Below are 71,137 nucleotides of genomic sequence, written 5' to 3' on the forward strand. Positions count from 1 at the left end.
TGAGTAGTTGTCTATTATCTTAAGCTTGGCCTCATTTTGAAGAAAAGGATTTTCTTATTTATTCCAGAATTCATAGGCCCACAGAAAAGGTGCTCAATAAATATACATTCATTCTTTCTTTCACTTATCCGCTGTCAGTTGCACACAAATGAAGACTGTTCTTATGCCATGTGCAAGGATTAAAGGCACAGAATAAGTTAAATAAGGTACTTTTTATTTTTAATTTTTTAAATTATTTTTATTTATTTGATAGAGACATACAGAAAGCAAGAGGGAATGGGGTGATAGAGAGGGAGAAAGACAGAGAGACACCTGCAGCACTGCTTCACCTCTCACAAAGATTTCCCCCTGCAGGTGGGAGCTTGAACCTGGGTCCTTGTGCATTGTAATATGTTGTACTCAACTAGGTGCACCACCACCCAGCCCAAGGTACTTTTTTTAAAAAGCATGTCAGATGATAGGGACAGAATTTAAACAAGAAAATTAACAATGAATGAAGTAACTTCAACCTTAATGCTACAGATTCAATCACTTTGGCTAACATAGTGACAGGTAGGAGCACATTTATCAGAAGGTCATATAGTGGCTGAACGTTTTGTAGATATGAAGACATACCCCAGGAAGATTAATGAAAATGAATGCCAAAAAATTGAATGTTCAAGAAGCAAAAGGAAGGACATTAGAGATAAAGAGTATGGTTGGGAAGAAGTCAAATGGGAAGAGATCACATAGGGTGCTGTAGACCAGTGTGCATTTTTAAAAATTTTTGTTTAAACATGGAAATATTAACAAGACCATAGGATAAGAGGGGTATAATTCTACACAATTCCCACCACCAGAACTCAGTATCCAATCCTCTTCCTTGGTATCTTTTCTATTCTTTATCCCTCTGGGAGTATAGACCCAGGGTCATTATGGGGTGCAGAAGGTGAGAGGTCTGGCTTCTGTACTTGCTTCCCCACTGGACATGGGTATTGGCAGGTTGATCCATACTCCCAGCCTGTCTCTCTCTTTCCCTAGTGGGGCAGGGATCTGGGGAGGTGGGGAATTGTTTTGTTTGTTTGTTTGTTTGTTTGTTTGAGTCTTCTCATTTTCAGAGGCACTGAGTTTCATGATGCCAGCACTTCCTATGTTTTAAAAACAGTATTATTATAAAACATTTCAATATATGAAAAAATTACAACATAGCCTTCAGGTGTGTGCTGTCAAGATTAAATGGCTTTGCATGTTGCCATGTTTATCAAGAGCTATATATATATATATATATATATATATATATATATATATCTTTTTAAGTTTTCTTTATTGGGGGGATTAATGGTTTACAGTCAACAGTAAAATATAGTAGTTTGTACATATGTAACATTTCTCAGTTTTCCATATAACAATTCAACCCTGTAGGTCCTTCTCTGCCATAATGTTCCAAGACCTGAACCCTCCCTCCAACTCCAGAGTCTTTTACTTTGGTGCAATATACCAAACCCAGTCCAAGTTCTGTTTTGTGCTTTATTATTTTTCAGCTTCTCCCTTTTTATTATTAGTAATTTAATACTGATAGACAAGATTGTGGAATAAGAGGGGCACAATTCACACAACTCCCACACCAGTGGGAGTTGTGTGAATATCCCATCCCCTCCACTGGAAGTTTCCCCATTCTTTATCCCCATGATCAGTGACTGATTGATAAGGAATGGTGGGGGGATGTACAAAGACTGATCTGCTTTCCTTCAGGGAGATTAGCTCTGTGATGTTTATGTTTCAGAGCTTCTCACCAGATTAGATTAAATCTAATCTCCAACTGAGAATACATCAGTCTGGCTTTTTCTCCCACTCTACTTTCCTCCCTCTGTCACCTGAGAGTTCTCCCTCAGTAAGCACCTCTGTCTTAAGTACTCCTTAGGGAAGCAGACCTAAGACAAGCACCCCTTAGTGGTGAAGCTGCTGGGTCTCGGATTTGCTCATCTTAACACTTTACTAAGTATTTCCAAATTGCTCTCCAAAGCAGGTGTACCAATTTACCTTCCTACGAGCAGTTTATAAACACTGCTCCCCACCCCCATACACTTTCATAAATACTGGTGTTACAGGCTAATTTTGTCAATTTTATTGGTTTAGAATGCTAGCTAATTGTTTTAATTCATATTTCCATGCTTACTTAGTGATGTTCAAAATCCTTTTTAAAATATCTTCTTCATTGAACATTCAATTTTCTTCCTCTATGACTTGCCTGTTGATATCTTCTTCCTATTTTCTATTGCTTTGATACTTTCAGTAAATTGATTTAATATTTTTCTCGATTGGTATTATAGGTTACAAGTATGTTTTCCGTCATGACCTTAACAAATGTATTCCTTCTTGTCATTAATTTTAAAGAAATAAGAGTAGGGCGTGTTAAGCACAGGTGATGCAAAGCGCAAGGACGGGCATAAGGATGCCAGTTCGAGCCTCCAGCTCCCCACCTGCAGAGGAGTCACTTCACAAGCGGTGAAGCAGGTCTGCAGGTGTCTATCTTGCTCTCCCCCTCCTCTCTCCATTTCTCTCTGTCTTATCCAACAACACTGACATCAATAACTACAAAAATAAAAACAAGGGCAACAAAAGGGAATAAATAAATATTTTTTAAAAAAGAAATGAGTCATCACTGCTTTTCTTTACCATTTGTATCCTTTCTATATTTATTTCTACTTTAAGGTCCTAAAGTTATTTTTATCTGTATTCATAGTAAAGCTTTGTAATCTAATTTTTTGCATCTAGTACATTAATCAATCTAGAGCTCATTTTGTGAGTGGCATAAAGAAGGATCTATTTTTCTCTTTTTTAAGGGGATGCTTAATTGTCCTAACACCACCAATTAACTAGACCATCTTTATCCTTACTATGCCTCAGATTCTCATATACACTGTATTTGGATCTGTTCCTATGAATTGCTATCTGTTTTTCTACCCCAGGAACCAAGAAAAGTTGTTTTAGTTGTTAGAGTGTTAGAGTATTCATTGATATCTTAAAGGGTGAGGTTCTTCTCCTCCTCTTCCTTAAAAAAATATTTTGCTCACAATAAGGTACTTAATCAAATATTCTCTACTAAACCTAGACACCCTCCTTACCTACTCCCTATTTCATTTACCTTAATTACTCTAAGTCCAAACACGTCAGATAAATTAAGTACTACAAAAGCTGGATAAGGGCAAGAGACTGGCTCACTTTAATGATGGCCCTTTTGGCCACTACCAGGCCACCCCATTATCTGGGGCCCTAGTCAGGGAATCTTTAGATTCCCATATAGACATGATGGGCCTAGAACGTTAAAAGATCCCTCTCTCCATCTTAACTGGTCATCTCCATCAGGAACAACATCATAAACCCTCTTGTGGACCTCTACAGGACACTGTCCTCAATGTAGAACAAAAGTGATAGAAATTGCCCCACTCTCCAGAGGAGGATGGGTCAACATACTCTGCCACTGAAGGAAGTCAGGTCCTGAAATGAGTGCAGCCTAGAATGTTCCTACCTATGAAACATGGAATGGAATGCAAGCTCAGACTGATAGGGATGCAGAGGTTACACAGGCTCCTGTGCTAAATATGAATAGACATGGGCCCAAGATTAGATTGATGAATTTTACAGTTAATAGTATCTATATACCTTTTCCAAATTTGAGGGTTTCTCTCGGCCCTTATCCAGCTTTCTAGTCCTATCCTCAATTCTGACACCATCTTCCCAGGCAATACTCCTAGGCCACCTGCATGTTAGCTGTTGTGATGAGTAAAAAATTAGAATATACCTAAGATAAACTTCCTAGCTCTTTCCAACATGAAGACCCCAACTTTCATCTGCTATACTTTCATCTTTTTAAATAAATTTAATTTTTTGTTATCTTTTATTTTGTTTACTGGATAGAGACAGCCAGAAATCATGAGGGAAGTGGGTGATAGAGAGGAAGTGACAGAGACACCTGCAACACTGCATCACTACTTGCAAAGCATTCCCCCTGCAGGTAGGAACTAGGGGCTCAAACCTGGAATCTTGTGCACTGTAACATGTGCTCAACCAGGAGTGCCACCACCTGGCCCCTACTTTTATCGTTAAGTTTCTGATTATTAAACAAATTGTTCTGCTTTATATCTTAATGCTTTTCAGCCACTAAGTTGCAGAGGCTTCCATTATACCAACCTGACCTCCCTAGGCAGATGGAACCCCACTTCCCAAGAGCTCTACCCCACTAGGGAAAGATAGAAGCAGGCTGGGGGTATGGAATGACCTGTCAATGCCCATGTCTAGCGGAGAAGCAATTACAGAAGTCAGACCTCCTACCTTCTGCAACCTATAAAGATCTTTGGTCCACACTCCCAGAAGGATAAAGAACAGGGAAACTTCCAATGGAGGGGATATGGAACTCTGGTGGTAGGAATTGTATGTAATTGTACCTCTCTTATACCACAATCTTGTCAGACATGACTAAATCACTAATAAAAATTATTTTAAAAACATTAAAAGCAATAAAAATGCTTATTCTTTATCATTCCATATACATTTTTGGATAACCTTGTAAAATTGCAGGGAAAACTCTGTTGAATTATTTATTAAAATTAATATTTTTAGACTAAATTGGAGGAGGAGGACTCACCAGTGGGCCTTTTTTTTTTTTGGATCCAGAGTTATTGCTGGGGCTTGGAGCCTGCACCATGAGTCCACTGCTCCTGGAGGCTATTTTTGTTGCCTTTGTTTTTGTTGATGGATAGGACAGAGAGAAATTGAGAGAGGAAGGAAGACAGAGAGGGGGACAGAAAGACAGACACCTGTAGAATTGCTTCACTGCCTGTAAAGTGAACCCCCCCACAGGTGGGGAGTGGGGGACTCAAACTGGGCTTGCGCTTTGCACTATGTGCGCTTAACCTATTACACTACCACCTAGCCCCTAGTGGGGCTTCTTATCCATGAACACAACTTGTTTCTTTCCAGACTCTCCATTATTTTCCTTCTTTGCATTGTATACTCAAGTAGGAGACTATCTAGTAAAATATACCTCCAAATCCTTTATTTTTCAATGCCCAGCTGAATGCTTCCTCCTCCAGGAAGTCCTTGGTGAAAAATTCTGCCCCTCCATGATCTCTCTCCTTTTGACTACCTCCATACCTCCATCCCCTTCTTGGTACCACATTTCTAGGTCACTCAAGTCACTAGAATTGAGAGGGAACCACTTCCTACACTTGGCACCTCCACCTAATCTCAGTTTATGAACAAGAGGGGGCTGCTTTACCTCTCTTTATATCTGAGGCACCCAGCTCATAAGGAACTGAACAGACTCTGATGATTGGTCCTTAAGAATTAGAAGTGTAATAACTTCTTCCTCATAGAAAACAACTATTGAACAGTTCAGGCAGTTTGGAAATGGGAGTAGGGTGGGGTAGAGCTAGAACAGAGTCTGGAGTTTTAGAAGAAACATACCTGGGCCACCTAGCTTTACATCTTCCACGTGGCAGATTAGTTTCTCTGAGGGTGTTTGGCCATCTGGAAGATGGAAATAGTGTTAGCAGCCTCACAGGACTGCTGTGGTTATTAGTGAGGATTATTAACAGGCAATGTAGCCAGGAATTTTCATTCTGGCCCCACATTCTGTCTGAGGGAAGTGCAGAAATGGAGCCTCTTTCATCAGGCTGAGAAGCTCCTGGAGGTCATTTTCAGGTTCAAGAAAACTCAGACATCTTCCTCAGCTGTCTGAGCCACTGACTTCAATGGATGCAGCTGGACTCTGCCCACACTGATACCAACTCCTGGACTCCTGCTGCTGTCCCCTCTCCCAATCAGAAGTGTGTCCTCAGCACCCAGTTACTTGAAAAGGTACTTGAACTTTGCTTCCCTGCCGAACTTTGAGCACCCAAGAAACTCTTTGGCCCCTGAGGCAACTGATCCCCAGAAATTCTTCTTCATGTGTTTCTCCTCTAAGGGTGTCTTCCTTGCAAAAGACATCTCCAGACCAGGCAGTGTCCAGCTGGAGGCTGTGCACTAGCTTTAAGAACCACCTGTACTTCTTGGAAATGAGGATTTGGGGTCTGTGGGAAGACTCCTAGTAAAACATGGACTTTGGGGATGTCAAACCTGGGATCTGATCTTAAGCACATTTATCTCTTTAAGACTCAGCCTCCCCACATTAAAAAATTGGGTGTATGTCCCCTAAGTTCATAGCTGTATATTTGCTGAGTGGTCAGAAAATTCATGATGCAGCTATTCACAGAAAAACAGAAAGAATGGGTTGGGCAGTGGTGCACCTGGTTAAGTGTACAATTACTATATGCAAGCACCCAGGTTTGAGCCCTACACCCCACCTGCAGGGGAAAGGGAAGCTTCAGGAGTAGTGAAGCAAGTACTGAAGGTGTCCGTTTCTCTCCTTTTAAAAATATTTTTTAATTATTTATTCACTGGGTAGAGACAGCCAGATATCAAGAGGGAAAGGGGTGATAGGGAGAGAGATATAAAGACACCTGCAACACTGCTTCACCACTCCCAAAGGTTTCCCCCTGTAGGTGGAGGCTGGGGATCAAACCTGAGTCTTTGTACATTGTAACATGTGCACCCAACCAGGTGCGCCACCACCTGATCCTGTTTCTCTCCTTCTCTGTCTCTACTACTCCTCCTCTCAATTTCTCCTTGTCCTTTCAAATACACGGGGAAGAATGGCTGTTAGATACTATAGATTTGTTGTGTAGGCACTGAGTCTCAGAAATAACCCTTGTGGTAACAAAGAGTAAGAAAAGAAAAAACAGTAAAATACATCATGACTATTCCGACAACCCAATACAGTAGTTGAAGAGTAGAAGAAGCCTAAATGTCTATGGATTGGCTAACAAAGTTAAGGAATATATATTCCATGGAACACTAATTTCAAAAAAAGATATTGTGCTTTTTGTGACAAAATGGGTGAAACTGGAGGTGATTATGCTTAGAAAAATAAGAGGTAAAAGAAAACTATCTGATGGTTTCCCTCATAAGTGGAATATAGAGAATTAAAATATATGAACTTGAGAGAGAGAGAGAGATATACAATAGCAAAATCCCAGAAGTAAATAAACTGTCTCTATGACTTTGTGAAAACTAGGCTAATTATCCTTGTAAGGGTGGGGCACAGAACTTTGGTGGTAGGTGTGCTATGGAGCTATACCCTGTAGTAATCTTATAAATCACTCTTAATCACACATTTTAAAAATGGGTTGGAAAATAGCTTAGGTGCATGAATCTGACCTCCTGGGCCTAGTCAGAAGAGATCAGAGAAAGAACTGTGTGGAAAGTACATAGCAGGTACTCAGCATAAGATTGTTCCTTTCCCCCAGGAAATATTAATGAGAGAGAGAGAGAGAAAGAGAGAGGGGGGAGAGGGAGAGGGGGAAGGGGGAGGGAGGAGATGGGGAGGGAGAAGGAGAGGGAGAGTGGGAGGGAGAAGGAGAGGGGGAGGGAGAAGGAGAGGGGGAGGGGGAGGGAGGAGAGGGGGAGGAAGAGATGGAGAGAGAGAGGAAAAAAATCACAAGCAAAGATGAGGCAGAATTTATTCTCATTGTGGGTAAGTTGAAGACGCAGGATGAAGACCACAGAGAGACAGATCCCTGGGACCCCCTAAGATACCTCATGGTGGGGGTAGAGGCCACATTTTTTCAAGTGCCCAGCCCACCACGTCCCTCTGACCATGAGGATCCAGAGCCCAGAACTAGATGAGAGGCGGATGGAAGGGGAGGAAGACAGGATCCTCCCTGGATTGTGTCCTGACCATGTTTCCGACTTCCATAGGAAGGAAGAACAGTTCGGCTATATAGTAATATAGTATATAGAAGTGCAGAGAGCTGGCTGTGGCACCTGGCAGGGCTGAGACTCCCCAAATTATTGCAGGAGGGAAAGGGGGCTCAATGCTGGTGTCTCGCAGAACAGCTGTGCTGGCTACAGGAAGGAATGGGCAGGGAGTGGACACTGGACTTGCCCTTCTCAGGATTTGTGGAAGGGGTACCCACATCCTGCTTATTGGGCTTCCTTGGACCCTGTTTGCCAAACTTCCCCTGGGATGGGGCTTTCTCACCCTGGGTGCTTTTTATGTGCTTTGAAGACCATTTTTGCATTGTCAGGAGTGAGGAAAAAAAATATTCTGACATGATAGAAAAAGCTATTTACATACCCTAGTGGGCCATAAGTAGGACATCAGTCTCTGGGGAGAAATTAACTCCCTGAGCCTCTTCTAACCCACAGCTGTTCAAGTGGGGAGGTGTGTGGGGGTAAGAGCCCTGGGATGGGAGGCAGGAGACCTCAGTTGGCAGACTTGGGAATTTGACCTGGGACAAGGCACTCCTGCTGTCTAGACCTTGGTCTTCCCAAGGTACAGTAGGAGTTGATTTGGGCTGAAGAGCTAAGATCATCTAGTCCCTGATCCTAGGCATGGGGTGGGGGCAGGCCAGGGCTGGGCAGTGAGAGGTTGGCAAGGGGACTTCCTATTGAGGGGCCCTGGGCTGTGGAGGGGCATCAGAAACTGTAGGGAAGTTGGTGGCCCCTGGCCAGGCAGCCAAGTCCAACTGAGGGCATCTTGTGCACACTGCAATGATGCCCATTAGGAAGGTAGCCAGGGGGCTGACCGGAAACCCTGTTTTCCTGTTGAAGGGGTGGTGGGAGCCAGGCGTCACTGCAGGTGACCCTCCCACCAGTGAGAGGGAGGGGCTAGGACCTGAGATAGAGCTGGGATGGGCTCACCCGGGCCGAGTGTGGGTGGTCTGGTGCTGGTGTGGTTCACAAGTGGCCCCTGGCTCTGGCCTCCAGGGGTAGGAGCAGGTGGGAGCACCAATGGGTGCTGGGACTTGGGCGCACACTCCACGGGTAGAGTCACTGGCTGTGGTACCCACCCTCATTCATGATGTGTGGTCTAGCACATGCACCCCTGGCCCCGATGGGCACGCACATTCATGCTGAGGGCCTTTGGGTGAAGCCACATGAGTAGTACCCATGACCTCATGGGAACATATCCTATAGCACATGAGCTGGTGCGTGCATACAAGTACATAGACATGTGCACACACATGCATACACAGAGGCAGATGGACGGCTCATCCATTGGGCTCAGTGGCACTGAGAAAGATGTCCATCTGCTCTGGGGCAAGTGACCCCACTGTGCCAGTCACCTAAAACCTTGTCTCAGTCCCTCTGACCCTTGATAACCTAAGGCCCTGCAGTGAAGCCTCTGGCCTCCCTGGGGCCTGCAAGGAAAGGCAGAGACCTAGGGCTGCAGCAAGCAGAGCCAGTCTGACACATCTTCACATGACTGCAGTGCTCATCTGGGTCAGAGGTGCCTGCGGGGTCCCTGTGTGCTGGTCAGCTGGGCCCTCATGGTTTGGATGCTGCCCAGGATCTTCTTCTGGTGCCCCATGAGGGTGATGCCTAGGGCTCGAACATCCCTGTGAAGGAAGGTGGTGTGGGGACAGGGTCGAGCCCATCACCTGCGCCAGCTGGCCTGGGTGTCCCACCCCCTCCTGCCCCTACCCCATGGGGATCCCTTCCACGTACTGAGCATTCATTCGCAGCACCATGCCCAGAGAAGAGTATCCTCCTGCAGCAAAGTGGTCCCGGTATCGACCCATGCGGATGGAGTCCAGCCAGTCCCCCACGGTGAGGCCTCCACCACCACCCCCACGGAGGTCAAAGCAGCTCCTTGCAAAGGCTGGAGGTGGGCACCTAAGACACAGGAATCTTTAGCCAGTGGCCAGCCGGGGCCTCTGCCTTCCTTGGAAAGCCTTACAGTAGCCACCTTCCACCTCTGTACATGATCAACAATGGGCAAGGAAGAAGAAACTAAATGCCAGGTCCTGAAGGAGAAGGCTGAGGAAGACCCATCCTCTCAGGTCAGGGACCCATGCAGATTAGGGGCCCAGGAAGTTCTGGGGGCAGGAGTTCAGGCAGCTCAGGGGTCAGGGGTCCAGTTAAGCTGGGGGTCAGTGTCCCTAGCAGACCAGAGGTCAGAGACTCAAGCTGATCCAGGGGTGAGAATACAGGCTCTATTGTGGGCCTTGTCTGGGGCAATGCAGGGCCCTGGCACCATGTACCTGCTGACAGTGGCTGTGGCCCTGAGACTCTCAGGACTTCGAATGAGAGCATCAAGGACGCTGACTATCTGGGAAAAGCGAGGCCGCTGAGCCCGGTCTTTGTGCCAGCAGTCGAGCATGAGCTGGTGCAGGGCACGAGGACAACCCATGGGTGCAGGCAGGCGGTAGCCCTCCTCCACAGAGCTGATGACCTGTGGGAGGAACACAGCTGGACTGGAGACCGCCCCTCCCCCCAAAATGTCCCACATCCCCTCCCAGTCAGGGACCCACACTCACATCACGGTTGGTCATGTTCCAGTAGGGCCTCTCTCCATAGGCCAGCACCTCCCACATGACCACGCCAAAGCTCCACACATCGCTGGCAGAGGAGAAGGTTCGGAAGGCGATGGCCTCGGGGGCTGTCCAGCGGATGGGGATCTTCCCTCCCTGCCACAGACACAAGAGGGTTGAGGGCTTCTCCTAGCAGGAGACAGGGAGCTGAACATTGTTCCATCCACTGGCTTCAAGAAAAGTGGAGCAGTTTTGTACTGTCTCTCCTTCTCTCTCTCTGCCTCTTTCTCTCTTTCTCTATCTTGGACCATCTCTTTCTACCTGATATTGAAAGAGAAAAAAAAAAGAGTCTGCCAGGAGTGGTAGAATTATGTAGGGCAAAAATCCCTGGTGGTGGTAACAGTAATAATAATAATGATACCACCAACAACAAAAATCTCCCAGTGACTGAGTAGTGGGGGACCCAGTCCTAGCATGCCCCAAGTCAGCCAGTGATAGAAGGCAGGCAAGGTTGTGCTCATTTCCCAGGAAGGAAAAACTGAGACACAGAGAAGAGGCTGAACTTGCAAGCACCTCTGCAATTGCCCACTTTACTAAAGACATGTGCCCCCTACGTGTCCTGTCCCTCCCCAGCCTGTTGGAAAGGGCTAGGCTACATACTGTGGTGGTGTAGGCAGCATCAGGATCATCCTCCAGCACCCGAGAGAGTCCGAAGTCTGACACCTTGCAAACCATGTTGCCATCCACCAGGACATTGCGGGCAGCCAAGTCACGGTGGATGTAGCCCAGATCTGAGAGGTAGCGCATGCCGGCACCCACTCCCCGAAGCATGCCCACCAGCTGCATGATGGTGAACTGTCCATCATGGGTCTGCAGAGCAACGGACAAGCGAGGCTTCAGGAAGGTGCTCCTCAGTGCACATGGTGCTTCACTGTGTATGAAGCTCACTGGTTGTCCTCCGGGTCTCCTGTACACTCAGAGCAACTCTGGGTGGTGGATAGGGCAGAGCTGAATGTTTATCCCTTTTGCAGGAGAAGTGGAGGACTACAGATATTAAGCTCTGTGCCAAAGAACAGCCAGCAAATAACCACATAGCTGGGGCTGGTATTCTCATGATTTTCAGAAGCCCAGGGCAGGGCAGCAGGATGGACTCCCAGGACCCCACAGGATGGGGCTGGAAGGCAGTATAATGGGCTGACCTTTCAGACCCTTCCCACATGTTCCTCCCTCTTTCAAGGTCCACTGGGTCCAAGGTCTGTGGGTGTGTGGAGTTCTTATGGCATGTCCCAGTACCCCCAACAGACCTGTCCATGAGGAAGGGCTAGGGAGGGCACGTACCCTCAGGAAGGCATCCAGGGAGCCATTCTCCATGTACTCAGTCACAATCATTGCCAGGTGGCCTGTGGAGTTGGCAAGAGACCCTCTCAGTGGGAGAATCAAGGCTATTGAGTAGAGAACTCAGAAACATTCCCACCCCCATGATCAGGCAGGAGCTGGGGTAGAACCTAGGGGCCAGGAGGCCAGGGAGCTAGAGGTCTGGGGGCCAAAGGGACCAGGGGCTAGGGGGGTAAAGGGCCTGTGGTTTAGGGGCAAGGGGCCAGGAGGCCAGGGGACAAGCAGCAGGGTAAAGACAGGGTGGGGCAGGAGGAGGGTGATCTAGGGAGCAGATCCAGAGTCCTTTCAAGCTGAGTTGCCCTTGCCTGATACTTACCACGGGTGACAACTCCCTCAAGGCGGATGACATTGGGGTGGTCAAACTGGCCCATGATGGATGCCTCGCTCAGAAAGTCCTGCCGCTGCCTTTCTGTGTAGCCAGCTTTGAGGGCCTTGATGGCCACGGGCACATCCCGTTGCCCAGGAACCCTCAGTCGCCCATAGCAGACTTCCCCAGACTCCCCTGGGGGCCAAGCAGGGCAGGAGACAGAAGCTGGTGGGAGCCTCTGCTCCTCACCAGGGACTCTCGCACACCTCAAGCCTTACACACTTGTATGCATCACAGACTTCGCATGCCAGGCTAAGGGTTCCCCTTTCCCTCTGCTCAAGGTGTCCCTCCACCCATACACCCCATAGCACTGTCCCCACTGCATGTCCTCTGAGGCTCACCAGAGCCGATGATCTTCTCAATATGAATCCTGGAGGCTTCGATCTCTCGGGTCACACTGCAGCCTGCCCTGCCTGGCTCCTCATAGTTGTGAGGTTCGGCATAGAACTGGGGCTCTGGGATCTTCCCTGGGGGGTGATGTAGGGGCAGGAAGACGGGTGGAGGTGCTGAAGAGACAGAGGAGAAGGGACTTAGAGGGGCACAGGTGGGTATTCTTTTCTAGCACCCCAGGACTAATGGGGTGTAGAGAGAAGAATCTCTGGGAATCTCAGGGTGGCAGCCAGCAGCAAGCACCTAACACAGCACTGGGGCCCCTACACAATATGTCTGAGGCTTCCAGGGGGACTTTGGGGGTCTCCAAGGGAGTCCCAAAGAATGTCATTTTCTGAGTTCACTTCTGGAGCCCTCAAGATCTTGCTAAATTTTATATGGGATAGCAATGTAGCCAAATAAGACTTCTTTGTAAGTGCCAACTTAGAGATTGATTGAACTTGGTTCTCTGCAAGATGCTAAGAAAGATTCTAAGGCTGCCTTTCAGGCTCAGAGGAAATCAGTACAGTAGTAGGATACCAGTGTCTATTATGACCTGAAAATAGGATGTGGAGGCAGGACATTCCCATATTTACACTACATTCTAGGCTTTCTGCAGGGTTCTGAAAAACTTCTGGGTAGAGAAGTCCCCTTCCAAAGCATGTAAATCCCTTGAAATTGTACCTGAAGCTGTATGTGAATACATGTATTTATGCATTCCTCATTACATTGCATGAGGGAGGATCTCTACCTGGGGGAGGGTCTCTAGCATCCTTGGTGGGGTCTTTGAACTCAAGAAAGGTGACAACACTGTACCCTCAAGGCCCCTGGTAAACACACTGCTGTCTGTCACTGGGACTCTATTCTTTTCTCCTTCCCACATGTCCACCCAAACCAGTACAGCCTCTATGTGGTCTGTTGTTTCCCCCAGGCCCATGGACTCAGTACTTACCCTGTCCATTCTGGTAGTGCATCTTCTCCTCATCCGAGTCCTGGAATGCCTTGCTGTAGCCACAGTGCCTGTGGAGGATGGCATGGCTCTGGCTGAGGCCCAGGTCACCCCTAGTCCAGCCCTGAGCTCAATCAGCACTCCTCTTGTATATTTATCTCCCTTCTTCAGGTCAGCTTCAGGTACCCAGTCCTCTGCCCAGGCTTTCCATCCACCTGAAGTGGTATGCTTGACATTTACAAAGCATTTTACAATTTACAGTCACATTTACATAGCCTACACAGCCAAGTCTATGGTGCTATCAGTCCCAATTAATAGGAAACCTCTAGTGGAGGGGCTGAGAGTGAAGCCAGTTCTGCTGTGTGACCTTGGGAGGCCCTGCCTTTCCTGGACCTAAGTTTTTCTATCTACTGCATGGTTCTTCCAATTCTCAAGATCTGGGATCCAGAGCCCACAGAGAAGACAGAGACCTTCCCACCCTTCCTCTGGGATGCAGTGGGAGAGGGGAGAGTGACTGAGAACATGGCCTTCAGTTTTGCCAGACCTGGGTGCACTGTCCTGCTGATGTGTGTGTGTGTGTGGGGGGGGGCAGTGAGCTTGAGTCCTCTAGTCTTTAGAGTCTGCTTAGAGAGGAAGGCTGGCAAAAATGGGAAATGATGGATCAGGTGGATGCATGGGAAACAGAGGCTGGTTAGAGCAGGAAGGCATGGAAGACATGACCCAAAAATCAAAGAACTGGTGTATCTGTACATGTGAGTTCAATCCAGGGCATGGAGAACCTCTGACGTAGAGGGGAAGGGTTGGGGGGCAGATGGAAGATACAGTGCTCCAGATGGGAGCCAGGAACACTTACCTCTTCTTGCAGATGAGCAGGACCAGAAGCACAACCAGGCCTGTAATGAGTGTCAGGCAGATCCAGACAATGGTCCGGGTGTCATAGTGGGGCCCTGGAGGGGGCAATCTCTCAGTCCTGGCCTCAGGTCCAGGGAGCTGTTGGTCATCCCAGGACTGGACAGGCTGTCTCCTTAGTCAGGAGTCATCCTGGAGTCAGGGCACAAGCTACTTCCTCAGCCCCCACCCTCCTCTCTGAGAAGCTTCTCCTTCAACACCTTCCCTCCATCTCCACTGTTAGGCTTCCCAGCTGGGTAGCACCACTTTCGGTGGCTATTTGACCTAGTGAGAGTCACTTAACTGTTTCAAACTTCAGTTTTCTCAAACAAATATCTGCCCTGCCTGTTATTTATTTTTTTAAGATTTTTAAAATATTTATTTATTCCCTTTTGTTGCCCTTGTTGTTGTAGTTATTATTATTATTGATGTCATTGTTGTTGAATAGGACAGATAAAAATGGAGAGAAGAGGGGAAGACAGAGAGAGGGAAAGAAAGATAGACACCTGCAGACCTGCTTCACCGCTTGTGAATCGACCCCCGCTGCAGGTGGGGAGCTGGGGGCTGGAACCATGATCCTTATGCCGGTCCTTGCACTTTGCGCCATGTGCACTTAATCCACTGTGCTACCGCCTGACTCCCACTTCTGGTTATTTCTTTTCTTTTCTCTTTTTTTTTTCTTTTTTACCAGAGCACTATTCATCTCTGGCTTATGGTGGTGCGGGGGATTGAACCTGGGACTCTGGAGCCTCAGGCATGAGAATCTGCTTGCGTAGCATTATGCTATCTACCCTCCACCCCTGTTATTATTTTCTTATATATTTCTCTGCCACCAGGGTTATCATTGGAAGGTTCCGTGCTTGCACTGTTCCTAGTGGCCTTTTTCCACCCTTTCTTTACTAATAAAGACAGAAAAAAATAGTAAAGAAGAGGAGGGAGACAGAGACACACATGCAGCATTGCCCCACTAGTCATGAAACTTTCCCCTGCAGGTGGAGACTGGAGGCTTGAACTCAGATCTCAAACATGGTAATCTGTGCTCTCTACCAGATACATCACTACTCAGCCCCTTGCTTGTGCCCTAGGAGTTGACACAATAGATAAGGTGTTGGACTTTTAAGCATGAGGTCCCAAGTTTGACCCCCTTCTTCACATATGACAAAGTAATGCTCTGGTCCACGCTCTCTTGTTCATAAACAAATATTTTTTAAACACCACTTATTTATCAAAAGGTATTGTGACTCCTACAAGTCACACTGACACTCAGGAAAAGCCACTGAGTGGTGGGCTGCTTTGGGTCCTGCCACTTCGGGGGAGTAATTTTCCTCCTCTGAGCCCAGGCCTTTAAACCAGTGGAGACACTGATCCAGCACCTGCTGGCTCCCTCCTCAGACCTTTGGACCCTCCAGGCCTGGCCCAACCCAGCGTCCTCGCCCGGCTCACCCCCTTCACTCACGGGATTTCCCGGTCTCCACCTCCATTGCCTGGCTGAAGCGGCCGCAGCCCGCAGAGGTGCGAGCTCGGACCTGGAACACGTAGCGGGTGCCTGGCTTGAGGCCTGAAACCGTGGCTCTGGTGGTGACAGCCTTGAGAGTGGAGTAACTCTGCATCTCCTTGTCCTGCCCAAGGAGGGGTGGTCAATTCAGGCCTTGCCCACAGCCCGCCCCCTTCCTGCCTGCCCATGGCTGTACCTTCTCGTAGTACTTGATCTCGTACTCCAGGATGATGCCATTGGGCTGCTCAGGCTCCTGCCACAGCAGGGAGACGCTGGTCTGACCTGCATGCTCCTGGCGGATGACCACCACCTGGGATGGTGCTGAGGGAGGTTAGCCTTGGTCAGATGAGGGCTGCGTGAGGCCGCTGGTTTCTGCCCCGCCCCTTCCCAGGTGCCATCCTCCAACCTTTCTTTAGCCCTCCTTGCTAACTGCCCTGACCGAGCCCTAGAAAAGCCAGCAAACGGGGCTCCCTAGGAAACAACTGGCTGCTTTCCTGGGCAGTCACTTGGGTGGCACTGCCTGGCTCTGGTCTGAGGTGCTAGAGTTGGCTCAGATAGTCCCAGCTTTATCTGCTTCCTCCTCTTCCTCTCTGGTCCATCCACCAGGAGAACAGGACCCCAGGACATCCAAGCAGCTGCTTGTCTACTTTGGTGGACACCTGGTGTGGAACAACTGCTCAGGGATGCTTGAGGAATGAAGGAGGGAGAAAAAAGGGAGAAGGGAAAGAGGAAGAAACCTGGCCTTTGATGCCAATACCTGACCTGATTGGGGATCACTGAGCATGTATGTTCTCACCAGCACTCAAGGTCACTCATTCATCCCTCTCAGGTGCATGTACCCACTCTCCTACCTCCAGCACAATAATGCTCCCCATGCCAGTCTGCTGGGGCAGATCAGACACAGCCACAACCAAACAGAGCAACTGCCCAAAGAGCTGCAGCCCTGTAGCCTGTGGACCTCCTCATCCCCAAGTGCTAGCTCCCTGACCTGAAATGCCAGTTTTGGCTTTATATGGGGCATCCTATCTCCCTTGCACAGCTGGGAACTCCTTCCCCCACCAAAGGCAGAGAGCACATACAGTAGGTGCCCAATAAATGGTGCTGGAAGACTGTGCCATAAAAAACCAAGAGAAGAACCCAGAGTTAAGTTGGAGGAAGTGGTGTGAGGGTAAGCTCACCAAGACAGACCCCAAAGAACTTATGGTCTGTTGAGGGAGATAGTCAGTCAGAAGGCATAGTAGTGCGTGATTCTAGGATGGCTAAGCACAGTGGATGACATCAAGGAGGTTGTGATGGGAGGGCACTCCAAGAGGTGACAGGAAGAGCAAAAAATAGGGTTGTTTCATGTAGATGGTCAGGGTGTCTCCCCAACACTGAGACAGAAGTGCTAGTTCAGCTGAGGACTGAAGGCCCTAGTGTGTTCACAGAAAGGAGCACACTGTCCTCAGAGAAAAACAAAACAAAGCCACGGCTTGGGGTGGGTGGCTTAGAGCATTCAAGGACAGGCACTAAGGGTGGTGAGACTGAGGAGAGTAGACCAGGTCAGAGAAAATAGGGTGAACCTGGAGAGTGGCTAATGGGGGTCACACAGGTCCATTTGGGCCCCAAGAGGGCCTAAATTGTGTATGAGCCCAGGATAACACTTAGGAGTTTAAATAAGACTGGTAAGTGTTTTCAAAGCTCATTCAGCATGTGGTATGCAGAAATAACCTAAGGACAGGGTGAGAGGGGCTCCTGTGATCGTCCAAGCAGCACATGATGACATAGATGGTGATATGGACTGGAATGTGTCCGTCCACACACACTTATGCTGAAGTCCTGACCACAGTAATAGATAGTAACTAGTGATGGGGCCTTAGGGTGTCGATTAGGTTGAGATGGGATTATGGGGGTGGTTCCTAAAAGGGTGTCTGATGAATGAGTCTCTAGGTTGGATGAAGCACTGACATAAGGAGGGGTGCCCTGGGCACAGAGATGGAAGCCTTCTGTTTCCTTTAAGAGGGTTCAAATCCCAATCTTGCCATTTTCTGTGCAGAGACATTGGGAGGTTCACTGAGCCTCAATTTTCCTCCTCTGTGATGTGGAGAGAACAGTCTGCTGGGCCACGTTTGTGGGGTACTGGGGAGAGACGAGGATGAGTAAACATGGGGGTCCTAGTCATGTGCCAGGGGGCTGTTCAGAGGGTGCAGCTTGGGGTGGGCTCTCAGATCAGGCTGTCATTCACAAATAGGTGCCACCATAATTTGGAGAGAAAGGTGTATGTATGTTTGTGTGTATGTGTTGGGGGGGTGGCAGTGGTTTGAATCTAGTCCAATAACTGGTTAGGGGCAGAGACATGGCTGTCATCCCACCCAGTGTGACCAAGTCCATAGCTGCAGTGGCAGCTGTTCTAGAAAATGATAATCATAGTGTCTTTTTAAAAATTTATTCCCTTTTTGTTGCCCTTATTGTTTTATTGTTGTAGTTATTATTGTTGTTGTCATTGATGTCATTGTTAGGTAGGACAGAGAGAAATAGAGGAGGAGAAGACAGAGGGGGGAGAGAGAGACACCTGCAGACCTGCTTCACCACCTGTGAAGCAACTCCCCTACAGGTGGGGAGCTGTGGGCTCGAACTGGGATCCCTACACTGGTCCTTGCACTTTGTGCCACGTGCACTTAACCCACTGAGCTACTGCCCAACTCCCCAGAGTGACTTTCTTTGTTAATGACATTCATTTAGCATGGGTCAGGTGCTGGGTCAACCATTTTTCTCTCTCTCATTTAAGTTTCATAATAGTACTGGAGGCAGGTACCATCAACCCCATTACATCAGGGAGGAAATAGAGGGAAATAGGGAAAGTTCTAGAACTTGGGCCTATAAAAGGTCATACTAGCCTGTTCTGTGCTTCCTAGCTCCCTTGTGCTCACAAGACATGATCTACCTTCCTGAGGGCATGATATGCTGGGGAGAAGGGCAGGCTCAGGAGAGGCAAGCACTTACTGGAAAGGCCAGGGCTTGGGGGGGATTGGGAAGGGTGACAAAAGGCCAGAGAAGCTGGGGATGGAGCATCACTGCCTACCTGCCTGGTTCGTGGTGATGTTGACCACAGCGGCACGGCGGGGCTCCGAACTCAGGTCAGACACGCCATTCACGGCCTCAATCCAGAAGGAGTAGTTCATGTGGGCCAGCAGGTTGGCCACCAGCAGGCTGGCCTGTACCAGACTGGTCTGCTGTGGCACAAAGCGGGTACCACCCCCGCACTTCTCACAGTGGCCCAGTGCCCAGGGGCAGCGGCGGCACACAGCATTGTAGGTGATGTCACTCCGGCCACCTGGGTCCAGTGGAGGGGCCCACTCCAGGGTCACAGATGTTCCATTCACACTGGAGATCAGATTCACAGGAGCTGAGGGTGGCCCTGGGGGCAGAGAATGACTGTGTGTGTGTGTGTGTGTGTGTGTGTGTGTGTGCGTGTGCGTGTGCGTGTTATTTGGGGCAGGTCTAGTGCCCCACCATCAGATGAGAGAAGGTCAGTGGCTCCCCCATGATACTAAGGGTTCTCTAAAGATTTCCCACTGCTGGATGTCTCCCAAGGGCAGAGGCAGTGTCTCTGTTATCAGATGGAGATCTATCAGGATCCACCCTCCACATGAGAGCACAAAGTTTGTCTTTCCCAAGTTTCCATCACAGTCTGGGGTGCTCATTGCAGCCATCTGGGTATAAAATACCTCTGTCACCTGCACCCCAAACCCTCCTCCTCAGCCTGCCCGTGCTGGAATGCATGTCAACTCCCACTGGACATCAGAGGCCCCAGGAAGCCAACAGGCACCTCGACAGCTGGGCTGAGCACACCACCCTCAACCCAGGACAGGAGCCACCCTCTAGGCAGCACACACACACTCTAGAGGGAGGAATGAGGGTTGAGGTGGGTCCCTTGGAGTGGAGATTCAATCCTGCCAGGAGGGCACAAGAAAGCTATGGAGATCCCTGAACCTCAGAATTCTACCTCTCAGCATCTCAAAGAGGAAAATCTATGGTACCCAAACTCTCTCCAACTTTGTGAAATCTATAGTGGTTATAGGGTGTGTGGCACAGAATTTGGACTAAGAGTGTAGCAACCTATATATAGCATATGTAGGTGTGAAATTATAACCCCCCATAATACCTTTTTTAAAAATTTATTATCTGTGTGAAGTGCTCCTCACCCCATTGCAAACACCCACAGCTGGTGGACAGAGTAGACTAAGCTGGCTATAGCCCCTCCCTTGCAGGGATAGCAGGATGAGAGCCCCTCCCACTCCCAGACCAGGGAAGGGAAGACAATGGAGGAGCCCCATCAGCAGAATGCCAAGACCTACAGGCAGAGCTGAGTCCCCTCAGGTACACAGAACATGAGTGGGCACCAGACCCCTCCAGGCCCATGCCTTCCTGCAGGGCAGATACACACACGCTAAGCTAATAGGCAGGTTTGACTGTATTCTACAGGGATGTATGAGTCCCCTAGGGCACACCCCCCTGAGATCTGTGATGTATGTGGCACAGGCATTCTCACATATACCCTCAGTCCCATAAACAGTATGTGGACCTCTTCTGCAGACCTCCCAGAGGACACACAATGAATTGAACACACACACACACACACACACACACACACGAAGATTCCAGCATCATCAAGCAGGCAGCCACATACACCCTTATGAATTAGGCACTGCATGAATTAGGCAATTCCCGTGGTCTGGGAGGTGGCGCAGCAGGTAAAGCATTGGACTCTCATGCTTGAGGTCCTGAGTTCAGTCCCCAGCAGCACATATACCAGAGTGATGTCTGGTTCTTTCTCTCTCTCCTCCTGTCTTTCTCATGAATAAAGAAATAAAATTAGGCAATTCTCAGTAGTCAGCCATCTGACCACTGAATGAAGGGTGATGGTGATCTATGGATTTATCAGATACTCCTGTGTCCCACCCCCTGCCAGTCCAGTTACCTGGACACTGGCTTCACTTCTGGGTCAGAGGATGAGCTAATCCACCCAGTGCTGGGAAGGGGATGAAGCCAGCCCTAGAGCAGAAAGCAGACCTAGTGAGAATAGCTAAAGACAGATGGCAGGTGACACATGACAAGAGGCTGGGAGCCCAGAGGGGTCAAGGCTACCAATGAGAGGTTAGAGTCACTCCAAACACTGGACTGGACCCTGGCCCTTGGCTCTGCCTCACTCCCAGAGAACCAACTTCCCGAGGCCTGTAAACTGAGCATGTGTCCTGGCCCAGTTTGGTCTCATGGGTGCTGGGTCTAAGGGTAATACTCACGGGTACAGGCAGAAGATGGAGGGTCCAGAGCTGCACGGTAGTAGCTGAGGTCACAGTGGCAGGCCTGGGCAGCAGGGGCTGCAGAGTGGCTGTGAGGTGGGCAGTGGGCGCAGAGTTGGTCCCCAGGGGCCGACTTGTAGAAGCCCAGCTCACATGCTGTGGAGGACAAAGCAACTGCAAGTGACCTGACCAGAGTACACTGGCAGGCCTTGGGAGACAGCTCTGACTATGGGTTGTTGGTAGGGGCCCATGGAGGGATAGACATGCAGACCTTCAGTATCACCTGACAATCTTCATTAGCAAACAGAGGGACTAAAGCACAGATAAGGCCTTGAATTAGCCAGAGTTTCCCAGCAAGTCAGAGGGCGGAATTAAGACTAAATCCCTGATACCTAACTCCCAACTCCAATAATAACCAAATAAAACAAAAGCCTGGGGATCCAGGGGGATCCAGACCCCAGGAACATGACTTTTGTGAGACATAAAATCTGGACAGGGACTGGAGGTGTGTGGAGAAAGAACACACTGGTAAAGTTGATAGTTGACGGTCCCAAACATAGGAAGTTCTGTAGTCACTTCTTCAAAGCGCACATTCCCAGCCCCAGCACAGCCAGTTGCTTGCCAGTGTCTGAGACAGGCTGTGGTTATCTGATTCACAAGCTCCCCATACAACGATGGCCACCCAAGGGTCACAGACTCCCAGCCCTCCTATGCACTGTGTCTCTGCTTCCACAACAGGGACTGAAGTGTCTCCTGGCTGACTCTTTCAAATCTTTGTGACCACTCCTTCATCTCTCCACTGGAGACCCAGGCAATTTCTGTTCATTAAGCCAGCACTGATGAGCACCTTACTCTGTGCCAGGCACTGCACACACAGCCACAAACAAGAGTCACATGCTCTCTGCCCTGCAGTAGCTGGCACAGTCACCCAGGCTTTCTAAGAAGGAAAGATGATGACATGGTAAAGTGTGTGTGGGGGTGTGGGGGGTGAAGCCACCTTCCAGGAGCAGGAGAAGCTATCTGAGTTATGGTCTAACAGGCAAGAATGAACCAGGCAGGCAGCATATGGGAGTACTCTGAGGTGAAGGTTCTCTGAAATACACTAGTCCTGTCACTCAGTTCTCAGTTAACTTTGGCCTAAACAATAATGCCTGATATTCAAAGCCTTCTCTGCTGCTTCCTTCAATATCACCTCTCATACCTCTTGAAGGACTGACCACTCCCTCACCTAGCTGGTTGTTTCTTGTCCCAGCGCTTTTGCATAAGCTGTGTCTGCTTCTTAAAGTGAATCTTCTTTGTTCACCTGATGAATTTTTAAAAACACTTTTTTTTTATTGCCACTAGGGTTGTTGCTGGGTCTCTGCTGGCACTATGAATCCACCACTTTTGGAGCCCATTTCTTTCTTTCTTTTCTATTTTACTAGATAGAACAGATAGAAATTGAAGAGGAGGAGGAGATAGAGAGGGAGAGAAAAAGATAGACACCTGGTGACCACTTCACATGTGAAGCGTCCCCCCTGCAGATGGGGAGATGGGACTTGAACCCGGGTCTTTGCACATATTAGTATGTGTGATCAACTGGATGTGCCACTGCTTGGCTCCTCCCTAATCTTTTAATTTTTAAAAATATCTTATTTACTCATTTATTTTGGACAGATACAGAGAGAAATTGAGGAGGAAAAAGAGAGGGAGGGAGGGAGACAGAGACACCTGTAGCATTGCTTCATTATTTGTAAAACTTCGACCACTGTGGGTGGCCTGAACCTGGATCCTTGTGCATAGTAATGTGTGTGCTGTACCAGGTATGCCACTACCGAATGCCTTGATGAAATTTTTAAAGATTCATTTTAACTATCCCTTCAATGAAGTCTTTCTTAACATCTACATGTAACACACACACACAGGGAGAGAGAGGGAGAAAGAGAGGGAGAGATAGATAGAGAGAGAGAGTGAGAGAGAGAATCAACCCTCTTTGGTTCTGCAGTCCCTGCTATTTCATGCCCTATAACACAATGGTTGAGCTTATCTGTCTGTCTGACTCTCTTTTTACACTGGAAAGAGATCCGTATGAAGGTCAGTGCAGGCTTATTCGCCTCAATGTTCCAAATGTCTGGCCCAGGGCAGAAGCTGAGAATGCTGGTGGAAGTCTACAAACTGAGCTCATCCTGCCACTATCTGCTGGGGAGACAGAGAGAGAGAGAGAGAGAGAGAGAGAGAGAGAGAGGGGGGCAGGCCTAGGGCTTCAGGAGGACCAAGTGCCATCAACCAGGAGGTTCCTGGCTCTGCACACAGACCTGAATCCCTGCACCAGGGGTCACCAGGAAGTTCCCTGGGCTCTCCTTGCACTAAGCCCCATTCTGGAAAGCTCAGTACTTGAGAGAGGAAGCTTCCTGTGAAAAGATGCTATGTGGCTGATGCCGTCTTTGTATGTTTATTGTACCTGTGTAATATAATAACAGCTAAAGTCAGGTGAATTCATAAAATTCTATAAGCTTGAGGGAAAACCAAAAATCCAAAGAAGTGAAAATGCCCATAAGTTCCATCAAAGGCTTGGAGGTCAATGGAGAGAGAAGGGGCTTATATAGATCTCCCACACTGGGGAGGGGGGCCCTGAGAGTTCAACTTGACTGGGGAATGGGGAGCTAAGGGTTGTGAGGGATCCCCAATGTTTCCTGGAAGCCCCCAGAAGGCTCCATTCTGTGACCCATCCTAAAAGCCTCCTTCTGAGCTTCGGGAGAGGGATGCTGGACAGGAGAAGAAAAGGGATTTATGCTTCATCAGCAAATATTTGTGGACCAGGATGACAGTAATCCTGTCATTATCAGCTCCAAATCGATAAGCATCGTGGGTACCAGCTGCTGACTTGGTCGTCATTTACTCCCTCACCCACCACTTACTAAGCTTTTACTAAGAACCTGAGCAGGTCCCACTCAAGCAGCACTCAAGGCAAGAAGGCCTGACTGGCACACACGTGGTGACATCTTGGTGTGATGCTGGCATAAAGAATACATATGTGGCATCTTTCACTTTATGCATCCCTGGTCTGTCAGTTAAGGGAAGATAGACGGAAGTAGCTGCCTGGAGTCCTTTCCCTGTCTAAATCACTTCACTAAGAGTGAGTGACATGGAACACCTGGCCAGCCTCAGTTTCCTCAACTATAAAATGGGGGTGACACCAGGAGCCACCTTTCATTGGCTCACACAAATAGATGTACGTGAACTCAGGCTAAGACAATGCCTGGTACTGATCTCCATTCTCTACAGTTGGCATTGTTAATACTGTTTGGCAGAGAGGAAATGAGCTAGGGTACCTGGAAGACCTACCTGGGTTCCCATTTGAGGCAGAATGCAAACCCAGGCTGGGGAGTCTCCAGAGCCCAGCCTCCCCACTCCAGTCTTTCTGCACCCTCTCCCCAGGGTTTAGCTGGCCCCTCCATTCTGCCAGTCAGTGGTGGGAAGTCCTTGAACGCTCTGCTAATACCCATATGGCTATAATGTGTCAAGGCCAGATTAATCCAAGCAATGAAAATAAAATAATCTTTAATAAGAATACTAATCACCAGGCCTCAGGGAGCCAGCAAACCTGGAGGCAGAGGTGGGAATGAACAGTGGAGGCAGATGGAACAGCTCTGGGCTGGGGCCTGGCCCTTTCTGTTGACCCAGGGCGCTTCCAGAAAGTGCATGTGAGATGTCAGGCAGAGGAACAGGAGAAACTCCTGCCCTGGTGAGGGCACCAAGCCCAGGCTACCTGTCAGGCCCGCAGCTGATGGGGGCTCCTGGCCACCTCTCTCCTCTCCCCTGCAAAGAGCTTGAGATTTGACAAATAAGGTGTCCACCAGCGGACAACCAGAGGAAATTAATTCTAAATCAGATTTTAAACACATTTGGGAAGGCAAAAGAGCTCGTCATTCTTCCCCCTCTGAAATGAGATTCTGATATTTATAGAAAGATGAACAGAGCCTCAGAAGGTGATTTATATTCTGTGTCCAGGTAACAAGAAAGATGGCAACTGGGACTTGAAACTCTGGGCAGCTGCTCCATTGGGCACTGTTCGGGAGGGCCTGCCCCTTTCTGGAGGGCATGAAATGTGGCCAGGTTTGGGTCAACACCAACTTAATTGGTTTGGGGAGCTTTGTGGTTGGGGAGTTGAGAAGTTTGAGATTCATCAGCTAATCTTAGCTGTGTGCCCTCAGGCCAGTCACTTCACCTCTCTGGGACCTTCCTGTCCCCACAGTCAACTGGACCCAGGCTGCATGTATCAGGGGACTGAGAACAGTCTTCCTAAGGCCTCTGAAGACTCATGTGACCATGTGTTTCCAGACTTCTCCTTCCAGGCTTTATTGTCTTCACCTGTACAATCTGGTGCCACAAAGCCATGTTTCGTGTGTGTGTGTGTGTGTGTGTGTGTGTGTGTGTGTCCAATTTCATGGCTCCCATGTCTCATTCAAAAAGAGAGAGACAAGGAGGGACACCACAGTGGCACACAACCTACCAGGTAAGCTAGCTGTTGGTCACTTCTGAGTTGATGCATGAGGGAAAGAGGCAGAGGCTGGGCATCTAGCTGTCACTGTGGGCCTGAACACCAAGAAAGGCTTCATGCTCAGGGTCCTTCTCTGCTCACAAGGAGAGAGGACTAAAGACTAGGCAGGCTGAGAGCCTCCTCACCTCTCACTCAGTCCTCCCTCTCCTGAACTATTTTCTCTGGAGAAACCACTCAAAAGGGACAGTAAAGGGCCCAGGGATCAGGTGGAGGGGTTACACAGTTTTGAAAAGACACCTCAAGTGCCCAGGGAAAGTGCCCTTCATTCTGTCCCCAGATCTTGCTTGGCCCCCATTCTCTCCATTCACATCATGGAGGGGGACAAGATGGAGGACCCTCAGGGGCCAGGACTCCCATTAGTGGAGGGCCTCAGTTGGGGACCTCAGTTGCTCGTTTGAAATGAAGTTACAGAAACAATCACAGGGACTCACCAATAGAGGCGAGAAAAGTCTTCCCTCATGTGACTAAAAATTGGCATTTTGTCCCCCAACCTCACTGACTGCAATGCACTATGAATTAATATTTTTGTGAAACCTGTAATTATCTTACAACTGGCATAATTATGTTGCATTGAGATTTAAATGTGGAATTCAAAATAGACTAAAACCCCCTAGCCCTGCTTTGGCATTTCTTTATTATTCTTCATAAATGTGTCAGCAGTGCCAGGAAATGGGAGGTGGTGTTGGTTTCTGGGGACCCAAAGAGGTGGTGCTGCTCAGGTTGCAGGATTTTCAGCAGGAGTCTTCTCTCTTTATATAGGCCTTGGGCAAGATGCTTTCCCTTTCTGTGCTCCTGTCAAACCAGGAGGCTGCAGCAGTACTGGAGGTCTGTCTAGACTTGCAACTGGTTAAAGCCTTCCTCTTGACTTAAGGGGTGAAGCCTAAGTCTAGACATACCTCCAGTACTGCTGCAGCCTCCTTCATGCATCAGGTTAGTACTGAGGCCTATCTCCCTCTTGATGAAAAAGTAGGCTTCTCAGCAGTGTTGCATATGCATGAAATGCCCTGAATGCATTTCCTGGCATCATATTAAAAAGGTAATAAAATGAAATCAAGTATTAGGCTGGAATCCTGGCACCACATGGCAGTGGTGAGAGCACCAGGGCTGCGGAGACCCCACTCCCATCCTGGAAGTGAAATCACCCACTCACAAGGCCCTGGATCTGAAAATAAAAATACAAATAAAATAATAGCAGACAGAAAGCTTTGTGAGAGGTTGGAAAGCACCTGATGGTTGGAGAGGACAGAGAACTGCCTTGTACAACTGAAATGGTCAACCTGTGTTCTTCTCTGTCCCCAGTCTTATAAGCACTGAGAGACTTTCCCTGTTAGCTCAGGGATGAGGGATGGCACTGAGGAAGCCCTTCAAACTATAGCACTGGGCAAGAGCTAGGAGATGACTCCAGTAATTAACAGAACCTCAGCCTCAATTCACTGAGGTTGTCTTGGAGCAGACTCTAACCTGATCCCCACATTTCTATGTGATTCTGCATCTCCTCACCCAGTTACCCCCCACCCACCCCACCCCCACTCCCATCCATAATCACTGGGCTCTGAGTGGCTGGGCTGCCATGTGTCCATCCCCTGAGGAAGCTGAGGCTGAGATCAGTGACAGCTGGTACATCAGCTGTCTGTCCACACCAGCTCTCCCAGTGTCCTTTGCTCTCAGGATGCTTAGCTGCAAGGCCCCTGGGTGGTGTTCTGATGATTACACACACCTTCATATCATGTGGGCTATAGGTCCCACCCCTGATCTCTGGCACGGGGATCCCAGCAGTGCCGTCAGGGGACAGATCCCATGCTATTTCATGAGGCAGGTGCTCTCAGTTGTCCATCTTTCATAAGACCCTCGGCTGCACTTGCCCACAAGTGCACAAGTGATAATCCACAAGCAATGGCCTTGGTATTCTTGCTCTGGAGACAAGCAGGCTGGCTCAGGTTCCCAAGTGACACACTCAATCTGCTGGGTTCTCTCTGGTGCTCCTCCCTGGGCAGCTCTGCAACCCTGAACTGCACTCCTCCATCCAGGGCCTGCTTCCATATTCCTCTACTTCATAGCTGAGAAGTCTAGTGATTTTGAGCACAGACACTGAAGCCAGGCATCTGAATCCAAATTCTAGCTCTACTACTTACAAACTGTGTGACCTTGGACACGGTATCTTTGTAGCTTTGTCATTCTGCAGCTTTGTCATTCTGTGCCTCAGCTATAAAACCAGGATAACGCTTGTTTGGATTTTATTGTAGAGCAATTATGGAGATGGCATGAGTTAACATGTGAAAAATTCTTGGAGTTGCACTCACAGCTCTGTTCCCTGGCACAAGTGCATGCCCAGAAGCACTCTTAACCTATTTCTCTCTTCTTTCCTCCATCCATTCTGACCCCAACACACACACACACACACACACACACACACACACACACACACACCACGTCTGGTGCACCTACTGACACAAGAATGTTGGAGGGTCACCTGCCTTCCCAGGTGCTCTGTGCACTGCCCACTTACCATGTCACTCATTGATGCACCCCAGCCTTCCAGCCAGCCTGCCCACACTGGTGCTTACCTACACAGGCATCCTGCCGCTCCTCATAGCCAGCGCTGCACACACACTTGCCAATGGGCACCAGCCACTCTCCCTCTGCGCTGCAGTACATTTTGGGTGTGTCCCGCTCCTCAGAGTGCCTCACACATTGGCCCCGTACTTCCACCAGTGAGGATGAGTCAGCTCCTGTCACTGCCTCTGAGAAGGCAGCCAGGTTGCGCACCATGGTGGGGCACTTCTTGTAGTAAATGCGGAGGGACAGGATGGCCAGGCAGGCCCCAATGTCTTGGAAGGCCAGGTAGAAACCACGCTTGCTGAGTGGGCCCACGCCACGCACCTCTGTGTTGAGCTTGAGGCGGCGCACACCCAAGTCGGCACCTGTGAAGCTCTCATCTGCAGCGATGGTGTCGATTTTGAGGAACTGGTTTTCCTGTGTGCTGGCACCCAGATCACGGTCGGACTCCAGGTAGTAGAGGTTGAAGGTCTCCTTGCAGGTGCCCAGCACACCGGGCATGCTGTTGCAGTCACGCAGGGTGAACTTGATCTCAGCGTACACACGCCGGGCGCCGTCACGAGGCACCCAGTTGGTGCGCAGCCAGTTGTTCTGGTTGGGGATCATGACGTTGCACACCTGATAGGTGTGGATGGGCTGGAAAGACTCATCCACTTCATTGATGGAGTCCCACTGAGGGTGGAGAGTACAATCAGCACCTCACCCTTCCTGGCCACAGCCTTGTCTCCTTGTCTCATGCCATGTGCATGGAGCTAGGGGCACCCCAGGGGTAAAGATGGATTGTGGCGGCCACCAGCAGCCAAGTGCTCTGTAGACTGGTCCTCTCATGCACCAGCCTTCTGAGGGAAAGGAGATCTGCTGTCTATTTCACAAGTGAGGAAACAGGCCTGATGTATCTCTGACGTCAGACAGTTAGCGGACAGTGGAGTCAGGACTGGAACTGATGCCAATGCTACAAAGCTTTCACCCCATTTTGACATGGCCACTCCTATCACCCCTAGAATGTGGAGGGGGGACCCTGCTAGGGGAAGTCAGCAAGCCCACTGGTCCAGTTTCCTTGCCAGATAGCTATGTACTCTTTCTAAAGCGTGACCCTAACCTTGTTGGGATGGTTACCAAGCCCTGCGGTAGTACCACTACATGGGGTGGTGGGAGGGACACCTCCATCCTACTGTGCTTATTGTGCCCTCTCTTCTTGGGGGTTCCTTCCTGGGAAATCATGGCTGACCTGAGTCCTTCTCAGTGGAATTATGGGATGCAGTGAAGTTGAGCATGACCATTTCTTTCTTTCTCTCTCTCCCTCTCTCTCTCTCTTTCTTTTATAATTTCTTTTAGATAGGACAGAGAGAAACTGAGAGAGGACAGGGAGACAGAAAGAGCGAAAGATAGACACCTGCAGACCTGTTTCACTGGTTTTGAAGCAACCTCCTATAAGTGAGGAGTGGAGGCTCAAACCTAGGTCCTTGTGCTTGGTAATACATGTACTTGACTGGGTGCACCACTGCCCAGCTAAGCATGACCATTTCTGTGCCAGATGCTGGCCAGGCATCAGAGACTGGGGGAATAACAAGATACCATCAACAGAGTGAACAAGCAAGCCATAAGACGGGGGAAACAACTGCAAGCAATATATCTGATAATGAATTGATATCCAACATATGTAAAGAACTCCCACAATCAAACAACCAAAACACAAACTGCTCTGTCATAATATAGTCCAAGGACTTGAACAGACATTTCTCCAAAGAAGATACAAGGATGACCAAAAAGCACATGACTCAATGCTCCACATTCTTAATCATCAGGAAAATACAGATCAAAACCACAATGAGGGAGATGAGTGGTAGCGAGGGAGCTGAATGGTAGTGCAGTGGGTTAAGCGCACATGGCACAAAGCACAAGGACTCCAGTTTGAGCTCCCAGCTCCCCACCTACAGAGGGGTCGCCTCGCAAGTAGTGAAGCAGGTCTGCAGGTATCTATTTTTCTCTCCTCTCTCTTCCCTGACTCTTTTGATTTCTCTCTGTTCTACACAATGGCAACGACAGCTATAACAACAATAACAATAACAACTACAAACAAGGGCAACAAAATGGACTATAACAACAATGACAATAACAACTACAAACAATGGCAACAAAATGGCCTCCAGGAAAAATGGCCTCCAGGAGCAGTGGATTTGTAGTGCAGGCACTGAGCCCCAGTGATAACCCTGGAGGCAAAAACAAACAAACAACAAAAAAAAACCACAATGAGATACCACTTCACCTCCATTAGGAGGGTTATTATCGAAACAACAGAAAGTGATGAGTGTTGGAAAAATTGGACTGCATTGCTGTAAGAATATAATATGGTTCAGCCACTGTGGGAAAAACAGTATGATGATTCCTCAAAACATTAAACACAGAATCACCAAATAAGCCAAATCTTTTACCCCTGGATAGACAGCTTCCCCACTCCCCTGCAATAAAGAGAGAGACTGAATTAGATATTTGCACACCCATGCTCATAGTAGCCAAAATATGGAAACACAAATATCTATCAATGAGATATTGATGGACAAGCAAAAGGTGGTGCATCTATGCAATGGTATATTACCGAGCCTTTAAAAGGAATAAAATTCTGATACAGGCTGCAACATGGGTGGACCAACATCATGTTTAATAAAAACAGTCACTGAGAGAAGAAAGACGTGTCTGCTTATCTATGCAGTCAGAATCACAGACAGAAAGTAGAATGGTGGTTGCTTGAGGGGGAATTAGTATTTAATGAGGACAGAAATTTCAGCCTTGGAAATGAGGTCTGGGAATGGATGGTGGCAATGGTCACATACAATGTGAATGTACTTAATGCCACTGAACAATACACATATAAATACACAGCTAAGATGGGAAATCTGAGGGCCAGAGAGGTGGATCAGTGGTAGAGCACTGACTGTGCATGCATAAGGTCCCAGGTTTGACCCCAGAACCATGTAAAGTGGTGGAGTAGTGTTCTGGTCTTTCTCTTTAACTCCCTCACAATAACATTTATTTTTCTTTAAAAAAATACTAAAAGATAATTCGTCATATGTGTTACACCGCAAATAAAAAAAAAAAGATAAATATACCAGACATGTTCTTCCATGGGGCACCTCACCGTCTTTCAGACTAGAGGGCTAAAGCAGGAAGGAAGAAGGGGCCCATAAGGATATTCAAGGAGGATATTCAAGGATATTCAAGGAGGATATTCAAGGAGGCCCATAAGGATATTCAAGGAGGATATTCAAGGAGGAGCCACTAGCCTGGCCTGGGCATATGGAAACACAGTACTGAGAAATCAGCCAGCAGTCAAGAAGTCAACTCTGGACCCTGACAAATATTCTGCCTACTGTGTGACCTTGGGAAAGTCAGAGATCCTCTCTGGACCCCAGTTTCTACAGGATGTTGGCCAGAGCAGTCATTTCTGTGTTTAATTCAGTGGAATCCTGAAGAGAGGACTGGGGGTTTAGGGTGGGTAGATAGTATGGGCTCCATGTTCCCACCTGAGTCCCACCAGCAACGAACCCCCTTGATCTTTTCTCTTGGGTCTCTTGCTTTGGTGGTGGGGGGCAGGAGGAAGTAAAGCCCACTGTTTGTGGTGTTCTGAAGTTGGCTGTTCGACAATGTCTTTCCTGTCTGACAAAAGCCTCTCCATCTAACCTTGTCTTGGTCAGCTATGACACCTTAACTCTCAGAACCCACATCTGTTGAATGGGATTCAGACAGGGCCTCAGTGAAGTGTAAGAAGATGAAAGGAAAAGCAGCCTGCAGAGTGCTTATCTTGGATCTGGCACAGGCAGGCATGGGAGAGAAGGGGCTGTGTAAAGCTGGACTGGCACCATCTCCCCAGCCCATCTGTACCAGCCTCCTGGGACCACTGTGGAAGAAATCCAGGAAGTTTAAGCCACACCCAAAAGCATCTATGCCCTCTGTGCCCCTTTCCCTCCAAAAGACCCTCCTGCTGCATCCTACTCTGCAGCCAGGTCTCTGGGCAGAACAGTGTCACATCTGGGGTTAAAGTCATTGTCACAATTAATGGAACACCAAAGAGCCAGCCAGCTGCTCCCTATCTGTTTCCTGCCAGAGACCTGGATAAATTAATCAGCTCAGTCTGAGTCTGCTCCAGCTACCCCACCAAAGCCAATGGCCTTGCCTTGCCCTAGCAGCCCCAAGGGCTGCTGCACATGCCCAGAATGGCACCAGTTCCTGGAGGCCAGTGCAAGGGCAGAGTCTGTGTTGCTTTCTATCTGGGGCTCCCTCACTCTGCATGGGTGTCACTTCCATCTCAGCTGCCACTCTGATTCCTGGTACATTCCCCACCCCACCCTGCCCCCTGACCACTCCAGAACTCAGTAGCACCCAGCTCTGAGGCCCTAAGTACATCTCAGTCCCTCTCCAAACCTTGTGTAGAAATGGGTTGAGAATGCTGGCCCTTCATTCACTCCAGAGAGTGGTGCAGATGGATTAAGTTGATGGGAAGCAGCATGCTCACCTCTGCTCTCAGTAGCAGCTGTTAATACACCAGGTGGGGTGGAGCACACCCAGAGGTACAGAGACAGGGGTGAGGAGTGAGGGGGACAGCTGGGTTAAGAGCACTGGCTCTGGACCCTGACTTCTCCCCTGCCTTTAGCAAAGCTTCCAGTTTCTCACTGCTAACACGTCCTTTTCATGCATCACCTCACTGATGCCAACTGCACGGGGCAGATTCTGTGATCATGCTCACATGATAAACCAGGCTGTGATAACTGAGTGAGTGGCTGAGTAGTAATGATTAGGGGAGGCATAATGTTGCTCAAGGTCCAGACCTGCATCTTGCTTGACAACCTGATCACTTTTCTCATGCTGAAGACAGCTTGGGTGACAGTCCCCAGGCTGTTGAACAGACTACAGAATCAGAGGGGTAGATGGAACCTCCTGTATATCAAAAGGGTCTCCATCTAGCTGGGCAGAAGAATCACCTGAAAAGCTTATTAAATGGAACACTCCCAGGCCCCTCCCCAGCCTCCCTGAAAGTGGACATCTGTAGCCTGGAACAAGGTCAAGGCCTAGAGTTTGGACACCAGAGAGCTCACCCAGGCTTCTCTCCTCTCTGGACAACCCCAATGTCTAGGTCCTTAAAAGAGGAAGCAGTTCCTGTCTCTGTGATCAATGCATGAATGCTTCCCATCTCCTCACAGTAAGAACAGAGACCACACAGAGAATATGAAACTCATCAAGTGCTTCAAGCTCAGAGAGACTTGAGTTCAAGGCCATCATTTGAAACTTTGTCAAATAGTGTACAAGTTCTCACACTGCTCTAGCCTCAGTGTCCTTATCTGTGAAATGGGATGGTGGTGCTTCCTGCTTACAGAATTGGTGGTGATTAAAGATAAACAGAATATCATCTAAGATTATTACATGTTAGGTGAATATAAGCTATTTATTCTAATTCCTAAATAGAATAAGTTAATTCTGAATCATGCTTTACATTGCCCAGCAAATCAAACCTTAAATCATTAGCATAGTGGCCTGGGAGTTGGCACAGGAAATAAAGTGTTGGAATCTCAAGCATGAGGTCCCGAGTTTGGTCCTCAGCATCACATGTGAAGGTTTGGTCTCTCTCATAAATAAAAAAAATATATTAAAAATGGCTTGCATTATTATCTAAAACACGAGTCCAGTAGTGCTCTTCCTTCATGTGCCTAAAGCATTTGGAATTGTTACTCTAAAACCCAAGTCCTGGGACTTCAGGGGTGGCATACCTGGTTAAGTACGTGTATTACAGTGAACAAGGACTCAGGTTCAAGTCTCCAGTCCCTGTCTACCTGCAGGCGGGGTGGGGGGGTGAGCTTCAGAGCTTCCCTATGCAGGCATCTCTGCATCTCTCTCTCCTTCTCTACCCCCCTCCCCTCTCAATTTCTTTCTGTCCTATCAAATAAAATAAATTTAAATAGGAAAAAAAGAAAGAAAAGTAGTTCAGAAGGTGGTGCAGTAGTTAGAACTTTGGACTTAAAAACATGAGGTCTTTAGTTCAATTCTCAGCATCAGATGTGCCAGACTGATATTCTGGTTTACTGTCTCTCTGCCTCTTTCTCATGTTAATATATAATTATACTTAAAAATAAAACCCAAGTCCTAAGCTCTGAGGAGGACAGAGGGACAAAGACACCCCAGAGTCAATCAGGGGCCAGGCCCACCAAGTGCTAACTTCTGGGTCTCAGGGGCAGTTCTAATCTGGAATGAGTGAACAGGTAGTCCTCATGGGCAGGTCTCCTGCACTGGAGGGGCCAATTTACTTGCAAAGTCCATTCCTACCCCCACTCACTCTTGGGAGACAGCCACCTAAGAATATACTGAGGAGTCCTTCACAAAGTGAGACAGGCCCAAGGAACCAGCCTGTGTGCAGGCAGGGCTGACCTGCTCAGGCTGAATAGTGAAAAGGGGCGTATCTCAAGCTCTGGGTTTCCTGGAACCTGTCCTTCCAATCTCTGATGCCTGTTGTGTAGGAGTGATGACAGTACTCAGTTTACTACTCCCCAAGAACAAGACCCACAGAGAGAGGAGCAGGGCTCTATTCCAAGCCCAGTTATAGCTCCCAAAGTAAGGAAACACACTATCACTTTCATCCTTCTGTTATTATCCCTCCAGCGCTAGAGTCATAGACATCAAAGTGACAATGAAAATACTGTGTATGGATGGCATGCTCATGTCTACATAGGGCCAGTGTGTGTGTTTCTGAGCACATTCATGAGAGGAAATAGAAAATGCACCCACCATGCACACAGGTAACAATGATAACCAGTGAGGGCCCACTGTGCCAGGCACCATGCCCAGACCATGTCCTCTCCCCACCCATGTCATCAGGGAACACTGACACCTGCAGAGTGAGGTAGTGACCCAGGTCACCCATCTCAGGGATGACAGAGCCCCAGCACTTCCCTGTTGGTTTTATTGCCAAGCATCTTAGGACTTAAGACATGCAGAGGGGGCTAGCAGTTCCTGGATGCCAGAGAGGATCACCATGCCCACTGCTGGGATGGACAGGTGATGCCTGCTGCCTAGAAAGCTGAGAGGGTCTGTGAACACAGGGTCCATGGGAGCCCCACAGGACAAACTGAGCCCAGGGTCACCATGGAGCCCAGCTGGTACTAGAACTTGGCCTAAGGGGTTGGAAGTGTTTTTGGTGGAGGAAATAAACAAGAGGGGCACCAGGGATGCAGGCAACTCCTGGTGAAGGCAGGGTAGCTGTGAGAGAAAATGTATCCTAAAAGGGTCACAGGCCCTGCTCCTGAATACTGGCACATACCAGGTAACTCTGGGTCCAACTGTAACATACTGAATCTCTAGGCCTAGCACATAGACACAAAATTCCAAATCCAGGACCTCAACCTCTAAGAATAAGGAGCCCAGCACTGGGATCTGTAATTCCAAGGGTACATGTGTGCTAGATTGTTAAAAAAATCAGCATCTCTGTGGCTTGGGAGGTGGCAGAGTGGATAAAAAGCTGAGACCTCAAGCATGAGGTCCTGAATCTGATCCTTGGCATCCCATCTGCCAGAATGGCATTCTGGTTCTCTCTTCCTCTCTCAGAAATCAATCAACCTTGAGAGGGCAAGAGAGAGAGTGAGAACAACAGTGAGTGAGTGAGCAAGAGAGAAAGAGATGGGTAAATCAAGGTCTATGGCTGTCTCTAACAGCTGTGTATCCTTGTGTAAATTCCTTCGCCTCTCTGGACATTCGCTTCCTTTTGATCTACCTAACAGTTTAACTCAACGTTACAATCTCAATCTCTATATCTATCTATCTATCTATCTATCTATCTATCTATCTATCTATCTATCTATTTATCTATCTATCTATCTCCTCACAGCAGGATGATGCAGGCCCCATTCTCTACCACTTACCCCATGAGCCGGATATGTAAGCCAGCCCCAGTCCCCATGGATGGTCGATGTGTCCAGCAAGTTCACTGTGAAACAGGAGACAAGAGCATGTCAGCCCCCCTGCAGCCCCTTCCCTCGCCCCACAAGAGCAGTACAACCCGGCCCCACTAGTCTGCTCTCAGCCCAGACATGTTAGTTCCATGTCTCTGCATCCTTTCTCAATTCTCCTGTCCTTTAAGGCTTAGCTCAATGTCTCTCTTCCCTGCAACATTTTCCACCACCTCAGCCAAAATACCATCCTCCAGATTCCCAGGACAAAGCTGCCTGGTGCACACCTTCTGGCTGGTGGTATAGCAGGGGTGGCTGAGAGATGGTAATGGGAGTCTAACAAGCCAGGAGGTCAGAAGCCCAGTTCTTCCACTTCAGAAGCTATGTGATCCAGAGCAGGACTCTTCGCCTCCATGAGCCTCAGTTTCCTCCTCTGGAGAATGGGGTGGTAGTGGTCTCTGTCTCACAGACAGAGGATAACCAGACCCTTGCCTCACTCATGGGACATGGTGGCCTTTAAAGGAAACTGGTGACACTCCCAGGCCAGAGGACTGGCCCCAGGTTTCTGATCCCCAATAACCACAGAAGCTGACTACCTACCCTCTAACCAGCGCCACCCCCCGCCTGGCACACTGGCCCTGGATGCACTTAACAGCAGTCTGTCTAGCCTCAAAGTGAGCACCTTCTACAAGAATGATTTGAGACATGACCTACAGATACCTGGAGAGATAGTCATTCTTGCCTCCAACTTATGGGTGAAAGCAGGATACTTGGGAAAGTTCAGAAACATAATTGGGGTCCCCTTTAGTGTGATGGTCAGCACTGGCACTCAGAACTCCTGTTGCCACAAGTATAAATGATGCCACCAGCCCTGGCAGCTTGAGCTCAAGAAGCAGAACCTTTGAGCTGGCCCCACAGTAAGGAAGACACTGGAAGGCAAATCAGTCAGTTCTAAGCCAAAGCCTCAAAAAGGACACCCTTCCAGGTCTCAGCAATATGGTAATGGCAATAACGCATCCTGGGATTCACGCACCCTTGGGCTCACATTTCCACTCAGCTATGGGTAGCTGGTGACCTTTGCTTCTCTAAACTGCAGTTTCCTCATCAGTAACCATTCCGGTTCGGGGGAGGGGGCAATATAAGGGTTGGAGAGTATAAAACCTGAAGTCAATTTCTTCCCTATTCCTCCTGTCTCTCTCCTCGTATCTCCTACCTATCCATCCACTTACTTGTACACTAACTGTTAAGCATTTAGGTCTTGATTCCCAGCTGTATCTTTTAACTGCTGTGTGTCTGTGAGTAAATCCCTACACCTTTCCGGACCCCTGCTTCCTTCTACTCTATCTGGTAGCAGATGTATAAAGAGGGTATTTGGCTCCAGAGTCCTATGGTTTTCGTTTCCTTTCCTGTCTCCATGTACTTTTCCCCTCCATCAGCAAACAGAGGGTTCCCACTAACCCCAAACCAGCTGGCTCATGCAGGTCACACAGAGTTAAAGCCAGGGCTCTCCTGAAACTTTCCTGCAGGGAGGCTCTCTCCTCCTGCTTGAGATTTGCATAGCTCTGAGCGAGCCCCTCAAATCTGGAGACAAGTGTCCTCAGGAAATGCTGGAGTGAGGATGCTCTTATTTGCTGATTTTCTCCCTCCTCTAGCCCTCCCCAAGCCATTGTCAGGGGCCTCAGTGGCCAGTGGGAGAGGGGGCTTAAAGAACTAGGAGGGGGCTCTAAGTCTTTCCTGGGCTCTCAGGAGCCAGGTAAGATCAGGGGTTGATAGGAAGGTCCGAAGGGGATCTTTCCTCCCTGAGCCAGCCCCTTGCCAGGGGCACAAGCAGCAGAGCCTTCCTGAAGCCTTCCTGCCTCCCTCCACCCTTTCAGGCAACAGAGAGAAAACTGGGTCAGGCAGCTCTCTCCTCATGCTGGCTGGTGGGAGGGGGAGGGGGCTGCACTGCAGTTTCCCCAGACCAGCTGGGCCCAGTTTGGGGAAGGGGTGAGGAAAGGTGTCCTATATGGGCTCCCCTACTCCATGTCATCTTCCAGACATGGGTGTCAGATCTGAGCCCCCTTCAGCCTCCCTGATGTGGCTCAGGCAGCCCCCCACCCAGAGGTCATCTGAATGAACAGTCCACTTGGACTTCTCTCCTGAAATACCTAGACTCTATGGACAAAAGGTCTCACTACTCAGACTTGACCCTCCCCTGGGATATCCTGCCATGTCTAACTCTAATTCTTGATCATCCAGCTTGATCAAATCAGCTAAAGATAAATCAGAAGTCAATTCCATCAGATTCAGGAGCAGCTATAGGATTTCAGGGTTGTTTATTTTAATTCCTTGCAGACTTTCTTCTGTCCCTCCCCTTGGCTCCTCACCCTTTGTTCCCCTCTTCCCTACCTCTTGTCCCCTCCTGTGGGTGGGCTTGTGTCTCTCCCAGAAGATCCAGGAGGTTTGATCAGGGCTGGGAAGAACAACAGCATTAGATCCACCGGGCCTGAATCCCCTTGAACATGTGGATTGGCCACCAAAGCAAGAGCTTCTCCCACAGCTGGAATGTTGGCCTGTGAAGTCAGTCCTCCTCTCTTGGCCTGTCTCCTCATTTGCAAATGGGGGAACTGGATATGGTCTGGCAGGGCTGCCAATGAATGGAATCGCCTCTCTGTGTCACCCTGCCTTGGAGACATTCATAGGCATTCCTCTTGGGCCTACCTGCCTGGGCTATTCTGGGGATCAAATGGATCTCTCTCCTGCATTGAGAGACACAGATAATTCCTAAGCCTTTCCTGTTCAACTGTATAAGGCATTATGTGATTTCTTTTCTTTTCTTTTTTTTCTCCTCCAGAGCCATCACCTTCCCCCATTCCATTTCGCTGAGACTAATACTTAAATTGATTTACATTCCCTGAGGACGCAGCACATGATGGCAAGGCTGGAAAATTTGGGGTGGCCAGGGGATGTCAGCTAGGATTCTAATGCCTCTGAGATCACCCCCAGAGTGGTGGGTAATCCACATCAGAGAGGGATAAGGGGCTCTGAACCTGGTGGGGTGAAAACAGGGGCTTCTGTGAATGCAGGGTCTCCCTCAGACTTGTGAAGGATGTGTAGGGGCAAGCTACACTAAACTGAATCAATGTTACCTTTGCAGCACCTCAACTGGAAACACAGACCCCTCCCCAATTCACAGTAGTCTCCCTGGCTCACCCTGATGCTACTGGCCAGGGAATGATGCTAGAAGAGACTCCTGGTGGTGCCATGTGCAATCCCACCACTGTAGGAAGCCCCAGCCAGGATGTGGTTGCTCTACTGCACTGATAAGATAAGGCTGGCCCCTGGCCTTTTGACAATGACTCCATCTGCTCTGATCAAAGCCCTCCCTGGCAGCCTTTCTTAGGGAATGTTACCTCTTCCCCAGTTATTGTCCCTCCCTTGGGCAGGTCCTTTCTCCCAGACAAGTGGTCTATCCTTTGCACATGAGTCTGGTCAAAGTCCCCTCCCCACAGGGCTCTAGGGTCATGTCCCCTATAATGTTTCAAGAGGGTACTGGCCACCCTTTGGAGGAAAGCTACAACAAGGAGTGGAGCAAAGAGTGGTATATTTCCAGATGCCCAGAGTCTCAAGCTGGGTCCCTCAGGCCCCCCAAAACTGCTTCCCAATACTAGGAAAACTATCTTCTCAGGCTATAATTCTGAAAGCCCTTCAGTCACACCTCCCCTTCTTTCCACAGCCCAACTCTGTCCTCTTCCTTACTTCCCCTTCACCTACTAGTCTCGTCTTGTGTCCAGGAACTATCATTTCAGCTGGCCTTGTCTATCCACCATCTCCCCTCTCAGCTCTCAGCTTCCTGTTACGGTCCCTGCTCCCCAGCTCATTAGAGACTAGAAGCTTCTCTGCATCTGTGCAATGAATGTCTGTGGGCAGGAACACAAGTTCAAGGGTCTCTCTCCATGTATGTGGTATCTGCCTGTGAGTATGCATACCTCCATGCCTGTACATATGTGCTTGTGGATATGTATGTTCACAAGTCCTGGTGCATTTCTATGCAATTGAGGTGGGCCTCTGTCCATGTGTGTAAGTCTCCGCAGGCCTGCATCTATGTGTGTGAATGTTGGTGTGTGTGTGTGTGTGCGCGTGCACGCGCGCACTAGTAGGAAAGGCTGTATTTGGAATCATTCATGAGTGAGGGGGTGGATCTGTGGTACATCTGAATGTGGGTGAAGAACATGACTCTGGGGCTCCCCACCCTCTGGAAGTTCATCCTGCCAGGTTATTATAATGCAGCCCTGACCCCAGGATGTTGCCTCTGGGATTCTGCTCAGAGCACCAGGCCTGGCCCATGTGTGTGTGTGTGCGCTGCAGGGAGGGAGAAGAGGAGGTTCAGGAGAGTGGCAGGGATGTGCAGAGGAACCCAGGGTGGACTCTTGGACTTGACCTGGAGTGTCCAGTGAAAATCTCCCCCCTACCCCGTGTGTGTGTATGTAGGTAGGTGTGAGGCTTTGGGTGTTGAGGTAGTCAAATGGGTGCCCCTCCCAGCTTTCCTTGTTCCTTCCTACCACCAGAAGGTCACCTCCCATACCCTTTATAGTCATGTCTCATCACACTACCCCCTGCTCCTGTCCCCTCTCCCATGTGTCCTGAATAATGGGACCACCTGGCATCAGTCCTGACAAGACTTTCTCCAGGTTTTCGCCTGCTTCAGTCCCTTTCCAGACCCTCCGCCTTCTCCTCACTGGCCCTTCTTCCCAGGACTGCCCTTCCTGCCACCAAAGCTCCCCTGCCAACCCCAACTGCTCCTCCTCCTCTGCAAATTCTCCAGCCCCCTCCCCTCTTTCCCTGCCCCACATGCCTGTCTTCCCCCAAACACCACACAGTTCTCCATCCTCCTTCCTCGGTCTTGGTCCCTATCAGTACCATCCACCACCCTCTTTTTCTTCTGCCCCCAGCTGTGTCCCTCTGTCCCCAGTGCCACTCTGCTCTCTGTCCCTAGCCTTATCTCTGTGCCCTCTCTCTTCCACACCTCTCATCCGTCCACAGCCTGTCCTCACACCCCAGCGTCTGCTCCTCAGTTTTCTGCACCCCTCAGTCTCGTCCCCCTGCTGCTAGCTCCCCGTCTCCATCTGTCTCCATCAATATGCTCCTTGACCCCGGGTCCCCCCCCACCCCGCAGTGCCATCGGCCCCGCCCCCCGCCGGGGGACCCCCGGAGGGCCCCAGCCCCCCCCCCCCCCCAGTGGTCAGGGCGAGGAAGTTGCGCTCCGGGCAGCGCCCCGGCCCCCGGCCCCGCCGCTCACCTTCGCCGCGCGCCGCAGACACGCAGGTGGCCGCCGCCGCCGTGACGACCCAGAGCGCGGGAGACAGGCGGCCCCGGGCGGGGGCCATGGCCGGGCGGGGGCGCCGCGCACCCTCCTCGGCCGCGGCGGCCCGCGCGGCGGCGCGCTCCCGGGATCTCCCGCACAGCCGGCGGCCGGCGCACACCCGGCGCACACACCGGCTCACAGCGCACACGCGGGCACCCGCGCCCGCCGCGCCCCGGGCGGGGGCCGGCCCGTCACGGCGCCGAGCCAATCAGCGCCGAGGCCGGGGGGCGGGGGGGGGGGTGCGCGGGGCCGACCGCGGACGGAGACCCGCGGACACCATGCACGTGCACACGCTCTCGCTCGCGCTCCCCGTTTGGGGTGGGGGTGGAGGTGGGGGTGGGGAGGGGGCGCCCCGAGCCCGGGGGCCGCACGTGGCCCGAAAGCCGCAGACCCCCCGGGCGCCCCGCGGCGCCCTACACGCGGGACTTCCCATGCGGGCACCCGCACACCCACTCGCATGCGCGGCCCTCACATTGGGGTGCACACACGCCAGCTCACAGACAGCGGCTCAGAGCCACTTTGAGGTTTAAAACTCTCTCCTCCTCTGCCCCCAATAATTTGGACCCAGGGGAGAGGGTGCACTCTGAGTGCAAGGAGGCCTTAGAGTGACCAGAGGAGACTATAATACCGGCCTGAGTGGTCTAAGGCAAGTTGTTTCTCAATCTCTCTGAACTTGAGCTTCCATATCAATAAATGACAGTATCTATGCCCCAGGGTGGTTGGTCCTGAGAATCAAATCTGAGGACAGGCCTTCAGGCTTACAGAACAAGGGCGAAAATGACAACTGTTCTCCCTCTCCAGACTCACCACATTCCAGTTCCACCCCAGGAATAAGGGTCTTATCCTGGAGGCTCCCTTCTATACCCCCACTTGGGACTCTTATCCCTCAGTGTGCACCTGCTGAGTCAAGCTGCCCTGGGAGCAGAGAAGAGACCTGCAGCCTCCTGGGGACTGGGCCTCAAGGTGGGTGCCATGGGGCTGATGAGGTGAGGCCCTGACTGCCTCTGACTTTTGACCCACACTATGCACTACTTTCAGCCTGCATATCTAGCCCCTGTGGTCACCATGGTGGGAGATCACTCTGAGAATGGCTATTGAGGGAGTGTGTGACACAGGCCAGACCCTGCTTTAGGCACTTTCTAAACATACTCCAGTTTAAGCAACATGTAGTCCAACCTGGAGGATCAGGAAACTACACAGCTGGCTGGACTCCCAAACCCTTCCCGTGTACTGCCTTTGTTACAGAAAGTGGGAAGACAACTCAATGTAGGAGCCCTTTTCTAATAGCTCACAAAGATGTGACCGGAGGCATTCAAGCAGACACTAGTTAGAGAGTGTTTCGGGGACTCTGATGAGTGGAGGATGAAGTGAACAGATTAGATTAGACCCAAAGTGACAAACTCTCAATAAAAAATCTTCTAGATGAAGCCTGCCAGGGTATTGGCCCCAGCTCCCGCCAACAGTGTCATGGGGATGCCAGCCCAGTCTTTCCAAGTAAAGTTGCATAACTGGAATTTTTTATGTAGTGTCAGCTTAATATTTAAAGTTAACATCTAGGGGGCAGGTGGTGGCACCACCTGGTAGAGCACACATTCTGCAAGGACTCAGGTTCAAGGCCCCAATTCCCACCTGCAAAGGGCTGAGTAGGAGAAGGAAGCTTCATGAATGGTAAAGCAGGTGTCCCTCTATTTCCCTCTATCTCCCTATTCTCTCTCAATTTCTGTCTCCATCCAAAATAAGTAAGTGAGTGGATAAATAAATATATTTTTAAAAGTAAAGTTAGAAGCTAATGCAAACAGTTCAGTAACACCACACCGTGTGGGTGAGCCTAAGGGTGCTGTGGTCACATTCACAGATTTCCAGAACATCCTCTGAGGCTCCTCAAAAGGAAAGGTCTATGATTTTTCACATGAAGAAACTGATGAGAGAAAGTTTCCTGGAGCTGAGGAATCCTGGAAGGACTTAGGGAGCACAACTGGCAGGAATCAGTTCCATATTTGAAACTGAATTTTTTAGCATACCACAACATATTTATTTATAAATATTTCTTCAGTTCCAGAGCTAGCCCAAGACTTACAAAAATATTTTGTATGAAAGAAAAAGCTTGATATGAGAAAGAAGCCAGTGCACCACTACTGTACATGTGGTGCTAGGGATTGCACTCTGGCATGAAAGTCTTACACTCCACCAGCTGAGCTTTTTCCTTGGCTGCCATATTTAGAATTTTTTTTAGCAAAATTAAAATAATATTTCTGGGGCTGACAAGATATCTCAGGTGGATAGTGTGCCTGCTTTGTCGTAAACACAAACTCTGCAGTGGAGGAGGCCTTGGATGGGGGCATGAGTGAGGATTCCCAGCCTTACTATCAGCTCCTCCCCACCCCAAGCTCCCAGCCTGGGCTCTCCAGCCCTCCTCTCATCAAATTCCTGCCACACAGGCTTTTAGATGACCTGAAATATGAGTATGAGGCTACCGAGGACAGGATGATATCATGAGAGTTCCATGCAATGCCTGTGTGGGACCATGATGGCTGTCTCCTTCCTTAGGCTGGATTTAGAGCCTGTAGATGGCAAAGCCCCTGGCAGGGTCCTAGCTGGCTTTTGCTGAATCCTCCAGGTACACAGCAGATGCTCTAAGAATATGTGCTTCGTGTCCAAGAGGTCCCCACCCCAATGCCAGGTGCTCCCACTGATCATTGCTGGAGGCTGTTCCTAGGGTACAGAACAGCTTGATTTCTGGATTGCTGCCCCAGTCTGCTTAATGACCTTGAATAGTGTTCACCCTCTGCCACCAGTGCTCAGTGTGTTGGGACCTGGATACTTGGAACATTGGAACATGCTAGGTGAGGGGTGGGTGGAGCTGGACTTAGTCAAGCAGCAGAGTCTGGGCTTTTTTCCCTTCTCCCAAACTCCATCCAGGGTCCCCATCCATGTCTTTCCTTCTGGGAATGGGGAGAACAGTTACAGGGGACATCAGACAAGCCTCCATTATATATGGGCCCTTCCAGTACTGTTTCTTCTCATGTCATTTTTCCAAGCCTCAATTTCCCTAAACTATAAATGTGAGTACAGACCTCCAACTCTCAGTCATGGTGAAGCTCCTCTGAGTTCACAGATGCAAGCGTGATTGTGAATCTGTAAAGAGACCTAGAGAGCAACAATGGAGATGGCTTAGTGGTAGAGTACAGGACTTGCATGCCTGAGGTGTCAGGTTTGATCTCTGGCACCACATATGTTGGGGTGGTTCTATGTATCTAATCTATCAATCTGTCTATCTTTCTCATTCTCTCTCATGAATGAAACAAAACAGATCTTCAAAAGAGAGAGAAATCAAATAACTGGAAGGAAATACTGAATTTTAGAAAAGGGAGTTGGAAAGAAAGCTCAACTGATAGGATACAAGCACTGCCACACTTGCATGATCCAAGTCCTAGCCCCAGCACCACATGGGAGATATTATGACACTGGGGGAGGCTCTAGTGATGTGGTTTCTCTATTTCTGAAAAACAAACAAACAAACAAAAAAAAAACCAGTGGCCCAGTTAGTGAAATCACACCTTCATGAAGCCCTGGCTCCTTGACTCCACCAAAAAAAGGGGGGGCTGGGCAATGTGTTACTCCAGATTATGAACTATGCTAGGCTCTATTTTAGCATAGGTAGGAGAGATGTTCTGGCAGGAGATGGGATATGAGTGGATGTCAGTGGATAATAGTTACATCTTCACTTTTCCTTCAGGCACTTCCACATTTGCTCTGGATATCACCTTCTTCTTTTACTTATTTATCTATTTATGCCACTAGGACTATCATTGGGGCTTGGGACCAGTATGACAAATCTACCACTCCCAGTGGCCATTTTTCTTTCTATTTTATTTGACAAGACCAAGAGAAATTTGTCGTCAGAGTTCGGGGCGCCAGTATGCCGGGCTAGCTTCCTGGCGGTAGACAGAGACCCGGGGACACATGGCTGAGCAGAGAACGCAGTTTAATCTTTATTCACGAGCAGGCAAACAGTCCAACACCTAATCACCACACAATGTGCTCCTCCACCTTTTTCCTCCAGCGGCATCGTCAGGAACTCAGGAAGTATGTAGGATAGGGGGCGGGGAGAAGGGAGAAGCATGAAAAGGCAAAGACTAAACCACAATCTCCCTGAGGCGGGGGAGTGAGACCAAACCAATGTGAAGCATACCAACAGAAATTGAGGGCGGAGGGGGATGTAGGGAGAGAGAAAGAGAGACATCTGCAGCACCGCTTCACCGTTTGTGAAACTTTCTCCCTACAGGTGGAGAGCAGGGACTTGAACCTAGGTCCTAGTGCATTGTAATGTGCACTCACCAGGTACACTACCACCCAATATCCTCTGACCCTAAACTGCCTCAGCTGAGCCCAGATTGTTTACAGAGAAGCCTTATCCACTGCCCCATTCCTCCCCTCTTCTTGGCAGTGGGCATTCCTCGCACTGAAATCTCTCCTTCCACCCTGGGTGGAGGGTGGAGTCATGGAATGAACCAGTATTCCTAACACAGACCTCATGTTTCTTCCTCACTAAGGGCCTCAGCTTCCCCATCTGCTCTGTGTTCTCTGGAGGCTGGATGGGCATGATGGGAGTGTGACACCTATATTCCACTGGGCAGGTGTTGGGCTCCCCAGGAAACAGAATAAGACCATGCCTGAGAAGTTCTCCTAAGCTGAAGTAGAGGCAAGGAAGTAGCTTACTTTATGGAGGAGAGTCTCAGTAGGACCACAGGATGCATGCTCAAAGCTAGGACCAGGGCTGGAATGTCAGCACCACATATGTGATTTCTCTGTTTTGCAGATGCCATATTAAATTTAAAAAATAGGAGAAATCAAATGTAGGAATGTACTCATGAGTGTTGCCTGGCATGTAATATTAATTTATTCATTAATGCACTAATCCAACAATGATGCACTGAACACTCCTGGGGTGCTGAGTAAAGTGCTGGGAATAAGATGGTGACCACAAAGCTGCCGTGGCCCTTGTTTTCACAGAGCTTCAGTCTAACCGAGAAGTGAATCATTAAATAGGCAGTTATGCCATCTCTTCCTACATAAGGGAATATTTCAGAAACTGTAGGCACAGAAACTGAAAATAAATTTACAATTAAAAAAACTTACAATTAAAAAATTATAATGTGGTTCTGCATATAATTTGCCCCTTTTTCTGCGGCTCAGACTCCTTCCTCTGAATAGAGAATTATGTACCAGCACAGGGGACAAGGACTCAGAGAAGGCTCAAAGCAAGAAACTACTGGGGCTGGAGAAGACAGAGGTGCCTTCAGAAGTGGGTGGTTTGTTTACCTTTTTAGACTGAATGACCCCAGAGTTCCCTACCTTAGTAGAGTTTCTTCCATTTCCTCACTTTATTTCTTTCCCTCCTCCTCTCCAGCCATCAGTTTGCCTCTTCTGTGCCACATAACTCCTGCCTGGGACCATTCCCAGCTGCCTTCAAAATTGCTGCTTCTCATTTACAAAACCCCCGAAAAGCTGCTCATTAGAACTCTGTGTAATGTCAGTATCAGTGGGTGCCAAGCCAGGGACTGCCTGTGATTGGAGACTATGACCTTAGAGCCAGGAGCTGGCTGCTTGGAGGTCTCTTCTGCTCACTCCCACTGTTTTAGGATTATTTGTTCTCAGGTTGGAGGGTACTAGAGGTGTTGTTATAAATACATAAGAGACTTATTAATTGCTGGGCATGCACAGACTAATTGCTTCTTCCTGTTTACACTTCTACTGCTTGGAACTACCGGCAAGCAACAGAATGGAATAGAATGATGACTGGATTGGGATAGGCCTCAGAGGCCTGGGCCACTCCATTCTTTATTTTGTTTTGTTTTATTTTATTTTACCTTTATTTATTTATTGGATAGAGACAGCCATAAATCAAGAGAGGAAGGGGAAACAGAAGGGAAGAGTGACAGAGAGGTACCTGCAGCCCTGCTTCACCACTTGCAAAGCTTTACCCCCTTCAGGTGGGGACTGGGGACTTGAACCTGAGTCCTTGCACATTATAACATGTGTGCTCAACCAGGTGCACCACCACCCAGCCCTTATTTTGTTTTATTTTATTATTTCATTGATGGAAGGAGAAAAGGAAGGGAGAGAGGGAAGAAAGATGGAAGGGAGGGAGGGAGAGGCCAGAGCACTGCTCAGCTCTGGCTTGTGCTGGTGCAAGGGATTAAACATGGGAGCTCAGAGCCACAGACATGAAAGTCTCATTACATAACCATTATACTGTCTCCCCTGCACAGCCCCTCTATTCTTCATGCTCAAGTATTTTCTGTCTTTCCAAAATAAAATCATCCCTTTAGCACTCTTGTCCCCTCCTTTTTTCTTCACACTCCTTTCCTTTTTTTTTTCTTTTTATTATTATTATTATTTTTTTATTTAAGAAAGGATTAATTAACAAAACCATAGGGTAGGAGGGATACAACTCCACACAATTCCCACCGCCCAATCTCCGTATCCCACCCCTCCCCCGATAGCTTTCCCATTCTCTATCCCTCTGGGAGCATGGACCCAGGGTCATTGTGGGTTGCAGAAGGTAGAAGGTCTGGCTTCTGTAATTGCTTCCCCGCTGAACATGGGCGTTGACTGGTCGGTCCATACTCCCAGTCTGCCTCTCTCTTTCCCTAGTAGGGTGGGTCTCTGGGGAAGCTGAGCTCCAGGACATATTGGTGGGGTCTTCAATCCAGGGAAGTCTGGCCGGCATCCTGATGACACCTGGAACCTGGTGACTGAAAAGAGAGTTAACATACAAAGACAAACAAATTGTTGAGCAATCATGGACCCAAAGCTTGGAAAAGTGGAGAGGAAGTATTAGGGAGGTACTCACTGCAAACTCTAGTGTACTTCTGCTTTCTTACTTTGGTGCCATACTCCAAACTCAGTCAGTTTCTGCTTTGCGTTTCTACTTCTTTTTTTTTTTTTTTACATGCATAACATTCCCCAGATTCCCATTTAACAATACAACCCCCACTATTTCATTCATCATTTTTCATGGACCTGTATTCTCCCCACCCACCTACCCACCCCAGAGTCTTTTACTTTGGTGTAATACTCCAATTCCATTTCAGGTTTGACTTGTGTTTTCTTTTCTAATCTTGTTTTTCAACTTCGGCCTGAGAGTGAGATCATCCCGTATTCATCCTTCAGTTTCTGACTTATTTCACTCAACATGATTTTTTCAAGGTCCATCCAAGATCGGCTGAAAACGGTGAAATCACCATTTTTTACAGCTGAGTAGTATTCCATTGTGTATCTAGACCACAACTTGCTCAGCCATTCATCTGTTGTTGGACACCTGGGTTGCTTCCAGGTTTTGGCTATTACAAATTGTGCTGCCAAGAACATATGTGTACACAGATCTTTTTGGATGGATATGTTGGGTTCCTTAGGATATATCCCCAGGAGGGGAATTGCAGGGTCATAGGGTAGGTCCATTTCTAGCCTTCTGAGAGTTCTCCAGACTGTTCTCCACAGAGGTTGGACCAATTGACATTCCCACCAGCAGTGCAGGAGGGTTCCTTTGACCCCACACCCTCTCCAGCATTTGCTGCTGTTACCTTTTCTGATGTGTGACATTCTCACAGGAGTGAAGTGATATCTCATTGTTGTCTTGATTTGCATTTCTCTGACAACCAGAGACTTGGAGCATTTTTTCATGTGTTTCTTGGCCTTTTGGATCTCTTCTGTGGTGAATATTCTGTCCAAGTCCTCCCCCCATTTTTGGATGGGGTTATTTGTTGTCTTGTTGTTGAGTCTGGCAAGCTCTTTATATATGTTGGTTATTAAACTCTTATCTGATGTATGGCATGTAAAGATCTTCTCCCATTCTGTGAGGGGTCTCTTGATTTGGGTAGTGGTTTCTTTTGCTGTGAAGAAGCTTTTTAATTTGATGTAGTCCCATAGGTTTATACTTGCCTTAGTCTTCCTTGTAATTGGATTCGTTTCATTGAAAATGTCTTTAAAATTTATGCGGAAAAAAGTTCTTCCAATATTTTCCTCTAAGTATCTGATAGTTTCTGGTCTAACATCCAAGTCCTTGGTCCACTTGGAATTTACTTTTGTATTAGGTGCACACTCCTTTCCTATCAAACTTCTTGAAGGAAAAAGTTGTTCTCACCAACTTCACTTTTTCTCTCATTTTCTTCTTGTATAGGGCCTTTGCAGTTACTCAAACACCTCTTGCCCCCAGACCAACACACTGAAAATCTCTGCCCCACTACCTACCCAGTTAGCTAGAAACCCAAACTTTGCCTCCGTATCTTTCTCCCTCAGCTGTGTACCCTAATCCTTTTTTACCATCCAACCACAACTAGAATCTATTCACTTTTTGCCATCTCCCTTTCTATAGCTACCACTCTGGTCTGAGTCCCCATTACCTGTCACTGGGGCAACAGCAATGATGCATCACTGTCCCCTGTGCACACTCTCTGGGTCCCTCCAGAGCCTCCATCTTCATCAAATTGCAGCCAGTGCAAAAAGGTCAAAAGACCTGTTAGTCCTTGTATCCTTCCCTCCTCCCTCCCTCCTCTCCTATTGGAGCCTTTCTAAAGCCTTACACTGAGCTCTGGGTAAAGATCCAAATCCTTATCACTCTTGCATGGCCCATCTAGGTTGTCTGATTCCTGCTACTTTTCCTTTATTCCTTCTTCTTTCCTTCCTTCCTTCATTGCTTCCTTCCTTCCTTCCTTTCTTCCTTCCTTCACCCCTCCCTCCCTCCTTCCCTTCCTTCCTTCTTCTTCTTTCTATTTAAGTATATTTTGTTTTATTTTAATGAGAAAGAAAGAAAGGAAAAGGAGAGATAGACAGTGATGAGCACTGCTCAGCTTTGGCTTATAGTCATGCTGGGGACTGAACTTTGGACTTTGAAGTCTTAAGACACGAAAGTCTTTTTGTGTAACCACTATGCTATCTCCCCAGCCCACTACCTCTCTCTCTACATATTCTTGAATGCATAGTGTCCTCTCCTCCACATAGCTTTCACTTCAGTGGCTCCCTCTTCCTGGATACCCCCACAAGCCTGTCTGTGTCCTGACAGTACCTAGGGTCAGCTGGAATGCAGCCTCCATATGGTTCCATGCTGCCTCTCTCTGTTCTTGCCAAGCCCAAAGTCCTCACAACTCACATGAGGGAGAGCCATCATAAGGAATGTTTGTTTTGGTCCCAGCTCCCTTTTGAGGGCTGGCCCAGACCTAGAATTGGGACTAGATTCTCTCTACCACTCACTGCCTGTGTAACTTTAGGTGAGTCACTTTTTTCTTGGGGAGCTGCTCAAAGTAGGGGGCTGATGTGGACTCACAGGATTTCAATGCCTGGGATAACATGGCAGAATATTCCTCTTAACAACCCTTTGAAGTCAGTTCTTTTTTTAATTTTTATTTATAAGAAGGAAACACTGACAAAACCATAGGATAAGAGGAGTACAACTCCACACAATTCCCATGGCCAGAACTCCATATCCCATCCCCTCCCCTGATAGCTTTCCTATTCTTTGTCCCTCTAGGAGAATAGACCAAGGGACATTATGGGGTGCAGAAGGTGGAAAGTCTGGCCTCTGTAATTGCTTTTGTGTTGAACATGGGAGTTGGCAGGTCAATCCATACTCCCACCCTGTCTCTCTTTCCCTGGTGGGGCAGGGCTCTGGGGAAGCAGGGCTCCAGGACACATCAGTGGGGTAGTCTGCCCAGAGAAGTCCAGCCTGCATCATGTTAGCATCTGGAATCTGGTGGCTGAAAGGAAAGTTAACCTATAAAGCCAAACAATTTGTTGACTAATCATGAACGTAAAGGCTAAATATTGCAGATGAAGATTTGGGGGATCTCTGTTTTGTAGTTAGTAGGCCTATTTTAGCTATATTCCAAAGGGCCCATGACTATACTAGTTTTTTTTTTTTTCTTCCCTGAGCCTGACATCTGATATGCAGGTAGAGCCAAGCCATTGTCTGGGGAGATGATATCATGGCTGGAAAAGGAACAGAAAGCTGGATCAGGGAAGAGAGTAGCTCCAAAATATGGGAAAGGTGTATAAATATTGTTGAACGTAAACCCAATTGATTTGATCTGATCTGGGGCCCATACTCAGCTTAGGAGCCTATATGACCTCTGCATCCCTGTAGATCTGAGCTCATATTCTGTGGTCATGAGTAGGAATGTTCCAAGCTGCCCAATTTCAGGACCCATCTTCCTCAGGTGGAACATAGAATATGTTGTCTAGCCTCCCTTTGGAGGATGGAACATTTTCTACTGTTGTTGATCCATGTTGAGGGCAAGGTCCTATGGGGGTCTATTGTGTTGTTCCTGATAGAGATGACCAGTAACAATGGAGATAGGGATTTATTAGAAGTCTAGGCCTATCATGTCTGTTTGGGAATCTTAGGACTCCCTGACTAGGGCCCCAGATGATGGGATGGCCTGATAGTGACTAAAGAGTCATCATTAAATTATGCCAGTCTCTTGCCCTTATTCAGCTTTTGTAGTCCTTACTTTGATAAGGTTAGCTTTGGAGTGACTGAGGGAAGTGTAATAGGAAGTAGGCGAGGAGGGTATCTAAATCTAAGTAGACATTATTTCATTAAGAACGTTATGGTGGGAGTCAGGTGGTAGTGCGACAGGTTAAGCACAGGTGGCGCGAAATGCAAGGACCAGCGTAAGGATCCCAGTTCCAGCCCCCAGCTCCCCACATTCAGGGGAGTCACTTCACAGGTGGTGAAGCAGGTCTGCAGGTGTCTATCTTTCTCTCCCCCTCTCTGTCTTCCCCTCCTCTCTCCATTTCTCTCTGTCCTGTCCAACAACAACGACATTAATAACAACGACAATAATAACTACAACAATAAAAAAAAAAAGGGCAACAAAAGGGAAAAAAATTTAAAAGAACGTCATGGTGTCTTTCTGCTTGCTTGCTGCATATATGGACTCACTGCAGACTATTGTGCACTTTTGCTTTCAGGTGTATATTTTGCCCTAATTTATGGGTACATGTGAACATCTGCCCTATCTCATGGGATTTGGTCTATATCTAGGTTTTGGGACTTTGTTAGGAAGTGGACCACTGAAATGGAATTAGAGAATTCTATGAGAAAGGAAAGGTATCACCCGAGTAATGAGGCTGAAGGGTTGACATTCCCTGTCTGATGGCTCTGAAGTCAATTCTATTATTATCTATGTTTCATAAATGAGAAGTATAGGGGTGCAGTGACATGGCTTGTCTGATTACTGGAAGATTTGGGATTCAAAATCAAATTTGCTGCTCCAAAGCCCATGTGCTCAATTTTTTTTTTTTTAACTGGACCCCTGTTCAGCAGTAGCTTATGGTGGTGTGGAGGATTGAACCTGGGACTTTGGAGCCTCAGGCATGAGTCTGTTTGCTTAACCATTATGCTCCACCACACAGTTTTTTATTTGTTTGTTTATTTGTTTTATTTTTCATTTCTGGGGGTGGGACATGAGGGCTAGGGACAGTTAGGGATGTGGTGACCCAAGGCATAGTCAGTAGTGAGTAAGACAGCAGATACTAGGGCCAAGACTGCCCCTGGGGCCATTGATGTATGGATGGGGTCAGTGGGTGAGTGTGCTGACCTGCCCCTGGATTTCTCTAACACTTATTCTGAGGAGGGCTGAGAAGTCATGTCCCTAAGGGGAGGACGCAAATTTGAGGTCTCTAAGGGGTTCCTATTGGGGGCCTGTATTATCAGTTAAGGCCCAGGGCTTGACCTCTGAACTTGACCACAGGGAGAGCAGGAACCCTCCCCATGGGGTGTAATGATAGAGCTGAAGGGAGCAGGGGTATAGGGGCAGCGGCAGGGGAGAATTCTCTAGATATGTTTAACTCCCGGACATGACCTTTCCTGTTGCTGTGTGGCTTTGGAAGGTCATTTCACCTCTCTGAGCCTTAGGTCCCATTTATATAAAACAGTGACACAATCTGCCCTATAGGATAGCAAAGATCAGACTTCTGGCACACAGTAGGCGTTCCTGCCACTCCTAGCCTGGGAAGCTGGAGAAAGCAGGCTGTGGCTCATGATCAGAAAAAGAAGCATTAATATCTCCGATATTAAAAAAATAACCTTATCATCATTCTGCCTTGTCGGAGGAGATGAGCCCACATCAGCATTCTGACAGATGGGAAGAGCTCTGTGATTGTGAGAGAGACAGACAGACAGAGAGGACAGGCAGGGGGGGAGAGTGAGCAATTCAAAGAGGCAGTGCCTGTGCCTGCTTGTGAGGGCCTGGGGGACACGACTGGGGGGTGGGTGGGGCCGTAGGTGGGTGGGCAATGGTGGCCCCTCTGCAGAGCAGGGGAATAATTTTAGGCAGGGGGCTTGGTAATACCTGGTATTGAATGCATTGAAATGCTAAGCAGCTCTGAAGATTTGTGTCTGATTTTCATTAAAGCTGCTGAGGCAGAGGGGAAGGGGAGGGGCAGCTATACGCCTACCTGGAAGGTCTGATGGGAGCATGGTCATGACCAGCACAGGCCCCCAACCCTTTCCCCCACTCCACAAATGTCCCCACCCCCGTTGCTGCCACCTTCCCATCCTTCCCACACACCTCCAGCTGCCATCACCATAGTTGTCATACAGGAGCTCTGGCTTATCCTAAGGCCATTTAAATCACCACCTGCCTTGGCCACTGCTGCTGCCAGGTTAGGGAGTTCCCTCAGTGCTCCACCTGGTAACCCCCCCTTTCTGGTCCCATTCTTTGTGAGGTGTTCCCATTTGCTCCTCTGCCATACAGACAAGAAAGGGCCCATCTCACCTCCATCCCTCTCCAGTCACTCATGTTTCCCAAGTTTGATGATGCCAAGGCAGGAGGTTCAGTGCTTGGTGTGGGGGCCACAACAACTCCTCCCCAGCCCCCTGAACTACTAGTCTGGTGATGCAGATAGACTTCAACTAGATTATTTCATAGAAGTGAGGTAGGATCATCAAGTTCCAGGAGGAAGAGCCAAAGAGTAGGATGACAGTGTTCATATAGGGAGGAGGAAGGAAATGACCACAGGATCAGAGAGGGCAAGCGACTTCCCAGAGGTCATACAGCCAGCAGCAGATCTGGGACTAGTGCTGGACGTCTTGGCTCTTATGGGAAGCCATCTCACTACCAACTAAGCAGCAAGAAGGCAGAGATCTCTGGGTTGTGGGTTTGTTCACAGGTCATCCTTGAGAAGAGGAATGTGTATATGTGTGTGGGGTGTGTATACTGGGGGGTGGAGGTGGGTGAGGGACCTCAATGCTGCTGTCCATCAGGGCAGAGGGAAGTAGGCAGCTAGAGGGGGTTTATTTATGAGGTTCCCACTGTGGGCTGTAATTCACCCTTCTAGTAACCTCTCATTAAGCTGGGGCAGGGGGGCATCATACTACTCACAGAGGATGCCATTGCCAAAGTAAACCCAAGGCTATCTAATTCTCAAACCCATGCCCTTGGCTCATTTTAGTCAGACATCTCCCCAGGTTGAATGGCTTGGGATCATATAGCAGGAACTCCCAAGAGTCCAGTTTCATCTGGAGTGGTCTTCAGTCAAGATTACACCCTGCCCCAGAGTTCAGTGGAAGATGGGGTGAGAGCCCATGGGTACTGGAATTTTGGCCCAGCAGTTCCACCCAGGCCCAGGGTCATCTGTAGGGGAGGGAAGCAGCTTCACAGCCTGCTGCCCGCCCTCTGTAGCTTGAGCTGGGAGCTGGGTGAAGATGAAGGACAGTGCTCCTAGTGGAAGCAGATTACCCCAGAAGGCTGAGGGGCCGGGTAGACAGATGGCACTGTGGTGACAGGTACCTCAGGCACCTCTCTGAAGGGATGTTTCCTGGGGCTGCTGGTGATAGGCCCTAGCTGTGGTGTGAGTGCTGATGAAGTGGAGACAACCTGTGACCCTGGGGTGGGGGCTCAGCCACCTAAGGAGCCAGAGGAGTCCCCAGACCTGTGACAGTCAGTACTCAGGACCCCTGGAGTCTATCGATCTTTGATTCCATCACCTCCCTCTCCCAGCCACAGCCTCCTGACCATCTGCCTCCAACTGCCCCTTTCAATTCCCTTTGCATGCAGGCACAACTGAATCTCCTTCTTCCTCCTCTTCCTCCTCCTCCTTCTTCTCTCTCCCCCCTCCCTTTCTTCTTTCATTTCTTCCTTTTGTATAGAAAGATTTGTTGCCAATAGAGATCCCCCCCCAGCCTCATACCTGCATGACTCCACCATTCCTGGTGAACTTTTTTTTTGAGAGAGAGAGATGATAGAGATAAAGAGTGAGAGAAACAATGAGGAGAGAGATATCACAGCATGCATGACTCCATTGCTGGTGGAGCTTCCACTCTGTGTGGCCCTCCATGTGGTAGCCAGGGGCCTCACATATTTTAAAGTGCATGAGCATGCTCTATTAAGTGAGTCACATCTTTCTCCCCCTGCTGATTCTTTTCTAAAGCACAGCGCTCCCCCTAACCTGTAGTGAACCCACTGTCCCAAGAGAAGGCCTGGCCAGCCCAGCCTGAGAGTGCAGCCCTTTGAGGTGTGGTTCTGCTTTTCTCTGTGGCCACACTATGCACACCTCTGCTGGCTGCTGGGGGCCTTGGCATGTGCTACACTCCCTCCTGGCCATTCTCTCCTCACCCTGCCACTTCTCCCCAAAGAGCCTAACTTCTGGTGTACTGCAGAACTCAGAGTGGACTGCATCTCCTCCACTGATCTGGGGGTCCCTTGTGAGTACTGGCTTTATTAAGAAGGAAATGGGAGCTCCAAGGGGAGAGATGTACTTAGACCCCAGTAGGTAGGTGGCAGGTGAGAGCCCAGAATGAAAGGATGCTGACTGCCTGTGCGTTGTCCCAGATATCCATACCCTGGCTATCTTGGCTTCTGGGGGCCATTCTGGGGTCTGGCTAGCTGCTAGGCCTGCTCACAGACTTTGGCCTGGGACCAGCCCTCCCTGGCAGCCTGCCTGAAAGTTCTCAGCAGCTTCACAGTGGCAATGTGGGGGAGCCACCATCCCCTACAGGCTCCATTTATGATGATTCCTGAGTCCCATAACTTCCTGGATTCTGCTCTCCCTTCCCAACCCCCAGTCCCCATCCACATTGCATATCAGCCGTTGGTCCAGCAGTGTGACAACTGGGGAGAGGTTTCTTCAACCCTGTTCTCTACTTCAGCCTTGCCCCAGCCCAAGGTTCAGCCCTGGATCTTCTCTGCCAGCCTGCTTCCCACCAGAGCTCTAAACCTCAGTGTGGGATCACAGCACTCTAGCGCCACCTCCTCCCCCTACCACACTGAGGGACTGGGGCCTGGGATGATCAAGTCTTCTCTGGAGGAGGAAGCTAAAGATGTAAATGAACCCGTGAAATCCTCGGTGACAACCGTGACTACTGTGGCTCCAGCCATTAAACACGGAGCTTTAACAGCCCCCAGAATACACCTGGGGCACTTGTCAGCTGCTCCTGCTCACCACACATACACATGCAGACTGTGCACACATGGCAAATACATGCAAGCACCTACCGGCTCAGAGAGCACAAAAAGGAGGGAGGGTAGGTGCTCCAGGAGAAGGAAATCCCAGCCTAAGGACAGGGACTGAGTGAGTGGGGGTAAGGAGGGTGCCGGGTGCCCACCAGTCTGCCAGCCCATCTTTATATCTGTACAGCTCTCACTCAGCCCCTGGCTGTGATGTGGGTAAAATTCTGTTTAATATCCCCCAATATAATAATATGGCTCATATTTCTTTCTTTTTTTTTTTTCCTCCAGGGTTATTGCTGGGCTTGGTGCCTGCACCATGAATCCACCGCTCCTGGAGGCCATTTTTCCCCCCTATTGTTGCCCTTGTTGTTGTAGCCTCGTTGTGGTTATTACTATTGCCATTGTTGACGTTGTTCGTGGTTGGATAGGACAGAGAGAAATGGAGAGAGGAGGGGAAGACAGAGAGGGGGAGAGAAAGATAGACACCTGCAGACCTGCTTCACCGCCTGTGAAGCGACTCCCCTGCAGGTGGGGAGCCAGGGGCTCGAACCAGGATCCTTACGCCGGTCCTTGTGCTTTGCGCCACATGCGCTTAACCCACTGCGCCACCGCCCGACCCCCATGGCTCATCTTTCTACCCAGCCTCCAAATGTGCAGTACCAGCCTAGCACACAACTGGTATAAAGAGATATGGGCTGACTGAGTGGTAGCTCCAACCTAACCAGCTACTGAGGAAACTCCCTTACCAGAACCTTCTGCTTCAACTGAATGGCTTAGTTGATTATTTATTTTATTAATTAATTTATTTGTTTTGCCAGAGCACTGCTCAGCTCTGGCTTATGGTGGTGCAGGGGACTGAACCTGGGACTTTGGAGCCTCAGACATGGCAGTCTCTTTGCAGAATCATTATGTCATTTCCTCCACCCTGTTTATTTTATTTTCTTATTCTTTTTTCCATTTTTTTTCTTTTTTAAAGATAGACACCTGAATACCTGATTCATTGCTTGTGAGGCACTGTAGGTGGGGATCTGGATGCTCGAACTGGGATCCTTATGCTGGTCCTTGCACTTCACACCATATGCACTTAACCCGCTGCACTACAGCCCAGCCCCCCAGTTTTATTTTACTTTATTTTATTTTTATTGCCACCAGGACTATTGCTGAGGCTTGGTTCCTGCACCATGCATCTACCACTCCTAGTGGCCATTTTCTTTCCTTTTATTTTTTATTTTTGAATAGAGACAAATTGAGAGGGAAAAGGAAAATAGAGAAGGAAGAAGAAAGAGAGATACCTGCAGCACTGCCTCACCATTTGTGAAGCTTCATCCCTGCAGGTGGAGGTTGGGGACTTAAATCTGAGCCCTTATGCATTAGGTAATGTGTGCTCTCAACCAGATGTGTCAGCTCCTGCCCTCTCCCAGTTTTCCTTTCTTTTAAAAAGTCTATTTATGGAGCCAGGTAGTAGTGTATAAAGTACAGTGCACATGCTACAATGCTCAAGGACCCAGGTATAAGTCCCCAGCCCCATCCTCCACCTGCAGGGGAAAAGCTTCATGAGTTGTGAAAACAGTGCTACAGATGTCCCTCTATCTTCCCCTTCCCTCAGTTTCTCTTTTTTTCTCTATCCCCCAAAAATGAATAAAAAAATAAAAAATAAAGATTTATTTATTTAGACAAAAGAGAGAACTAGAGCATTTCTCAGACACAAGTGATACCAGGGATAGAACTCAAGACTTCATGCTTGGAATCTAACAGTGAACCTCATGTTTGAAAGCTCATTTGTGTACCACCTCTAGGGCCACTGGACTTGAGAAAAGGAACGCCCATATAGATCTTTCATTAAATTACTGCTTTTTGTTTGTTTCGTTTTTTACCAGAGCACTGATCAGCTCTAGCTTATAGTAGTGCTGGGGGTTGAACCTGATTGAATTAGAGCCTTAGGCATGAAAGACTCATTGCATAACCCTTAATGTCTCCCTAGTCCTTGAATTATTAACTTTTGCAAAAGGCAGATATCATATTTCCATTAAGATACATTTTTACCTGGCTCCCTACCTGCAGGGGAGTCGCTTCACAGGTGGTAAAGCAGGTCTGCAGGTGTCTTTCTCCTCTCCCCCTCTCTATCTTCCCCTCCTCTCTCCATTTCTCTCTGTCCTATCCAATAATGACATCAATAACAACAATAATAATTACAACAATAAAAAAGGGCAACAATGTACCCCTCTATCCTATGGTTTTGTTAATGTCTCCTTTTTAAAATAAATAATAAATAAATAAATAAAAGGGCAACAAAATGGAATAGATAAATATTAAAAACACATATACATATACATTAAAAACACAAGATACATTTTTATCATTTACTCTGTTCTGATAAAAAGGCAAATTGTACAAATTCAAAATTTGGAGTTGTTAGTGAAAATGTTGCATTTTAAAAAGACTGATTTACTGAAAAAAAGAGAAAGAAAGGTGAAGGAGAAAAATAAAGAAACAGAGCATTATTCTGGCACAAGATGCTAGGGATAGAACTCAGGACCTCATACTTGCCACCTCCTCAACCTCATGAGTCAGTGTTCAAACATTATGCTTTGCCCACTGGAAAATGTGCTTGGGCTCTGGGTGCTGGCTTTGCTACCAGCCAGCTCATGTGTGACTTTGGCCTCCTCCTTGATCAAACTTTGTTCCATTTCCTTATCTAGAAAGTAGTCACAGTGTCCCATGATGGCTATCAGTAGTCCGTGTTCCCTGCAGCCTGGCTGACCAGGGACAGGGTCCTGGAGGCTCAGAGTGCTATGGGCACAGAGGGCTGAGGAGACTGGTTCTTCCTCTGTGGGAGATCTTTAATTTCCATACAGCACCTCATCACAGACCCCTGCAAGCGTCAACCCAGCTTTGACCTAGCACGTTATGATTGGGCTCTCCTCAATCGCTATCGAACAGGCCATGGCCGGTGCGCCTCTATGTTCCATCGCTGGGGAGCCAGAGACGACCCGAACTGCCCCTGCGGCTACAGACAGACTATGACCCACATAGTCAACGACTGCCACCTCTCCAGATTCAAAGGAGGTCTCGAAACTTTACATCAGGCTCAACCTGACGCTGTTGACTGGCTACGGAAGAAGGGCAAACACTAGAAGAAGAAGAACTAGTACAGGCACAGTAGACACTCACGGTTTGTTAATCTGAACATGGCCATCATGTCCTATGAAAGTATACTTTCAGTGGAGGGTAGATAGCATAATGGTTATGCAAACAAACTTCATGCCTAAGGCTTCAAAGTCCCAGGTTCAATTCCCTGCACCACCATAAGCCAGAGCTGCGCAGTGTTCTGGTGTTTCTCTCTGTATCTTTCTCTCTCTAAATCTCTCCCAAAAACAAAATAAAATAAAATAATTAATTAAATAAATACTTTTTTAAAAAAAGCATACTTTCAGGAAGCATCCAGGGATCCCCGTGTCAAGCCTTCCCTCCCCTCAATGCCCCTCAGAGTTCTGTATCCTGACTCTTGCTTACCTCTCCATTTTTTTTTTTTTTTACCAGAGTACTGCTCAGCTCTGGCTTATGGTAGTGCAGGAACTTGAACCTGGGACTTTGGAGCCTCAGGCATGAGAGTCTCTTTGTATGACCATTATGCTGTCTACCTCCACCCTATGTCTCCAGTTGAGTGTCTTATCACTCTGACTTCCTCTCTGTGAGGAATGAACAATCTGAGCTTTTAGTCTCTTCAGTCCACTATGGTCTCTCTGGCCTTTTTCTACTGGTATCTGGATAGGCAATCTTCTCTCTGCAATGTCCCACTTCCTTCAATCTCAAATTGTTCAGACCTTCTGATCTCTATAAAGTTTCCCCTGCTCTGTATCTACACTGGATACTTCCTCAGGCTCTCACTATCCCAAATGGCTGCAGAGGTCATCACAGAGCCACCATACTGGGCCATATCTGTCCTTTCCAGGGCTTGGTGGGGCTGGGCTAGTGCCTTCTCCACAGCTGAACTGGGCATGGACTTGCCAGATAAAGGGTGATCCAAGGACATCTGAGGGGTAGGCTCTGGAATATGCTCAGATGGTTCCCCCTGGCTCCACTCCATTTTAGTGCCCACTGGGTTCTGCAGGCACCTGAAATGTGCCCATTTGGGAGGGGCAAAACCCCCATTGGGAAGCTATCCTGGCCTCTTCCTCAGAGAGTGGTGACATCTACTGTATCACAAGACACTCCTCAGGGGAGCCCATCCTTCTAAAGTTCCAGCCACAGGGTTCCTGCAACAAGTGCCAGCCACTTCCTCCTGGGCTCCTCCAAACACAGTAGGCCCATCTCACATGTTTTCAAAGGCTCCAGAACTAACTCTCCAACTTCAACCTCAGTTACATTTACCCATTCTGGGGGATGACTGCTTTAGAAGCAAGGTCCAAAGACTTTGTTGCTATTGCTGCTGGGGCTTTAGCACTCTGGGCCAATTATTCCAGATAGAGACAGAGGGAAAGAAACCATAGCACTGAAGCTTTGTGAGGGAAGTGGGGTCTGGGCTCAAACCTGGGTCATATGTACGATAAGGGTGGCACCCTTCCAGATGAACTATCTTGTTTACCTAGTGTGTGTGTGTGTGTGTGTGTGTGTGTGTGTATTTCATTTTAATATGAGAGAAACAGAGGGGGAGATCAGAATAGAGCTTGGGTCTGGCTTATGATTGTGCCAGGGATTAAGCCTGGGAACTTGGGGTCTCCGGTGTGACAGTTTACACAATCACTATGTTATCTTGTTGCCACTCAAGGATTTTTTAAAAAAATATTTATTTTTCCCTTTTGTTGCCCTTGTTGTTTAACATTGTTGTGGTTATTGATGTCGTTGTTGTTGGACAGGACAGAGAGAAATGGAGAGGGGAGGGGAAGACAGAGAGGGGGAGAGAAAGATAGACACCTGCAGGCCTGCTTCACCGCCTGTGAAGCGACTCCCCTGCAGACGGGGAGCCCGGGGCTGAACCCGGCTCCTTGAGCCGGTCCTTGCACTTTGCCCCACATGCACTTAACCCATTGCGCCACCACCCGACTCCCCACTCAAGGACTTTTATCTCAAAGAAACTAGCAGGAAACTTCCTGTCCTTGTCTGGTGATGGCTTCTAACAAGACTAAGCTCTAAAAGAGTCTCTCTGGAAGAGGTCAGACTGGTGGGGGGGGGGAGGGTAGAGGCAGGTGATGGAAATGGGTAATGGGACAGGTAAGCAGGCAGCTTGGCTGGCAAGGGTAGTGACCCCCCAGGTAGGCAGAGAAGTGATGACAGGTTCTTGTCCCAAGCCACCTCTGTTAGAAAAGATTGACAAGGGAATAGGACGGTAGCACAGCGGGTTTAGCGCACATGGCGCAAAGCACAAGGACCAGCATGAAAAGATTGACAGGATGGCAGGTAGAGGAACCCGGGGTGGGGGGGCATTGAGTGCAGAGAGTAGGAAGATGAGAGAACTCAGTTCTTGGTGTTGAGAACAGTGGAGTGCCAGGAGAAGAGGGTGGGAGAGGTGGGGTGGGGAGAAGTCTTGAACAAGCTACTCACTTCTCTAACCCCATATCCTCACCTGTAAGATGAGTGATAATGTTCGTTTCTCCATAGGGTTGTTCTGCAGCTGCAGAGTGAATGTGAATACATTGTTCTTAGACCAGTGGTTGACGCATGTTTGCTATGATGACCATTATTGACTATAAAATTTTATTATTGTTGTTATTATTAGAGTAATGATGCTCATTTACTGAACAGCAGCAGTGTTGGTGCTATTCCTGAAATAATTTATTATTTTATCCTCTCCACACCTTTGCTAAACACTATTCCAGCTTTCAGGAGCCCTGATTGGGAGTGGAGTGGGTGGGTGAGGGTGTGACCTTCACTCCCACAGCCAGAGGGCAGCAGCGAGATGGGACCAACACATTCAGATCTTGACCCCAGGCCTCCTGCTCTCTGTCCAGGGTTCCTTTCTGTTTCTTGATGCTTCCCTCAAAGTCTGTGGTTCAAGATGCTTGTGGTAAGGTGGGGAGCCCATAGAACAGTGGGATGCTGGTGTTGTGGCTGACCTGGTGAGTGTGAGGTATTACTGCAGACTGGGGCATGTCGGGAGTGAGCTGTAAAGGGAGCCCCTGGGGACCCCGCTGCCTACCATACACATATGCCCAGGCCTGGGATGGTGACTATGCCCAAACCTTCTGCCACCATCTCCTTTCCAACAGGGACTCATTTAAGAGCAGTGGCTAGCTTGCTGGGAGACTTCAAAGATAGCATGTGATGAGTTTTAGCAGCTTCAGCAAAACTCTAATTTGAATTTCAGGAGCTGGTATGTGATTTCCTTGGTGACAGCTCCGAGGGATGCTTGGGCTCGGCTGTCATCCAGTGGGGCCTCTTGCTGGTTGCTGCTGCGGCCGCCTGCCTTCCTGAGGATGAGAGGCGGAGGGCAGAGAGGAGCTGAGGCTCCCTTGAAGCTTGGGGAGGAGAGGCATAAACAAGTGACAAGCAGAGAGGTAGGAGAGGGCAGGAGATACAGAGCAGAGACAGAGGGAAAGATGCTGAGAGGGCGAAAGGAGAAGAAGCTGTGAGAGAGCTCAGGGGTCTGGAGATAGAGCAACTGAGAAAGAGGATAATAAGAAGACCGAGAGGAAACCAGGCGAGAGCAGGGGAAGAGGCAGAGACCGATGATAAAAAAAAAAAAAAAAAAAAAAAGCCAGATTTAAGGAGAGGTCTAGAAGAGATCAGGAAGGGTGACAAAGAGCCAAGGACAGAGGTACAAACAGACACGAGAAAAAGAGTGGAGGACAGGAAAGCAGGGACCATGAGAGACAAGCTGAGAAAGAAGCATGTGGGAGGAGACTCCAGGTTCCATTTACTCAACACCCACAGGCGCAGCAGGTGTGTGGAGCCCTGGCATACACAGAGAACAAGGCAGGCAAAACCTAGGGGTTATGAAGAGGCCTGGTCAGGGCACTGGATGGGGCAGGAGAAGTGGAATAAAGTCCCCAGGTTCCCCAGTACACTCCCACCTTTGCTAGAGTGGCTGCTGCAGAGGTGAGGGGTGAAGTCCTGTGTCTCAGCTCTGTCCCTGGCCCACAGCAAATGGGCCTTTGACAAGCAGGAATTCCAGTGCCCAGCCCCAAGGCTGTGTGTGGAGAGTGGGCTGAGTTCCCACTCAGCCCTCCAACACACACACACACACACACACACACACACACACACACACACACACACACACACCAGTGACCAGAAAGCAGAAAGAAAAGGGAAAAACAGAAAGAAAGAAGAATCTAGTAGCAAGAAAAAGAGCCACTTTCACCCTATAGTGTCAGCTTTCTCCTCTGCAAAAAGCTAAGAACAAAGTATCACACATCTCCTAGGGCTCCTGGTGGGTAAAATGAGGCCATTTATGGAAAGAGGTTAGCCTTGCATGTGGCTCAGTTGGATCTGGGCACACACATGTAGAAAGGGGTGATGATGATGATGTACCCCAGGTTCTGAGATCTGTTTTCCCAAGAAGTCACCCTTCCTGGGGGAAGAAGGCAGTACCCCTCCCTTTCTTCTCCTCCTCCTAGGCAGGGCAGAGCTTCACCAGCCACACAAGATTCCACTGGCCTCAGCCCCGGGTATCACAGGCCCAGTAACTACAACCCAGATGGTCACTTTGCCAGGTGTAGAGGGGTTGGGGGTGAGAGGGCAGCCCCTCTCCCCCAGACAGGAGCCTCAGATCTCCTGGGAGAGTGCAAGTAAAGCCTGGGGCAGAACAAGAGCACTTGGGCACAGCACAATCTCACTGGGTAGCCACTAGCCAGTTGTGTTGACTCAACTAGGTACTCTAAGTTAAAATGACTGAGTGCAAAGATTGTAAAACTGGTTAATGGTACACTCACTGAGCACACATATTGCAGTGCTCAAGGACCCAGGTTCAAGCCTCTGGTCCCCACCTATGGGGGGGATCTTCGAGAGCGTGAAGCTTCATTTTTAGTGTCTCTAGCCAATAAATCAAATAAATAAAATAAAATTTGTTACTATTTGGGTTTAAAAACAATTTTAAAAAATAGCAAGACATTTCACTGGTGTTTTATATTGTTTGTGTTACCAGAGCACTGCTCAGCCATGGCTTGTAGTGGCACTGAGGACTGAACCTGAAATCTTGGAGTCTTAGGCACAAAAATCTTTTGCATGACTATTATGCTATCTCTCTGGCTCCTCACTGGCATTTTTATACTGATTACACATTAAAAACAAAATAATTTGAATGTACTGAATTCAATAAAATACACTAATTTCACACATCTTTTTTATCCATTTAAAATGACAATTGGAAAAATTTAAATGATATGTGTGGCTCATATATTTCTAAAGGCACTATTCTAGGACAGCTGAGCTGGAAGAACCAGTAGACATTCTATGGTCCAGGGAGGAGGGCGAGGCTCAGGAAGGAAGACACTTGCCCCAGATCACACAGCTAGAAGTGAGAATCTACAAAACTCACCAGAGACAGAATCAGAAGGCAAACAATAATCTGGCATTACCCTAGTCTCCAGTTCATTAGGATGAGATGAGATGGCATAATTTCTGGAAGTTCTAACAACTGTGAGGTAGACCTGCTTGAAAAGGCTCCTATTAGGCCTATGAAGGAGCCCCACGTGGGCATCTCTGACCTTGAGCCTGAAGCCAGTCACAAGAATGAGGGCCTGGGAATTAACAAGCTCGCAGCCATGGAAGGAGTGCACTCATTTAACAAGCTGTTAAGGAGAAAGGCAAAGCTGAACAATGGGCAATTAGAAAGGCTGCACTCCTTGCATAGCTTAATAAAAGGCAGGTGGGGATACTGGAAGCCTGACCTGCTCTATACCTAAGGCCCTCGGGACTGGCAGAGGGCTGTGTGAAGAACAAAGTCAGTCTGCAGACAGAGCTGGGAGGTGACCCCGGGCTGGTCTGTGAGTCTCACTTACTGGGACCTCCTTGATGGAGGTCCAATGTAGAAGAGCATAGGTTTTGGGATCAGAGAGCCTGGTCTACCCCCACCGCTTACCAGTTGCCCTGAGCCAGTTACTTAACCTCTCTGGCATCCCACTTCCTCCTCTGAGAATATGTGCCTCTCCTCAACTTCAAAGGCTTGCTCTGAGGCTGGGTGCTGAGGGACTTGCTCAGCACCTGCTCTGCATGCAGGAAATGCTCAGTCAGGGAATGCTGGCGGGGCACCTGTACAGTTCCAGGCGCTGGGACTCCAATAGTGACAAGATAGGTCAGGCCCCCACTCCTGTGGTGCCTGCAGTGTAGGCAGGAGACAAATGAATAGACATTTATAGGAACAGAGATGGTGATAAAGGCTATGAAAAAAAATGAAAGGAGGCTCAAAGGACAAAGAATGATCTGGGGCTGCTTGAGACAGTATGGAATGGTGACAGCAGAGCTACTCCTATTTTTTAAATCTTAGAAACCTAGTGTGTGGGGGTCTACAGAGACACCTATCTCACAGCCCTTCATCTCCCCATTCTCCCACCAGGGTACTCTCGACTTCCAGGCTTCACCTCCACTTCCATCTTAGTAGGTTGGTGATGTTGGGCAAGTCCCTTTACTTCTTTTTTTTTTTTTCCTCCAGGGTGCTGGGGCTCGATGACTGCACTGTGAATCCACTGCTCCTGGAGGTTATTTCTTACCATTTTGTTGCCCTTGTTGTTGTCATTATTGTTATAGTTGCATTGATGTTATTGTTAGATAGGACAGAGAGAAATAGAAAGAGGAAGGAAGACAGAAAGGGGGAGAGAAAGATAAGACACCTGCAGACCTGCTTCACCACCTGTGAAGTGACTCCTCTGCAGGTAGGGAGCCAGGGGCTCGAACTGGGATCCTTACAACAGTCCTAGTGCTTTGTGCCACACGTGCTTAACCTGCTGCGCTACCACCTGACCCCCAAGTCCCTTTACTTTTAAGGGCCTCCTTTTCTTCTCCTGTCTGATGGAGGTACACCCCCCTCCCCACCGTAAATGAGGCTGCACTGACATCTCTGTGAGGGATACCGGGGGTCAGTCCATTCCTGATGCTGCCCTACCAGGCCCTGAGTTGATCATGTGCATACAGTGACAGCTATAGCGTCAGTGAAAAGCTCCCCATCAGGAAAAGGTGAAAGTGAGGTAGAGGACTTGCTGAGGAAAGTGACATCTGAGTCACAGTGAACGGCATCTTGAAGGATAGCCTGGGGGTGGCCAGCAAAGGACAGGCACTGCTGCCCAGTGGCCAGCACAACAGAGGTGCAGGGAGCTGGCAGCTGCTTCTCCTTCTGACCCCAGAAGTGGGGCTGGGCAAGGCTGGGAGTGCCTCTGGCATCTTGATAACATGGAGAGTGAAGGATGAGGCGGGAAGTTGTGAGTGATGAGGCCATGAGGCTGGCAGAGGTCTGATCTCAGAGGGCTCTGTCTGGCGGACAGGCTTTCATCTCAGAAACTGGGGTGGGGAGGAGAGAGCTGGAGCCAGGATTCAACACAAAGTGGCAGGATTCGTGTGTCCTGGGAAGGGTCCCTCTGACAGTTGAAAGGCCTGTGAAGACAGCTCCAGGGCCCTTTGGGTCTTCTTTTTTCCCTATTAGGGGTCTCCAGGGTTTCCAGCTGTCCCAGAGTCCATCTCCTCAGCACACACTCTGCTTGCAAATGATCTCCACAAGAATGAGAGCCGAGCAGAGGATCTGTCAGGGCAGTGCATCTGCCTCCCTGAGCCTGCACCTGCCTTGCTCACACCTCACCTTACTCATGCCTCAGTTGAAATCCTGGCTCTTCAACTCCTGATCTATGTGACCTTGGGAAAGTGATTAACTTCTTAACATGTCAGTTTCCTGGCCTGTAAAATGGGGAGCACCCTCCTCTTCACAAGGTGTATGTGGGGGGGGAGAGGAAGAGGAGGGGAGCACCCTCCTCTTCACAAGGTGTATGTGGGGGGGAGAGGAAGAGGAGGGGAGCACCCTCCTCTTCACAAGGTGTATGTGGGGGGGAGAGGAAGAGGAAGGTCTTAAGACCTTCTTGAGACCCTGGTCTCTGGGTATGGTTACTGTGTGGTTTCTTGCCTGCCCTTCTGTTCTTAGCACCAGGGCTGAACCCTCTGTTACTGTGGCCACATGAGTGTGTGCTGAGTTCTGCTGCTTCCTACCTCCCTCCCCACTCTCCCATGGTGCTGCTTACTCTTTCTCTTTTGTTGCCCTTGTTGTTTTATTGTTGTTGTTATTATTATTGTTGTAATTGCTGTTGTTGTTGGATAGGATAGAGAGAAATGGAGAGAGGAGGGGAAGACAGAGAGGGAGAGAGAAAGATAGACACCTGCAGACCTGCTTCACTGCTTGTGAAATGACCCCCCCTGCAGGTGGGGAGTCGGGATCCTTACACCAGTTCTTGTGCTTCCCGCCATGTGCATTTAACCTGCTACACTACTGCCTGACCCCCTTCTCTCTTCTTCTTTACTTCTTCCTTTCTTTCTTTGATCTCCAGAGAACTTTTAAAGACATTTTCTCCCCCTCATCTTCAACCTCATGAAATTTTAACACTATAGAAATCCTGTATATCTAGGTATGTACTAGGTAGGTCTCTATACTTTGAAAGTAAAAAATAAGGCTGTTTTCATCTCAGAACCAGTCATCACACCCCTAGAAAATGCAAGCATTAGCTCAAATCCTGCAGGCTGCAAACCATTCTTGCTAGGTTCACTTAATTGCTTCACCACAGTTAGTAACTTCTTGGTGGAACATGGAGATGGCAAAATTGATGTCAGGGCACATTTGTTGGTCAGATGGTTGTTATGGGAAAATGAGGCATCCTCCAGTTCTGTCCAGGCTGCCAGGGCCCAGTTCAAAGAAGGGCAAGGGCAAACTGGCCTTACATGCTCACAGGAGGTCTGTGTTGGTGAGGCCCCTGAAGATCTTCTGGTGAAGATACATTTTACTAGGGGAGAGGTTCAAATCAAGGGTGACAAGGGGGCAGGTGTTAGGAGATTTGTGACCAGCTGTGAGTTTACTGAGGGAAATCATATCTTACATATTCACTTTGGTCTCCCCAGAACCTGGTGCCATGTCTGCCACAGGTTACATCTTCAGGGTTTGGCGGATAAATGGATGCAGATGGATAGATGGATGGGAAAAGGTCAGTGGAGTGCTGCAGTCCCAGCAGACGAGACAGAATAGTACATCCTGTAGCTGTGTTTCCAGAAAGTTCTGGTGGTCTCAGACCCTTGCTAAGCCTCAGCAAACAAAATAGGATTTCTGAACAGGGTGATCTCCAATACGTCTGACTCCATGCTTGTACTTCAAATGTTGACTTAACATCTCTACTTTAGCATTTAATCAGCATCTTAAAGATTCCTTGGCTGACAAAATAGCTCACATGGATAGTGCACTGCTTTGACATGTGTGAGAACTAGGTTTGAGCTTGGCCCACTGCACAGAAGGAAGCTTCAGTGCTGTTATCTCTTTCATTCTCTATCTTAACAATAAACGAATAAACCCCCCTTACTTTCCTTCCAAGTCACATTTTCCTATGGTTCTATCTCATACAGCAAGGCATTATCATTGTTCTTGGGCCCTTCATTAATCTTTTTTGCTCAGTCACTCAGGAGAGGCACAGGGCTCTGTGGAGGGTTAAGACACGAACACAGACAAATACCTACACTCACAGTAGCGGAAAATAGAATGGTGATGCTGAGGAATTATTCTGATACAGTCTCTGCCCCCAGGTTTTACCACGCCCCGCGAAATCCTAGCAGTGCCCCCTTCAACCAATTCTGCCCCCACACATCACCCCTGATTGTTGCCCAATAAAAGCTCTCTTCTTCCCCCCCCCTCTCTGGGCTCTCTCGCTCTCCCTCTCTCGCTCCTGCCCTGTGGTGAGGTAGTGGGGACGGCCATTGTCGGCTGACTCCACGTGGCCTGAGCACCCCCCCCCTGATCCAATGATAAAGATTTGTGTATCCCACTTGCTCTGGACCTCCTCTCTCTCTCTTCTCTGCGGAGCAGCCTGACACCTGGCCCTGACCGACACCTGGCGCCCATCGTGTCCCACACTCATGCCCCGCTGGGTGGCCCAGCCTGAGGTCCCCAAAAGCCGCCCAGACACAGGTAAGTGGCATCCACCTGCCTCTGTGGCCCCGCGTTTCCCCCTACCATGGGACTTTTTTCGTTTTATGAGGAGGTGTCCCAGACATTATATCCTTCTCTCCTGGGACAGGTTCTCAATATCAGAGACGCTTTAATTTTCACTACACCGTGGGTTCTCATGGCTATATTTGCTACTTACAAGATATGTACAAGGTGTGCTGTCATGAGGTTAAGTGACCTTGAGGCTGAGATACGAGAGTTAAAGCATATGCGCGCAAAACTTAAAAGCCTTAAGCGATCAGCAGTTAGCCCCAAAACTCCCGTTCCCACACACGTGTTCGGCTGCTCCTCCTTTGACCCCACCCCCAGCTGACCCTGTTGCCACGGTTCTGGCTTCCCCTTCTCTGATCCCTCCTCCTGTTGCCCCAGTTCTGGCTTCCCCTTCTCTGACCCCTCCTCCTGTTGCCCCAGTTCTGGCTTCCCCTGAGGCTTCCATTTCTTCGACTCCTCCCCCTGCTGATACCTCATCATTAAGAGACCCTGTGGCTTCCTCACCTTTGACTCCTCCCCCTGCCGATACCTCATCATTAAGAGACCTTGTGGCTGAGATACGAGAGTTAAAGGATATCTTTTATGCATTTAGGGACCTTAAACCATTTGCAGTCCGCCCTGAGAGCTCTGTCCCCATAGATACGTGTTCAGTTTCCCCTACGGCCACTACAGCAGCTTCTGTGGCTCTCTGCCCCACGTCATCAAACCAAGTCCACACCTTCCCGGTAAATGTGGCCCCCAGCAGACAAAACCCTCAGGTGTGGCATCCATACTCCTCTAAAGAGCTGACCCTCAGGTTTGGCATCCATACTCCTCTAAAGAGCTGAGAGAACTCAGGCAAGTCGTTACGGAGGACGATATTCATGCGCCATAGACTAAGTCCATTTTAAGGAGTTTTTATCAGCACCTTAACACCCCCCAGGACTGGAAAGACTTGGCTTGTGCTGCACTCCCAGACCCCCTCTACCTGCAATGGAAGGCATGCTTCCGTGATGAATGCTCTAGACAATCGCAGGAAAATAGTAACAAACAGATAGAATGGAATTTTGATGCTTTGTTTGGAGCAGGAGTGTTTGAATCTGGAACTCAGCAGGCAGAAGCGAGGTTTCCAACCGGTTATTTTGAAC

The 71,137-nt window shown here is 48.8% G+C and overlaps 1 protein-coding gene across 4 annotated transcripts; it reads right to left on the reverse strand.

Annotated features, from left to right (window-relative positions):
- Positions 1 to 8,969: 8,969 nt before the first annotated feature.
- On the reverse strand, positions 8,970 to 41,566 carry EPHA8 (EPH receptor A8). Of its 4 annotated transcripts, none has more exons than XM_060205522.1 (17): positions 41,382 to 41,566; positions 36,077 to 36,141; positions 28,184 to 28,847; positions 21,080 to 21,235; positions 18,859 to 19,194; positions 15,994 to 16,118; positions 15,759 to 15,921; positions 14,268 to 14,361; positions 13,418 to 13,485; positions 12,438 to 12,602; positions 12,046 to 12,231; positions 11,673 to 11,734; positions 10,995 to 11,204; positions 10,341 to 10,490; positions 10,065 to 10,255; positions 9,529 to 9,696; positions 8,970 to 9,419 (listed from the first exon to the last, which is right to left on the reverse strand). In XM_060205522.1, exons 1-17 carry the CDS (start codon positions 41,467 to 41,469, stop codon positions 9,305 to 9,307), a joined length of 3,006 nt encoding a protein of 1,001 aa, XP_060061505.1. In that variant the 5' UTR covers positions 41,470 to 41,566; the 3' UTR covers positions 8,970 to 9,304. The 4 variants fall into 4 exon arrangements, with proteins under 4 accessions (XP_060061505.1, XP_060061507.1, XP_060061508.1 ...); XM_060205524.1 differs by lacking the exon at positions 28,184 to 28,847 and adding an exon at positions 38,492 to 38,555 and having other exon boundaries at positions 41,382 to 41,499; XM_060205525.1 differs by lacking the exon at positions 41,382 to 41,566 and adding an exon at positions 38,492 to 38,548.
- Positions 41,567 to 71,137: the final 29,571 nt, after the last annotated feature.

This window comes from Erinaceus europaeus, chromosome 13 (genome assembly GCF_950295315.1).
Source record: "Erinaceus europaeus chromosome 13, mEriEur2.1, whole genome shotgun sequence".
Lineage (NCBI taxonomy): Eukaryota > Metazoa > Chordata > Mammalia > Eulipotyphla > Erinaceidae > Erinaceus > Erinaceus europaeus.

Excerpts from the sequence above, each read along its gene's own strand:
- EPHA8 (XM_060205522.1), bottom strand. The coding sequence starts at position 41,469 with ATGGCCCCCGCCCGGGGCCGCCTGTCTCCCGCGCTCTGGGTCGTCACG. Across the intron at positions 36,142-41,381 it reads GTCTGCGGCGCGCGGCGAAG|TGAACTTGCTGGACACATCG; the intron begins GTGAGCGGCGGG and ends CCTGTTTCACAG. Across the intron at positions 12,603-13,417 it reads GCACTACCAGAATGGACAGG|CACCTCCACCCGTCTTCCTG; the intron begins GTAAGTACTGAG and ends CTGTCTCTTCAG.